The sequence below is a fragment of the Malus domestica genome, chromosome 15 (genome assembly GCF_042453785.1).
Source record: "Malus domestica chromosome 15, GDT2T_hap1".
Classification (NCBI taxonomy): Eukaryota; Viridiplantae; Streptophyta; class Magnoliopsida; order Rosales; family Rosaceae; genus Malus; species Malus domestica.
This window is the reverse complement of record NC_091675.1, coordinates 18,293,902-18,354,849: the sequence shown is the minus strand read 5'-3', so window position 1 is coordinate 18,354,849 and position 60,948 is coordinate 18,293,902. Positions and strand designations below refer to the sequence as shown.

Sequence of the window (60,948 nt, the reverse complement as noted above, 5' to 3'; positions counted from 1 at the left end):
TCAACTTCAAGATTAACTTTGTATGAGCTGTTAGTTAGGTAGAGTTTCTAACTTTAAGCCTCGATTATGATTATCATTCGTTTCAGTTTGGTCCAAGTTGTGAATGTGGTTGAGGATAGAAAGTTGCATTCTGCGTGTTTTTTATTTAACTTTTTTATTTCTTTCCTCACGTGATTTATCAAGAGACGAGAAAGTTATCGATGTAGTTGAGTTTAGTAAGTACTATTGAGTAGGTAGATACATCTTTGTGTGCAAATCACCCTCAACAGCTCGGCCATTGCGTCCAATACTTGACTGGTTTTGCTTGGCAGATAAGCTTTCAAGAAGCTCATAGTGATGTATTGACCCCTCCAAAGGAATGAATAGTTCCTATCATGGCAGTCTTTAATTTGGTGGAAGAAGTTATAAATTTCGATCACATAAACGATAGTTGCTGATAAGGGAAAGTGATAAAAATTATACTAATTAACGATGATTATGTGATCTTATTATTTGTTAATGGTATCAGTTGAGTTTCCTTAATTCAAGGCTAATTGTTTAGTCATGTCCATATATTTCTGCAAATAAAAAAGAATTATTAATTCATTATTTGGGGATTAAATTATAATTTCCCCCCTTTTTAGGTACTCTGTTTAATTGGCTTAATTTATTCTGCAGTTTATATATTCCTTCAGTCCTTTTCTCAGCAGAAAAGAAGCTTCAGAAGCAGAACATTGCAGCATATGCACGTTAATCTACATATTCCACCATTATTTTTTTAATTAACAACGAGTTACAGAACTACCATCACAAGTTCACATCGTGAACTGAACCCCATTAACTTAATTATGATATATATATATTGGGCAAAGCAAATTTTATATTTGGGGTGAAAACCGCATAATTGTTGTGTAAATTATATAGTTATTATTTAAAGGGCCACGGGTGTACAAATCTTAGAGATAAGATAATTATGGAATCCATGAGGAAGTTGGTTACGATGATGATGGAAATAGCCAAATAGGCCTAAGTAATCATACTTGGTCACATTCTATTAGAATGTGCAGCTGTAGTAAGTGGTGGATTGTTTTGGTGATTATGGTATTTTTCTTCAACTCATTTTGTTTTGAGTTCAAATCTACTCCCTCCTCTTAATGTAGATTAGTGTAGTTTATCGCTTAAACTAAAAAAAAAAAAAGTGCAATTGTAGAAGTTAGATCCACTTAACTTATTTGGTGCTTCAGTTAAGGTGTTAAATATTAGAATCCTTCAATTGTATTGCATGTCCTATTCCTTCTGTCTATTAAAGGGTAAAATTGTCGATTCAAGTGTGACACGTGAGGCAATTGATATAATAAAATTGAAGGTTAAAGTGAAACACGAATACAAGTTCTTGAAAACATTAGACTTACCCAAACTAACCTAAATTTCAAGAAGAGAAATTCAAACTCAAGTACATATGAAAAACACATCGCTTTAACAATTTAGCTACGTTCATATCCACCTACTTTTACTGATTGATTAATTGAGTAGCACATCACATTTTGTACAAAAATGGATCATTGACATCATCGACTTTGGTGGTTGAGCATGTCTACAAAAAAGAAATGATCTAATCAATATAAACGGTAAGTAAACGATAGACATTGTGATGATGATGATGGCGTGAGTTGCTTGAGTGAGTGCTCCCTCAACTGTTATGTTTGCCCGCTTTTTATTCTTTTGCTTTTTTAACTGTCCGGGTTTCAGGGTTTCACTTTTTGAGGTTGGTTCTCTCTGGTTTTCCCACCGCTCACCCACTCACTCACACTCTCAGTCTCTCACCCCTGCCCTGCCACTAATCTTGCCTTCAAGTTTTATCATCATCGGCGGTTGCTTTGCAACTGGGTAATTTTATGCAAAAGCAATCATTCCCTCTTTAAAAAAAGAAAGAGCAGACTTTTCTCTCCTTATAAAAAGCCATCTTCTTCTTCTTCCTCCCTCTCTTATCCAACTGTTTGGCTCCCTCTTTATATTTTTCTCTCTTTTGGGAAAGGAAATAAAAAAAGTGGGGCACTTGAAAAAATGGGGTCTTTTTGTTGTAGTGGGAGAATTAGCAGCATTCTTCTTCTGTTCTTATGTGTTCTTGCTGCTGAAATTAGCATTTGCCTTTCATCCAAGGTAAATTAAATTCTGGGTTCCTTTAATTTTATGTTTTTCTTCTGTTTTGGTGTTTTTCAGTGATCTATTTTTCTTGGGTTTTTAGGTGTATGTTGTTTATATGGGAAGCAAAAATGGTGAGGATCCAGATGAGATTTTGACACAAAACCATGAAATGCTTGCTTCTGTGCACACTGGAAGGTCAGTTTTTTCAGAAAGTCCTTTCCTTTTTTCTTTCATTTAAATAAAAATCATGTGTGTGTGTCTATATATATATGTGTGTGTGTGTTTTTTTTACTGATTTGGGTTTGCTTGTTCATCTCTGATTGTGTTGGTGAATTGCATCCATGGTGTTTGAACAGCATGGAGGAAGCTCAGGCATCTCACATTTACAGTTACAGACATGGCTTCAGAGGCTTTGCTGCCAAGTTAACCGACCTCCAAGCATTCCAAATTTCCCGTAAGTTCCCAATCCACCTCTAGGAATTATAATGTGAATAGAAATCCTTGACTTTGTGATTAAAAACATGGTAAATTGAATTGACAGAGATGCCAGGAGTTGTTTCGGTTTTCCCCAATTCGAAAAGAAGCTTGCACACCACTCATTCCTGGGATTTCATGGGCCTTTTGGGTGAAGAAACTATGGAGATTTCTGGGTTTTCCACCAAGAACCAAGTTAATGTCATTGTTGGTTTCATTGATACTGGTAAGCACTGAGCTCCGAGCACTTTTTTTTTTTTTTTTACGATTATATTTACCAATTTACTCTTTCTTTTGTGGACCTAGATCTATAACACAATCTCTATTCAGTAAAATATGGTTGTTCAGTCAACTATCATTGATTCATGGCCCATTTGTTGACTTAAGTCCCTGTTTTGTTTATATTAGAAGGCGTCTTATCTCCTCTCACATGACTCATGTGGCACGAACGTGCCCCATCATTTTTGCTTTCTGTACACATGAATGCTTTTGGTCTGATTGAAGTTATTTATGACACTAATTGTTTAAAGGGAAATAAATATTTCCGTTAATAATATTATTATTCACTGTCACGAGCAGGAATTTGGCCTGAATCTCCGAGTTTTGATGATGCCAACATGCCTCCGGTGCCAGCTAGATGGAAGGGGCGTTGTCAATTAGGAGAAAAATTCACTGCTTCAACTTGCAACAGGTTGTTTCGTGGTTTGAATGGATTGTTTAGTTTGTTTCATGGACGTTTACGATTGGTAATCTCAAATGGTTATAAACTTTTTTCCATAGGAAAGTGATTGGCGCTCGATACTATAATTCTGGTTATGAAGCTGAGGAAGAGTCAACAACCAGAGTGTCATTCAGATCACCAAGGGACAGCTCCGGTCATGGCAGTCACACAGCCTCTATAGCTGCTGGTCGGTATGTGTCAAACATGACTTATAAGGGATTGGCAGCTGGAGGGGCAAGAGGAGGTGCACCAATGGCTAGGATTGCAGTGTACAAGACATGCTGGAACTCTGGTTGTTATGACGTTGACCTACTAGCGGCCTTTGATGATGCAATCAGAGACGGGGTTGATATCATGTCTCTGTCTCTAGGTCCTGATGCTCCTCAGGGTGACTATTTCAGTGATGCCATTTCTGTCGGATCATTTCATGCTGCTAGTCATGGAATTTTAGTGGTTGCTTCTTCTGGAAATGAAGGAAACCCCGGTTCTGCAACAAATTTAGCCCCATGGATGCTCACTGTTGCAGCAAGTTCAACAGATAGGGATTTCACTTCTGATATCATACTAGAAAATGGTGCTAATTTCACGGTAATTCTATCTACTTTACGTTTGAGAGATTTGTGCATTATTTTCGCAAGCCTTATGAGTTCTGAATGCTTGATTAGGGTGAAAGTCTCAGTCTCTTCGAAATGAAAACCTCAGCAAGAATTATTTCCGCCTCTGAAGCCAATGCAGGGTATTTTACTCCGTATCAATCCAGGTGAATCAAAAGGTACTTGGAAGTGAGTTCTGTTTAGATGTCGATGCATAGGGTGCTTAAGTCACACTTTCTCTACTACAATTTGTGTTGCAGTTACTGTTTAGAAAGTTCCTTGAATAGAACCAAGGCCAGAGGGAAGGTTCTGGTCTGTCGACATGCTGAGAGTTCAACAGAGTCAAAGCTCACTAAAAGTATGCTAGTGAAAAAAGCTGGTGGTGTCGGGATGGTTCTCATTGATGGGGCAGATAAGGGTATTGCTGTCCCATTTGTCATCCCTTCAGCTATTGTTGAACAGAGGATAGGGCATCGTATTTTATCTTATATTAAACGCACACGGTTAGTCTTATAGACTAAAACATGAAGGTTCAAATTTTCTGTATTTGAGTTTTATGTTTAACTGATTTCGACCGTTGTGCACAGGAAACCCATGTCTCGAATTTTGCCCGCAAAGACTATACTGGGACTGAAACCTGCACCTCGTGTTACTGCGTTTTCTTCAAAAGGCCCCAATTCATTGACACCGGAGATTTTGAAGGTAAATTATAACTGATGATCAGAAATCACAATGTACTGGCTTTGTAATCTATTATGTTATAGAAAACCTTATAACTATTTTGCATTGTAGCCCGATGTCACAGCTCCTGGACTGAATATACTAGCATCTTGGTCCCCAGCAGCAGGGAATAAGCAGTTCAACATTCTTTCTGGTACTTCCATGGCTTGCCCACATGTAACAGGAATCGCCGCCTTGATCAAAGCTGTTTATCCATCATGGTCCCCAGCAGCTATTAGATCTGCAATCATGACTACGGGTAAGATTTCATTGGCTGAAACTACACTAAACTTGCAGTCAGTTTAATTCTCAAACAGAAAGTTTTCAAGTTATCCCACTTTGTGCCTAAGATTGTACCGAGGAATCTGACAACAATTGGAACTTCCAGCTACTCTTCTGGATAAGAACCACAAACCCATCCTAGTGGACCCTGAAGGAAGAAGGGGTAACGCATTCGATTATGGCTCAGGCTTTGTGAACCCGAAAAGAGTCCTTGACCCCGGCCTTGTCTATGACGTGCATTCAGCAGACTACGTAGAATTCCTTTGTTCAGTTGGTTATGACGAGAAGGCAGTCCATCAAATCACACAAGACAACAGTACGTGTAAGCAGGCATTTCGAACAGCGTCTGACCTGAACTATCCATCTATCACAGTGCCATATCTTGTAGGTAACTTCTCGGTAACTAGAACAGTGACCAATGTTGGTAAGCCAAAGCGTATATATAAAGCTGTGGTGTCCTCACCCGTTGGAATCAGTGTTACTATTGTCCCGAATCGATTAATCTTCAAGAGGTTTGGCCAGAAGATACAGTTCACTGTAAACTTCAAGGTGGCTGCTCCACCATCGAAGGGATATGCATTCGGGTTCTTTTCATGGGTAAGTGGACGATCAAGAGTTACCAGCCCCCTGGTTGTCCGAGTTGCACATTCAAACTCAGGGCTGCTGAGATAGCAACCCACAACCCGCCCCGAAAATTAGATTAGGACCCTTGTTATCCTTGCAGATAATAGAAACCGTACACAGTAAGAAACCAATGCAGAATTATTATCAGATTATCTGTAATTTTTGTGGTTGATATGAGATTATTTGTTAAACCAAGTATATCAAAGAAATATTTATTTGTTATTTTCCCCCTTCACTCTGGATTATAGCACAATTTCTTTGTTTTTGCTTCCTCCGACGTTTTCTGTATCCAACGGAGCATCTGCTTTCATGTTTTGGTTCCGTGAATTGCAGAACGTAAATTTTTGCATTCAACGAATGAAGTTTCACCAACAGCATTAACACCAAACAAATATCGGCAGGCAGTTGTATACATATATCATTCATCTTTTCGAACATCAAAGTATGCCAAAGAAGTTAAACATTTAACACCACTCTTTAATCTTTGAGATCATACAGGATTGCATTTACAAGTGTGCAAATAAACCACAAAAACCGGTAATTATATCGAGAGATAAACTACGATAAATGCAATTCCGAAGGATCAACGAGCCCTTCTAACACAACAAGCTTGTCCAAAAGTGCATGCTTCTCGTCCTCAAGGGTCTTGACGTCATCTTCAACCTCTCTTAGATCTCTCCCCAACGCAAAGCTCTCTTCCTCCAGCAGCAAATACTTGAGCCTCAGTGCACGGTACCCGCTTCCAGATGGAGAGGAGTTGGGCAACGAATCTGAGTTCAACCTCTCGGGCTGCTGCTGGAAGGACGGAGAAACTTCGTTCTTTTTTCTTTTGGTTCCTTTCTGCCCTGCTTTTACCGGAGGTGGAGAAGCCCCGTTCACATCATTCCCTTGTTGCAAAAACAAGGGGGCCTTCTTAGTTGAGGGTTTCTTTTTCTTCAGCTTAGGAGTCGAAAACTCATCGGCCAGCGACATCTTCGGATCCTGCATTTATCACTAGATGCTGCAATAGTTGAATATCAGATTTCCCGATGAACAAGACTACAAAATAATAAGAATATTATTAAACAAATTAGAATGCTGAAACGGCTATAAAACCTCAAGAGGTTACATTGTGACGAACTTATTCTACATAGCTAGAAAGCATTATATTTATAGAGAACAAACCTAACCGTAATACTCCAAGGCTAGGCCCAAATTAAACTTATTAGAAAACCCAAATAATATAATACCTAAAATACTAATATTTTTCAACACCCCCCATCAAACTCATGGTGGTATACAACATGGGTTTGCAAATAAGCAGATGTGGACTGGCTCCGTTTGGCGAACAAGCGAACTGAACTTGACTTAACTAGCGAACTGGCAAACTTGACTTGACTTGCAAAGTGATTCCGATTCTTACATGTTAATGTTGAGAGTATGGAAAGAAATCACATGAGTGCTCCCCGTCACTAAACGGACGAGATTTTCATATCTCAGCTGTACCAACAAATGAACAACGTCAACAAATTCTGGCAACTATCACTCGACTGGTCAACACTCCAAGCACTAGAATAACGGTCACAAAACAATTCCAAACAGGCCAACAACTCGTGTGGACCTAAAAACAAACTTAACCTTTTTTCCCTTTGACCGTGTGGGCTTAAAGCAACATCATACAATTTTTTTTATTTCCTTTCTCTTTTTGCCTTTTTTTCCCTTTCCTTGCTCCTCATTTTCTATTCGTTTACTTCATGGTCCCAAACTAATCAAACAAAAAACATCATACCAATAGTCAGATCAACAAGGCACAGCAGATGCAACTTGGCAGCAAGAAAAATTAGCAGCAACAGAAGAAACAGGCAGCAGTGGTGGTGGTTTGGTTGCAGCAGCAAGAGACGCAGATCGTGAGGATGGTGGTGGTGCGTAGCAGGTCTGATGTGGGCGAGAGCAGCGGGCAGACAGGTGTGCGGTGGCGGGATGGATCTGGGTTGCAGTTTGCTTCGGTACGGCTTCAAGAAGGTGTGATGCGAGTCTGGTATAACTGAACAGGTGTGGCAGATCTGATGCGGGTCAAGATTCGAGCGGTGCAAGCATGGTGGGTTCGTGCAGGCGTGACTGGTCTACAAGGAACAGGAGTCACATATCATTATTTGTCAACAGAAACGCTGACAAACTGGCGATATGCGAACAGCAAATACAAATTGCAGCAGTGGGGTTCTAGTCTTCAGAGCGACGCGATACCCGTGGCTTGGTGACTCAACTTCAGAGTTCTAGCAATTTCAATCTTTTTTTTTTTTTTTTACATATAACAAAACCCTAACTTACTACAGGGCAGACAAACCAAAAAAACATACCATGACAAACTGATACGCAGCGGACAAACGGATGAACAAATTGATACCCACCAAGAACAGATTAAATTTGGCAGAATCGAATTTGCTTTGATACCAAGTTGAATATCAAATTACCCGATGACGAAGACTACAAAATAATAAGAATATTATTAAACAAATTAGAATGCCGAAACACCTATAAAACCTCAAGAGGCTACATTGTGACAAACTTATTCTACGTAGCTACGAAGCATAATATTTATATAGAACAAACCTAACCCGAATACTACCAGGCTAGCCCAAACTAAACTTATAAGAAAACCCAAATAATATAATACCTAAAATACTAATATTTTCAACAGCAATCACCAGTACACAAAGGATGAATGCATTAGAACCCCTAGCAAATCCTCATTGGTCCCCAAAATCCTTCACAATTGAAAATTCAAATGCCAAAGGTTTCAACTTCAAATCAAACGCTCAAAGCCTATAGTTTAACTCTGCGGAATTCCCAATTTTAACTAACTCTATGCAATTATACGAAAAACCCTAACCCTAAAAACCCAATTCAAGACATTAATCTTCATGCATATCTACAATAAAGCTACAATCTTTCTTCCCAGAAAATGTAAAATCAACAAAAAACTGAATGAACCCTAAAATTCGAATTCCATCGACTTAAGACATCAAATTTGGGAATTCAAATTCGAATTCGTTTCCAGCTGCGAAAAGTAACTGATTGAAGAATTGCAATCAACGGAAAGAGAAATAAGATTCCAACTAGGGGGTGGAGGAGGAAGTACCTGAAGACGAAGCTGTGAACTTGGGGGGTTTTCGGCACCGTTTTGCGTTTGGAGCGATTGTTGGGGTTTTGTTGTTTTTGCCTTATAAGCTGTGATCTGTGGGAGACTGTTTGACTCCACTATTGGGGTCGCCATGATTAAAGAAAGTCATGGTTTCTCTGGCTGGGAAGTCCTTTTCTTACTTGGATTGGATTTCTCTCGTTATTTTTTCGTTTTTCTTTTTATTTTCCAAAACCTCTTTTAATCCAATTATTTAGAAAAATTAGTTGTTCATGTATTTAACTAGTAAATGTGTCACTTAATACTATAGTTTAGTAATTTTAAGTTTGATTCTAGTCAAAAAATGAATTTGAATCATATTATTACTAACCTATCATGAAACTAAATCTATTTTCTTAAATAATATCGATTGTTAAAAAAAAAAAATGATAAATGTCGTGACGCAAAATCATTATCAACAACTGTTTAAATGAAAACTCTAGGATGCTCTATGATGCTCCGAAATATTATGGTCACGTAGAGTTAGATTTGTTAATGTTGTACAAACAAAAACTCATTAACTATTTCAAGCTGTTCTAAAATATTTATTTTATAGATTAGATCTTGATACAAGTTATCGGTACTCTGAAAACACGTATCATTTATTATTTTCTCAAAATTAAGAAAATAATACTTTTAAAATAAAGTCAAACGTCTTTTCAATTTGTTAAAGGCCAATATACATTTTAAAAGGGTCATGAGTTACGCGTGTACATTCTTAAATAAGATTAATTACCTTAATCGGCTAATTTTTTGTTTACACTGGTCACATAGGCGTGTTTCAATACAATGCTACATAACATTAAATGTTACGAGCATTGAATGCTGGATTCACTAAGACCTCGTTTGGTATTGTTTTTTCATTAAAAACTACTTAACTTAGTAAAAAAGTGTCTGGTAATAATAAAATATCATGTTTATTTTATTTTAAAAACAATGAGTTCCAGATAGCAGCTTTTAAAAGCAGTCTGTAGGTTGTTTTTAAAAGCTGCTTTAATAAAAAGCAGAGTTAGGTCTTTAATAATTATTTTCAATTGTTGTAATACCTTCATTAATTTTTTTTAAATGACATTGTTTAGCCTTCCATACACATTCTATCCCTTAGAGAATAAAGTAAACATTACCACCTACCACTACAAATACTAACTTTACACTATCACCACCATTACAACCACTATTTTTGTCAACACCACCGCCATGACCACAACCTCCACCAGTGTCATCACAACCATCATTGTCACCACCATCACTACCGCCACCGCCGCCGGCACCACTACTACCACCATAGATGCCGTCATCGCCACCACCACCACCATTACTGCAACTGCCACCATTACTACCATAACTTTCATTACCACTATCATTGTCGCCACCGTTGGCACCACCATAACCGCAACCGCCTCCACTGCCATTGTCCTACCACCATTGTTACCTTTCCATCCCAACCAACACATCCCACTATTAGCACCACCACCACCTCCACCGTAACCACCACCACCATTACCACCACTGTTGTCGTCGCCCCTACTTCTACTACTATTGTAGATGCAAATTTCCGCCGTCTTCAATCTTGAAGAAAATGCACCTACAAAACAATCAACACCTTTGATCAGAGACCTAAGCCTCACGCGCCCACGAGGTTGGGGGTTAGGTCAACGGATCTCCGATGCCTAAGTTAATTTCTTTGAGAGAGTAAAGTGTTTAGGGCTTTTTTAGGGTTGCAAAAGCTCTGAAAATTTGGTAGAATATGGGGTATTTATAGGGATATGGTCGGCCATATAGTGTTTAATGGAGAGATATTCTCTAAATATTCTCAAGATATTTAATAAGAATAATATCTTAAGATAATGGAGTAATTATCCCTAATTGATTTAAATTAGGATTACTTATTTTATTGGAGTCAATCTTCAATTGGAAATGTATTAAATATAAGATTCGGGTAATTAATCCTTATTTTTAATTCCTTGCCAAGGGTAGGTGAGCTGTGGGTAGTTGTGTTCAGTTGCTGAGTCCTCCAATGATGTTAGCTGCGCGTGGGAGCATCTGAGAAGCCTGCCCATTTATTAAGGGCAATCTTGTCTTTCTTGAATAAAAGTCCACGTGTCGCCTTGGGATTATTTTAGGCTTCACAAATGCCCCCACACCTACTGTGCTGCACACAGGAAAAGGATAATAGGTGTAGGAATCCCAAGCTACTTAAGCTTGTAAAGTTGTTTCCCAATTTGAACCTAATCTTCTTTCTTGATTTGGAGATAGACTTCTTCTAGGAAAAGAAAAATAATTACCCCCAATACCTGTTTAATTCTACCTTAAGCAGGGGATTAAATAAATTTGGATTATTCCAACAAGGAAGAGAAGCTAGAGGAAATTTTTATTCCCCTCCCCTAGCATTCTTCTTTTCTTTCCTCTTTTTTGGGAGTCTCAGGACTTGAAAATGGCTTGGTGGGTGCCAAGGAGGTGTGAATTGCGTGGTAAGGATGCCATGGGGCTGGAGGTGGTGCGGCAAAAGGGTTGGCTGGCGTGGGGAAACCGACTTGGGCCGGGTCTTCATGGATGCTGGGCTGGACCATGGGCTGGTGGGAAGAGAATGAGAGGGACCGGCGTGGGCCTGCACTCTTGTGTGCGTGACCTGGGCCGCAAGGTCTGGGTTTGCTTTTTAGAGCGTCTGGCACGTGAAGGAGAGGAGAAGAATGAGGTGCGGACCTCCCTTTCTGCTGGGCATAACGACTTAGGCTGCGTGTAGGGTGAGCTAGAACGTGGGCTAGGCCCTTTGTGCCCTGGCCATGTGGATGAATTGGGTCGTGAGGCCTGGAGCTAGGATGTTGGGCTCTACGGTCCTTTCTTTTTTTTTCTTTTTTTCTTTTTTTTACGAGTTGCCTTCTAAGTATTTCCCTCGTACTTTTTGCAGAGGCTTTAAAGGTATTCATCTGACCGTAAAAGTGACGAATATCATCCACCTGTGTACTGTCACGATGGTTTTTCTGGCAAGGTGGGTTACTTTAAGGCTACACATGTCAAGATCAATTCCGACGAACTATTTCAGGATTTTCTTAAGGCATACAAGCATGCGATTCCGTCAGGGGTTCAAGTCAAGCTGGTGAAAAATGATAACGGCCATGAATCATGCAGCGATGGTGTCTCTGCTAGGAAGAGAGCTATCAAATTCCATTCGTACTACTTCGTGATGGGATTTACTTTTCCCATGTTGCGTCTTTTCTAGGAGGTGATCTGCTCTATGAAATGCGCGCCTGCTCATTGTTCCCCAAATGCATTTTGTGCGATGGTGGGATTCTCGAACTTGAGCAGGTTCTTTGATCTTGGTTTGATCATAATGAGTTCTGGTACTTCTTTGAGATCGGCCACAAGGAAGGAGTGGGGCAGCTGAGGTCTCGCCATAGGTTGTTTGATACATCTAGCAAAGGTGATCATGAGTGGGCGAGAGACACCTTGGAGGTAAACGGAGAGTGGGAGTCTGACTCTTCTCCTGAGCTGCATGTCCCAACTACCTTTATCAGTGGTAAGTGAACTGCTTAATTCTTATCCTGCTTGAATTTTTGTTGAGCTGCTCCATGACTTCAATTTATTGATCATCTTTCTTACTTTGTATAGATTCGGAGTTTGGCTCAACTTCAAGAACTTCAGCAGATATTAAGAAAGTGCATGTTGCATTGGGTATCCCTATCGAGTACTGAGAGTGGCCCTAGCTGCTCAACCCTCTTCGTCGGGAGAAAAGTGGCCTACCTCCAAATAAAGAGATGAAGTGGATAAAGGACGAAGCGTTAACTCGCCCAATTGCTGCTGTAAAGCCTGCTGCCAATGAGGGTGGAAAGAAAAGATCTTCCTCACCTGCTTGTGAGCCTTTGGCCAAGAAAAAGCCAAGGATTTCTTCTGCTACTCGTGGGAACTCATCTGCTGCCGAGAAGCTTGTCATTGATCTAACTTCCCCCAATGGGGTGACACCTGCTGCTTCGAAGGTGGTCGCATCCATTGCTGATAGACTTGCCCAACGAAAGAGTTCGGTGACACTTTCGGTATTTGGGTTTGTATCGAAGCCTCCGTCAGGAGCTAAGTCTAGTTCTACTTCTAAAAGGCTCGCCTCTATAAAGAGCAAGAATGTGGATTTCGTTGCTAAGGTGGCGCATGGGCCTGCTTCTTCTTCTGCCGTGACTGACTCATCTACTAAGAAGGGGAAATCTGTTCACACGGGCAGTTATAAGAGATCCACCTAGTCTGAGGCTGGTAAGTTTCCTAAGGTTTGTGCGCTGCTGAAGGCTGACCTAGTCTGAGGCTGGCAAGTTTGTTGACAGTGTTGGGAAAGTTGCCATCCGCTCAGACTCCTTCAAAAAGCATTCTGCTTACTCGAAGAGGTCCTTCCTGATTGCTACAATGCATAAGACTTTGAACCTAGTAGCTGAGTCTTTGCTCATTGATCAGGATGCTATCAAGTGTACTGAGGAGACCGAAGTGGCGTTGATGGCTCAGTTTCGCTTTGCTGTTGAAAAGATCGAAAATCTCGAATCTGAACTCGCTGTTTTGCAGCTGGAGATCGTTTATCAAGAGGTCGCCCATTTGAATGCTAGGCTTAGTGTGACTCAGGTGATGTTGGAAGTTGTAAAGAAAGAAGTCAGTCATGTTTCTCTAGTGGTTGAGGATCTTGAACGTGTCAATTCGGAGCTACGATCTGCTTGTTTTGCGAATGATGAATAACTTATCTTCATACATGCTGAAGTGTCTCATCTCAAGGAGGTTGCCAGTAAACTTAAGTCCAAGGAAGTGGATCTGCAAGGTGCATTGTCTGCTAGTGAGAACCTAAAAAATGAACTGGATAAGCTACAGGGTGCTCATACTGGGCTTGTTGAGGAAAATATGCAGTTCAAGAATGAGAAAACTGGTCACGAAATGGCACTTGCTTCTTATCAGGTCGATTTCTACAAGCTTGGCTATGTAGACCATCTTTAGGGCAAGCCGTTGAATTATGAGTTTTCCGAGAAGGACTTCGAGACCTTTTCCATTTCTCTAGTTGATTTCCTTGATTTATCGTTTGAGTTTGCCTTTGGTGGAGCAGTTAAGGGTTAGGCAATCCAGGTAAGGGCGGCTGAGGATGAGTTGATGGAAGATTTGGTTGCTTAGAGCGGTGCGGCTGCTGAATGTGTGGCAGTCGAGGAACCTGTGGTTACGCAGATTGTCCAAAAGTAGTCTTTTTGCTTAGACTTATGAGTTTTTTTCTTTTCCTTTTCGTTTTGCTTTGCTTGAACTTTGTTGGCCTTCGAGTCGGTTTATCAATTTGCTAGAAATTTAATAAATAGCTTTCCTTCTATCCTTCTATTTCGCCATGTCTTTTCCAAAACGGTTGATCCCACGTCGTCACTTAAGTTTTAGTTTCTGCTTCTGGGCTTCTGGAGCCTTGCTTGCTCGAAGCGACTTGCAAAACTTTACCGTGAAACTGGCAGTTGAGCTGACTACTTTGATGGAGCTGTTGACTCGCGTGGTCATTTTAGGCTTCAGTTTTGGCTTTGATGCTCATAAGGTTTTACCTGCAAGAGAAAAAATACGAAATTTTTAACACATAGAGCTGTCGACCGAACATATACTTTCGCATGGAGCAGGTGATTTCGTGTAGCTACTATAGTTGTGAATCTCAGCTTTGGATGATTTCATGAGCTTTAGCCCTCTAAGGGCGCATTGCAAAATTTTTAACTTATAGGGCCAGCGGTCCACCATGTGCTTCGTGTAAAAAGCAGAGGAGTTCTTGTGGACACTATGGTTATATTCTGGCTGTTGATTAGCTTCTGCAGCCTTGGCTTTCCATGGGCATGTTGCGAAGTGTTTAACTTATAGAGTCGTCGACTGGACTCATGCTTCTCATAGGAACGCATGGTTCGTGGCGGGCTGAGCGGCTCTTTGTTGGGACATTGCTGGAATGAGCCGTGTTCTTCCACCGTTGTCCTGCTTTGGGACACCTCATCTGGGGTGTGCTGCATCTCGATGCGCTCAAGGAGTTGGTTCACCATGGTGGTCTGTTGTGTGAGGGCGTTCGTCAAATTAGTAACCTGCTGGGGCAGGTGGTGCTCGTCATTTGGATTGGAATAGTCTGGATAATGGGCATCTCCATGTGTGGTGGAAGTATAATGGACTGCAGGTACAAAACTTGAGCCCAAAGCAAGCATTCCTGCAGAAAAGTGGGGTGTAAGTAACCCTGAATCGATCGCGGGACCAATGGTCGAAATCTGGATCACTGAAGGTGGCCTTATAATGGATTGGTCCACGGGTCGGGTCGTCGGAGTGGGTCGCGTTGAACCGGCGCCTACTCTTTTTCGGCCTGCATGGCCATTAGCCCTCCTGGCCGTTGGGCTGCCACATCTTGGCCTGATGGCTGGGTGGCTTAGGCTTGGGCCTGCTGAGCTGTTTGGCTAACAGTAGTTGTTACGTTCTAGGCTAAGGTTTGGGCTTGCTGTGGCAATGGGCTGGGCCTTCTGCCCTGGGCCTGCTTTGGCAACTACCAAGTTTTGAGCCTTATTCCCGTGGGCTTGGAAATGGATCTGGGCCTCCTGCCTAAGGTTTAGAGGGATGTGATGCTGCAAGGGCAGCGGCGATAGAATTTGTGTCGTGGCTGTTGGGTCACGGTGGTGATGATTGTGGTGCGGCTCCATGGCAATAGGGTTCTTTATGCCGTCGCATTGAGCCTTAAGGACCCCCTGATGCGAAAATTAACTTAACACACAAATTTAACCCTCTTTTGACAACTGTAGTTTAAGAAGTAGGGATCGTTCTGGACCGGGGACTAGGAGGGCTTACTAATAACCTCTAAACTAACTCAAAAACATAAAACTAAACTTAAAAATACTTAACAAGACTCACAAGACTCAAAGCAAACTTAAAATACTCAAAACAGCTTAAAATAACTAAATAAACTTAAACTAGACACTAGGAATGACTTTGGATGAAAATTGACTTTTACTTGAATAAAAACATTTAAAAACACAAATTAAAACAGATTCTAACTAATTAGACACATTAAAGTAAAGGGGGATTGAGTTTTGGACAAAGTTGAAATAAACAAACAAGTATGAAAAACTAGACAGATTGTAAAATAAATTTGAGAAATAAGATGATGGATGGGATAGCTAGAGGCTTTTTCTCCACACATGACATGTATGCAAATAACTCGATTTCCAGTTACTACTTCATTGAATTATGAACGACAATGCTCCAAATTACCCGTGACATCACTAGTTAACTCTCAGATTTTCCTTATTTTATTGGATTAGATGACATCATTCGACAACCCAAAACATTCTTCTAAAGTTCCCTACATGACATCATAATAGAGATACAATCAAAGATCATTACGTTTACTGAAAATCATAAGCATTGACAAAGCACTTGCAACTATGACATCATGTCACTCATGCTAGGAATTGAACTTAACGCGATCATTTATAAGCGACCTTCACTACATGTGAATATAAGTTTGTAACGATTATGTGAAACTTCTTTATATTCTAGCAACGGATTTATGCATGCCAATTAAGTGTCGACCCTTAATTAACAAATACAAATAAGTTATCAATCAAATAGTTAAGCCAATTGCATTCACGGTTCAAGAGTTCATAACTGGAATTTATCAAATTATATTGCACACATAATCATGGCTTTGAAATCACCCCTAGCCAAGAGGGGTTTAGCCACTCATATTTACAACAAAACGAAAGGAAATGAATTTAAACATTAGAAATAAAAGAAAGAAAACACCTAAACGTTCTAACGATCCAAGTTGGACAGCAAGCACGTCCAAGCACTTTCCTTCCCTTCCTTTGCTACGGCACAAGATGTTGGTGAGTGTTTGAAGGTTTGTTTGTATGGAGGAATGGATGTGAAGATGAATGGATGTGTTTGGTTAAAGGTTGTGTTGAAAATGGGAGTGAATGATCTAACAAAGTATGAACTCAATTTATGTTACACACACTTCCTTTTATAGAGGAAGTGCAAGGCAAAGCATGGGTAAAATGGAGTGGTGTTGAAATGATTCAAAGGTGAAAGTGAAGTAATGATGCAAAGCATGGGTAAAATGGAGTGGTGTTGAAATGATTTAAAGGTGAAAGTGAAGTAATGATGCAAGAATTAAATATGGATGGAGTGCATGGCAAAGGTTTGTTATGGTACAAGGAACCCTTAATCTGTGTCCTAAAATGCATAGGAAACCTTCAATGTTGCTGGAACTTAGGGACATTTAGGATTTAGGAAAGATCAAACCAAAATAGGAAACCTTGGCTTAACTTTCCTACTTCAAGTAGGAATCCTCATCTTTAGGTCTTCAATTTCGTCCATTCCTTTAGTTCCAAGCATGTGATATTTATTCCAAGCCCAAAATTGCTCCAAAAGGCTCCAAAATGCACATTTTTGCATACTTTGTCCTCAGAACCTGAAATTGCACAAGAATGACTTTAAACACTAAAACTACTAAGGAATAACAACATAAATGCATGAGAACAAGCTAACTCGGCATGCCACTCTAGAATCGTTAGTATGGGTGGCTTTGGCTTCCACCTATTTTGACACATAATCAACGGCTAGAAAAATATAAGTAAAACCATATGAGGGCGGAAAGGGTCCCATGAAATCCATACCCCATACATCAAAGATCTCCACATTAAAGATGGGGGTTTGCGACATTTGGTCTTTGACACTAATTGTACCTGTTCTTTGGCATTTATCACAAGTTATACAAAATGTTCTAGCATCCTTAAACAATGTAGGCCAATAGAAACCACTCTCTAAAACCTTAAGGGCTATCCTTTGGGTGCCAAAATGACCCCCACATGCATAACTATGGCAAAATGCAAGAATTGAATTAAACTCGGAATTGTGCACACATCTACGAATAATCTAGTCAGGACAATACTTCCACAAATATGGATCATCCCATACATAAAATCGTGCATCATTTCTGAGTTTATCACGCTTGTATTTATCTAGAGTGCTAGGAACTTGTTTTGTGACCAAATAATTGACCAAATCAGCATACCAGGGCTCACTTACCTCTAGGGACATCAATTGCTCGTCAGGGAAGGTCTCTAGAATGGGTAAGGAGTCATCCTCGTGCACCAAACGGCTGAGGTGGTTAGCCACCACGTTTTCACTCCCATTTTTGTCTCTTATTTCAATGTTAAACTTTTGAAGTATGAGCATCCAACGAATCAGCCTTGGTTTGGCCTCCTTCTTGGTGAGGAGGTACTTCAACGCTGCATGGTCAGAATATACAAACACTTTAGTGCCAAGTAAGTATGAACGAAATTTATCTAAAGCAAATACAACTGCAAGAAGTTCTTTCTCAGTGGCAGAATAATTCAATTGAGCATCATTTAGTGTCCGAGAAGCGTAGTGGATGACGTGGGGCTGTTTATTCTTCATTTGGCCTAAAACATCACCAATGGCATAATCAGATGCATCACACATTAGCTCAAATGGAAGGCTCCAATCTGGTGGCATGATGATGGGGGCCGACGTCAACATGTCCTTGAGGGTTTTGAAAGCGGTCTCACACTCCTTGTTGAACTCGAAGGCTACTTCCTTTTGGAGTAAACGGCAAAGGGGTTGAGCGATTTTTGAGAAATCCTTTATGAATCTCCTATAAAATCCTGCATGGCCAAGAAAAGAACGAACCTCCCTCACCGAAGTGGGAGAGGGTAAGTGACGTACAAGATCTATTTTAGATTTATCAACCTCAATCCCTTTTTCTGATATGATATGCCCCAAAACTATACCTTGTTTTACCATAAAATGACATTTTTCCCAATTCAAGACAAGATTAGTTTCGATGCATCGTTGTAAGATCAGAGTAAGATTATTCAAGCATGCATCAAATGAGTCACCAAAGACACTAAAGTCATCCATAAACACTTCAATGATCTTTTCCACAAATTCTGAGAAAATACTTACCATACACATTTGGAATGTGGCTGGTGCGCTGCATAGCCAAAATGGCATGCGTCGATAAGCAAAGGTACCAAAAGGACATGTGAAGGTAGTCTTTTCTTGGTCATCGGGAGCTATCACAATCTGATTATAACCCAATAGCCATCAAGAAAACAATAAAATGAATGACCGGCTAACCTTTCCAGCATTTGATCAATAAAGGGCAGCGGGGAAATGATCTTTTCTTGTCGTAACGTTGAGCTTCCGATAGTCAATACAAACTCTCTATCCGATTTGAATTCAGGTGGGCACAAGCTCATTATCTTCATTTGTTACCACAGTGACTCCGGACTTCTTAGGAACAACTTGGACCAGCGAAACCCAATGGCTATCAGAAATTGGGTAAATCACTCCATAATTTAGTAGCTTGATGATTTCCTTCTTCACAACGTCCATCATGGGTGGATTGAGCTGGCGGTGTGCTTCTCTAGATGGTTTGGCTCCTTCTTCCAAGAGTATTAGATGCATACAAGTGGTAGGGCTAATTCCCTTTATATCGGCCAATGTCCACACAATGGCAGTTCTGTATTCCCGAAGCACCCTCACCAACTTGTCCTCCTCTTGTGCAGTGAGTGAAGAAGAGATGATGACGGGCAGCGTCTCTTGCTCTCCCAAAAACACATATTTCAAATGGCTAGGCAATGGTTTAAGCTCTAGGGAAGGGAGCTGGATTACAGAAGGAAGCAACTTGTTAGTCGAAATGGGAATTGAAATTAGGTTAGGAGACTTACCAATATGCCTTGGATTTGACTCTAGGGCAGCAACCATCTCCACCAATTCTTCTTGAATAGGCACGGCAAGATGTTCCTTGTTGTTGCCGTGTGCATGCCTAAGTGCTAACCCTTCGTTTTTTAGTCCAATGCTTTGCGTGAAAGTCTTTTCAAGTGCATCCTCATTCAAATCATCAAGGAATTCCTGCGCCCAAGAGTCAATAACATCAATAGAGAAACAAGAGTGACCATCATGAGGATATCTCATAGCATCAGAAATATTGAAATCAATAACTTCCCCATCAAATTCCATGGTCAATGTTCCCTTGAATACATCTATCTTTGTACGGGCAGTCTTCATGAATGGTCGGCCAAGTAATATTGGTAATTGAAATGAATGGTTCGAGTCTTCAATTTCAAGCACGTAGAAGTCTGCCGGAAAGACTAGGTGATTCACCTGCACTAAAACATCCTCCAAAACACCTTTTGGATATGCATTAGATCTATCGGCCAGTTGAATGATCACTCCATCATTTTTTAATAGTTCATAGATGCATATATTGAATAAGTCATGACATTTATTGATGCGCCTAGATCTAACATGGCAGATCCAAAGCGAGTATTTCCTATAACACAAAGAATTGTAAAACTGCCTGGATCTTTGCACTTAGGAGGTAGTTTTCGTTGCAACACAGCTGAGACATTCTCACTTACCCTTACCACATCTTTGTTTGAAGCCCTCTTCCTTGTAGTGCACAGCTCATTCAGGAACTTAGCATACTTGGGGACTTGTTTAATTGCATCTAGAAGTGGAATGTTGACTTGCACCTTTCTAAATGTGTCAAGGATGTCTTTGTCACTCTCATCCTTCTTTGATTGCATAAACCTGCGAGGAAATGGTGCATTGGTTGGAATGGAATTAGAAGTCATGGAATTTGAACCCAACTTACCTTTGGTGGTTGAATTAGGGTGTGTAGGTGGCTGCGGCAACGATTGCTCAATCCTTGCCGAGGGCAGGCCTTGTTCTTTCTCCTCAGATTGCATTTTTTCTTCCTCCTTTTGATTGGATTTAGATGGGCTGGGATCAGATCCAACTTCTTGTCCACTTCGCAAGGTGATGGCTTTGGCAGATTCGAAGCCTCCCTTTGGATTCACATCCGTCAAACTAGGTAACTTACCTGGCTCTCTACTAAATTGCCCCATAAACTCAGCCATTTGTCCCATCTGTCTCTTCAATTCAATCACCTCTCGAGCTTGATTTTGCACTTCCTTGGCATAATTGTGCATATCTTTGGCTTGATTTTTTTGACCCTTCGCCAACGTAGTTAGTAACTAAATAACTTAAGGATTATCAAAAGACGAACCTGAGTTATTTTGGGCAGGTTGTGTTTGGGGTTGTGAGGGTGCATACGGCCTTTGATAGAATCCCGGAGGTTGTTGTCTGAATGCACTTTGTTGTTGGGTTTGTTGAGGCTCCCTCCATTTGAAATTTGGATGATCTCTCCAACTTGGATTGTATGTATTCGAGAACGGATCATTCCTTGGTTGGTTTTGACTCCCAAAGCCCACGGCGTTGGCAGATTCCCACCCTCCGTTCTCAATCAATTGAAGGCACTTATCCGTGAGATGTCCATTCATTGAGCACACGCCACAAGCAGCTACACTTTGTTCTTTTGGTTTTTCAACCAACTCATTAACTTGTTGTTGCCGTGGGTTGTCTCTTTGACCAACGCCTTCATATTGTTGAGCATTCAATGCTCGATTAGCAATTAAGGTCTTGGCAGCCATAGGTGTTTTGTCCACCAAAGCTCATCCCGCTGAGGCATCTAACATTTGGCGTTCAATTGGTAGAAGCCCTTCATAGAAATATTGAAGAATAAGCTCCTCCTTTATCTGGTGTTGTGGACATGAAGTAACAAGGGTTTTAAAACGCTCATAGTAAGTGGGAAATGATTCACCTTGGTTTTGCTGAATGCCACTAATCCTTTTGCGTAGTAGAATGACTCGAGAAGTTAGAAAAAACTTCTCCAAAAATACCCGTTTCATACTCTCCCATGATGTGATAGTTCCGGGGGCTAGCTCATACAACCAATCTTTAGCCTTTTCCAAGAGAGAAAAAGGAAAAGCCTTCATTTTCAGAATGCTCCCATCAACATTCACAAGGGTCATGCTCGAACAAACAACCTTGAACTCCTTCAAATGTTTATTAGGATCTTCCATGGACAACCCATGGAACTTAGGAATATGATGCAATAAACTGGACTTTAATTCGAACTCGTCGGTCTTGTTTTTGGCCGCCCTTGGATATTGAATGCATAAAGGCAGAGCATTTTCCAATCCCGAAGCGGAAAGCTCCTTGATTGTTCGATTGTCTACTGCCATATCTTGGACTTCTTCAAAAGTCCTTGCCGTGGCCTCCCCTTGCTCTTCTACTTTATCTTCTTCAAGATCTGGTGCAGGTTGAGATGGTTGGGGATCTTGTTGATTCCTTGCTAGTCTCAAAGTTCGTTCAAAATCGTCGTCAAATTCAAAGATGTGCTTATGAACAGGTTGAGAACTTCGAGTCATAAACCACCTAAAACAAGAAAACAAGTAAAATCAGCAACTAGGAACAAAAATACGTGAAAATAAACAAAAAGAAATAATAAGGGATTAGCAAAGTTGCTAATCCCTGGCAACGGCGCCAAAAACTTAATGCGAAAATTAACTTAACACACAAATTTAACCCTCTTTTGACAACTGTAGTATAAGTATAAGTATAAGTAGAGATCGTTCTGGACCGGGGACTAGGAGGGCTTGCTAATAACCTTTAAACTGACTCAAAAACATAAAACTAAACTTAACAAGACTCACAAGACTCAAAGCAAACTTAAAATACTCAAAACAGCTTAAAACAACTAAATAAACTTAAACTAGACACTATGAATTACTTTGGACGAAAATTGACTTTTACTTGAATAAAAACATTTAAAAACACAAATTAAAACAGATTCTAACTAATTAGACACACTAAAGTAAAGGGGGATTGAGTTTTGGACGAAGTTGAAACAAACAAACAAGTATGAAAAACTAGACAGATTGTAAAATAAATTTGAGAAATAAGATGATGGATGGGATAGCTAGAGGCTTTTTCTCCACACATGACATGTATGCAAATAACTCGATTTCCAGTTACTACTTCATTGAATTATGAACGACAATGCTCCAAATTAACCGTGACATCACTAGTTAACTCTCAGATTTTCCTTATTTTATTGGATTGGATGACATCATTCGACAACACAAAACATTCTTCTAAAGTTCCATGCATGACATCATAATAGAGATACAATCAAAGATCATTACGTTTACTGAAAATCATAAGCATTGACAAAGCACTTGCAACTATGACATCATGTCACTCATGCTAGGAATTGAACTTAACGCGATCGTTTATAAGCGACCTTCACTACATATGAATATAAGTTTGTAACGATTATGTGAAACTTCTTTATATTCTAGCAACAGATTTATGCATGCCAATTAAGTGTCGACCCTTAATTAACAAATACAAATAAGTTATCAATCAAATAGTTAAGCCAATCGCATTCACGGTTCAAGAGTTCATAACAGGAATTTATCAAATTATATTGCACACATAATCATGGCTTTGAAATCACCCCTAGCCAATAGGGGTTTAGCCACTCATATTTACAACAAAACGAAAGGAAATGAATTTAAACATTAGAAACAAAAGAAAGAAAACACCTAAATGCTCCAACGATCCAAGTTGGACAGCAAGCACGTCCAAACACTTTCCTTCCCTTCCTTTGCTACGGCACAAGATGTTGGTGAGTGTTTGAAGGTTTGTTTGTATGGAGGAATGGATGTGAAGATGAATGGATGTGTTTGGATGAAGGTTGTGTTGAAAATGGGAGTGAATGATCTAACAAAGTATGAACTCAATTTATATTACACACACTTCCTTTTATAGAGGAAGTGCAAGGCAAAGCATGGGTAAAATGGAGTGGTGTTGAAATGATTCAAAGGTGAAAGTGAAGTAATGATGCAAAGCATGGGTAAAATGGAGTGGTGTTGAAATGATTCAAAGGTGAAAGTGAAGTAATGATGCAAGAATTAAACATGGATAGAGTGCACGGCAAAGGTTTGTTATGGTACAAGGAACCCTTAATTTGTGTCCTAAAATGCATAGGAAACCTTCAATGTTGCTAGAACTTAGGGACATTTAGGATTTAGGAAAGATCAAACCAAAATAGGAAACCTTGGCTTAACTTTCCTACTTCAAGTAGGAATCCTCATCTTTAGGTCTTCAATTTCGTCCATTCCTTTAGTTCCAAGCATGTGATATTTATTCCAAGCCCGAAATTGCTCCAAAATGCTCCAAAATGCACATTTTTGCATACTTTGTCCTTAGAACCCGAAATTGCACAAAAATGACTTTAAACACTAAAACTACTAAGGAATAACAACATAAATGCATGAGAACAAGCTAACTCAGTCACATAAATATGCTCCTATCACCTCCGTCGTGGGGCTATGTCCTCGTCTCCACTATTTGGTCCAAATCCTCGCACGTACGGGGTTTTGTTCGTCATAGTTTTTGAATTTCCTACCATTGTATCCTTTCTCCAAGGATTGATCAAGAAAATTTTCTAGGAAAAATTAATTGATACAACGTGTGAGAAAATCAACGTAATAGAAAATTCAAGAAACAAATGCGAGAGGCTTCTTCAAGTATTTTGAATCAGCTCTCAATGAAAGCACCAATTTGTCGATGCAAATTTCTGCCGTCTTCAGGCTTGACGAAAATGCACCTACAAAACAATCAACTCCTTTGATCAGAGACCTAAGCCTCACTCACCCACGAGGTGGGGGGGTTAGGTCAACGGATATCCGATGCCTAAGTTAGTTTCTATGAGAAAGTAAAGTGTTTAGGGATTTTTTAGGGTTGCAAAATCTCTGAAATTTGGTAGAATATGGGGTATTTATAGGGATAGGGTCGTCATATAGTGTTTAATGGAGAGATATTATCTAAATATTCCCAATATATTCTCAAATCCAAGGTCAAAAACTGATGGTTTTAATTATGAAAACCATGGACTATGATGGTTTTAATTATGAGAACCACCTAAGGTGGACGAGTGATGTGAAAGAGCAGAGGTGTGGTGGACGACATGGTTTTAATAATGAAAACCACCCACTATGTGGGATTTTTTTATTTTTAAAAGTTTGGGATATATATATATGTTATATAAATGATAAGTTATTTAGATAATATTTTGTTTTTTTCCTGGGCAAGCATATTATATATGTACATAAAACATTCACATATGTATGTTCTTCTATAAAAAATAACATATTAGTTAATAATTATTTACATTTGATATAGTAAATTTAATTAATTCATAAAATATATAAGAAATTTACCTAAATCTGCTTAGGAGCCAGCCTAGATCTCGCCTAACCTCCTAGGCGCTAGGGGTCAATCCGCCGCCCGATTAGCGCCTAATGTTTTTTAGAACCTTGATTGAAATTAACCATAACAATACAAAAAAGAAAGAAAACAAAAAAACAAAAAGACAAACCTATCCATGTTACATGTACATCAAAGTTAAAAATGGGGTGGCTAGATAAGGAACAGCGCCTCACGCTGCGGGCCTGCGGCTGACCCATTGCTAGATAAAGCTAAAAAATGGTTCAACATAGAATCTAATCCTCACTTTCTATAAAAATATAAAAATATGGCTTATTTATCGATTTGTTTTAAAATTTGTATAGAACTGTTAATTTTCCTTTCAAACTTTAAATTTAGTCAATTACCTCTCTAAATTTTTATTAAAGGTCAATTTCTCCATGGTGTTAGATTTTGAAATTTTGAAAATTTTGATCTAATTTTTCATCCATTTTGGTCAGCGGATAACACATGCAACTAGATGAAAGCAAAAAGGTAATTTTGTTTAGGTAAATTGGATGCAAAGCCAATACTTTGAAACGCTAATTGGACACCCTAGCTAATTCAAATAAAAAATATACAAAATCAACTAGCGGAAGAGAAGGAGAAGAAGAAAAAAGTAATATGTTGTCCACGTTTGAGATAAAATTACTTTATTTAAATGCATAAAAAAATGGATGAAAATTCCAAATTTTAACGTTAAGGGAGAGATAAAAGTTCGGAGAAGTAATTGGCTAAAATAAAAATTAAGAGAAAATTAGCAACTCTTTATAAGCTCGTGAGGAAATCGATAAATAACTTAAAAAATATTGATTCTTAATTAATTGATTAATATTTTAATTACAAAGGTCAATTAATTAACTGGAAATTTCAAATTTATAGCACGGAAGCGGCAACCGAAGGTTCAAAAACTCATCGATTTCGCAGGAACAAAAAACCCAAAAAAAAATTGAAAATTATAAACAAATAAAGAGATGCGCATTTGCTGAAGAACTATAGTCAGTTAATTAAAGCTGTATACGATCTCTCTCCCTTTGGAATCGTCTCATACAATTTCACATGAGTGAGATTGCAACGACGTCGTCGTCTTCTTCTTCCAGCTGCTACATGAAGCTGAAGCAGCTGACAGCCGGTGCGACGGCTCTCCTGCTGCTTCTGCTGCTGCCGGCAGCTTTCTCCGATGCTGACACCCTCAGTACGTCTCAAAACGAGTTCGGCCCCTTCGACCAATCGTATTACAACAAGTTCGCTGTGCTCCTGCCGGCGACGATCAGCAACGAGGCGCTCCAGATCACGCCGGACTCCGCCGGAAACTTCACCCTCTTCAACCGCTCAGGTAGAGTCTTCTACAACCAATCTTTCACGCTCTGGAAAGATTTGGATTCAGATTCTCCCGATTCTGCAGCAAACGGAAGCCACGTGGCGTCTTTCAATTCGTCGTTCCTGATTAACGTCTTTCGTCTCAACGGCTCCGCCGTCCCAGGCGAGGGCCTGGCGTTCCTCATCGCGCCGGATATGACCCTCCCGGCGGCCAGCGACGGTCAATACCTCGGTTTGACCAACGCCACCACCGATGGAGACCCCAACAACCACTTCCTCGCCATCGAGCTCGACACATTTAAACAAGATTTCGACCCGGACGACAACCACATGGGCATCAACATCAATTCAATCCGGTCCAACAAGACCGTTTCGCTGTCGGATGTGAATATCCAGATCGCACCTTCCGGTACCCGATTTTACATGGTCTGGATCGAATACGGCGGCGAGTCGCACCAGTTAGACGTTTATATGGCCGAGCAAGACGGGGAACCGCAGACCGGGTTCGTTATCCGGCCCAGGCCCACAAGCCCAGTCCTAACCGCCAATCTCAACCTCAAGGACATAGTGAAACAGAAATCCTATTTCGGTTTCGCCGCGTCGACCGGGAGCGCGATCGAGCTCAATTGTGTGTTGAGATGGAATCTGACGGTGGAGCTTCTGCCAGGTGGCAAGGGTGGGAATAGTAATGAGGGGTTGAAGATTGGGCTCGCGGTGGGTGTGCCCGCGGTGGCTCTGTTGCTGTTGGGCCTGGGCGGGTTGGGGTATTATTTGTACAAGCGGCGGAAGGCGGCGGCGTCGGACGAGAATATTTTTGGGGCGCTCAAGAGTCTTCCGGGCACTCCGAGGGAGTTTAGTTTCAAGGAATTGAAGAAGGCGACGAACAATTTCGACGATAAGCACAAATTGGGGCAAGGCGGATTTGGGGTGGTATATAGAGGTGTGCTGCCAAAAGAGAACTTGGAGGTGGCGGTGAAGAAATTTTCCCGGGATAATCTCAAGGGCAAGGACGACTTTTTGGCTGAGCTCACCATTATCAACCGGCTCCGGCACAAGCATCTCGTCCGATTACTCGGTAAGTAACCATTCTTCTTAAATATTATTTTATTTAGACATGACCACGTTGAGAGCATTTCAGCTAAACGTTAAAAAGTACAAATGACGACGTACAATAAAATATTAAACTCATTATTTATGAGACTCAAATTTAACAACTGAAAATAAATACTTACTAGCATTACAAAGCCGAGAAATACTAAAGAGATTCTTTCAAAATTGAGACTTTTTAAAAAAAATGAGATTTTCTATAAATTCGTTAACATCTCATGTTTTTGATACAATGCTTTATAATGTTAGCACATAAATTAACGTTAAAACACAATATGATAAAGAGTTCATTAGTAGTTGCACTTTGATAAAGTCTCCTTATTATTTCTCTACAATGCATTTGCGCGTAATACGTATGTATTAACTTTTGCTTGCTTCCATCATCAATGATGTAAGAACAATTATCAATATGATAAGTGATAACATGTCATATTCAACATGAAGCTTGCATGAACAGCACTAGTGATTTAATTAAGGCCTTATTCTTTGTCAATGACTAAATTAAGGCATAAGATTTATTTGTTTGGTTGGTTTACCCAATTATAAATTAATTTATAATTTATCTATATATAAAGTGAGAAGGAAACATTCAAAATGGCAAGAAATGCCCCTCCATAACTAAGAATTTCAAAACAAAACAATATAATTAATAAGGGTAAAATGGTAAATTACATCATTTTGAAGATTACAAACAAAGCACCTACTACTTGGGTAGTTACTTAGTACACGCGCAAACGTGTGCTAATGGGTTAGTTCAATATAAAATAAATAAATTCACTAACAATTATCCTAGGCGAATAGGCGTATATAAATTTATTTAACGGCCCCTGGAAACAGCTTGAATCCAGTCAAACAAATAAATCCTAAGCCTACGATAAAGTCTGAATTATCACCGAACAAAGGCGGGCCCATGTTCGCTGTTGTACGCCACGTCGTTTTCTGCTCTATTAACGAAGAGATTTTTTAATATCTTCAGAACACATAATAATATATTACGTCTTTTATTCAAGTAATGAGATTTTTGTATTAAAATATTTAAAATATAAAAATAAATTTTTTTATCACTTATATAATAACAAGTTGTGTTAAGAGAAAAGGAAAAATTTCTCTTTTTAACGGGCAGCCGCGATTGCCACCGAAGGAATCTGATATGCCAATTAGGACCAAGGAATATGTATTTAGCACATGGGCATGCCAATTCTCAAAAGTCAACATTCCACTAACAACAAAAAGAAAACTAGAACAATAGTTTGGCAGGTCAAAAGTGTTACAAAATCCATCTTTGGATTGATAAAATGTACAGTCAGCGACCTTATTATGTGTCTTGTCTTACAAGACAACTCTATCGACATATCTTTTTTTTTTTAATAAGTTATTTCAGATGTCGTGTTCGATATTTAAAGTAATTAAAATAGTAGATTACACTAATCAAAATATGTAATGGCCAAATGTATTGCTCTCTTTGTTTGATATGGTCAAACTTTGGTACGAGTTGTTATATTTTAACAAGTATGTTACAAATATGCAGGATGGTGCCACAAAAATGGAATGCTACTCATAGTCTACGAGTTCATGCCCAACGGCAGCTTGGACAACCACCTGTTTGGCGAGACGGAAAACGCAACCCTAGGTTGGAGCGAGAGGTACAAAATCGTTGCCGGAGTAGCTTCCGCCCTACATTACCTCCACAATGAGTACGACCAACGAGTTGTCCATAGAGACCTAAAAGCTAGCAACATAATGCTAGACTCCAACTTCAACTCCCGCCTCGGGGACTTTGGCCTCGCTCGTGCCTTGGACAACGAGAAGACCTCGTACGCTGAGCTCGAGGGTGTTCCGGGCACAATGGGGTACATAGCCCCCGAGTGTTTCCACACGGGGAAAGCCACGTGCGAGTCCGATATTTACGGATTCGGGGCTGTGCTCATAGAAGTCGTGTGTGGTCAACGGCCGTGGACCAAAATGGGAGGGTTCCAATTCATTGTGGATTGGGTTTGGTCGTTGCACAGAGAAGGGCGCGTGTTGGATGCCGTCGATGAGAGGCTGGGAAATGATTACGTGGCGGAGGAAGCCGAGAGGCTTTTGCTTCTTGGGCTGGCCTGCATGCACCCGATCGCAGGCGAGAGGCCCAAGACCCAAACCATTATCCAAATCATTTCCGGGTCGGTTCCCGTGCCCCGGGTCCCATCCTTTAAACCCGCTTTCGTGTGGCCCTCCAGCAATATGCCTGAGGGAGTGAGTAGCGTAGCAAACACGATGAGTACGACGTCGTCCTGGCCCCTTGAGATATCGGTGGCAGATACTTCTGACTGGACCCCGCGCTACGACAGCAAGGATAGCAATGGAGGAACAAGACAACATAGTGACAGCTTCTTGATTTAAGATTCTTGTTTTGTCGTCAGTCCCACATTCTCCCATTTTATTTATTTTTCCATTTTTCCTTTTTTTTTTTGTTAAAAAAAATTGTCTTTGTTTTTCGCTTGAGGAATTTCATAGTTTGTAAATTTTGTTAATATTAAATGTATAGATCTTAATTTTATATTCCTTATGAATCATGTAATAGCAGTGTACAATTTAAGTTTGGTAAGCTGTGTGATTAGTGCATACTAATCACTACTTTTTTTTGTGAATTACGAATTAATGTATTGCCTTAATCTTCTTTTGTGGTGGATGTAATTATTTACAATTTCAAAGTCTTCAAGAGATGATTATACAAATAGAAATTGTGTCTATCATATCCATCACGTCATATTACATAATAAGTATTGTAGACACAAAGAAACATATTTCAACCGATATCGGTCTTTCCCTCAATACAGGTACGACCCGCCTTCAAAACCAAATTGTTTGGTTGATTGATCACGGTAAGATCCAAACCATGTCACCATTGTTCTTTCAACGAGCAATCCCAATGCTTCTAACAAATTGTAAAGTTGTGGTTTAACCAGTTCAATTAGGCAACAATTTGTAACATTAGTTTAACCAGTTCAATTAGGCAACAATTTGTAACATTAATTCACTTATTTGAATATATAATATGATCTGGAAATTAATATAGCAATTGTCAATAGGCTCACTTCCTTCTTGTGCCACATAGCCGCCAAATTAGGAGGGGGTGCGTACGAATGCAACAGCTTCGCCAGCTTCGCCAGCTTGCAGTTTTGTGGACAGTCTGAGCTTTCTATAATCTTCACAAGTAAAAGGGACATAAAGTCGAGGGTGCTCCGAATCCACAAACTCCGGCGGAGCTTCCAGTACTACTACTTCCTGCTTCGGTCCCGAGAGGAATGTAGCGATCCAGACTCGAACCGTTGCCTCCCTGCCTTGTACTCTATGCTTCACATTGCACAGCCTCCCATTGTTCCATGCCTTGATACAAAATACAACATAAGCGAATATGCATAAACGAAACTTGTTACAAATTATTAATAAAAAATGTAGAGCTGAAGAGACACTAAATAGACAATAAAGTACCTGAGCAACATCTCGGAGATTGACGAGGAGAGTGCCTAGGCAAGGATCAATGTCTACGAAGGCGCCGGATTTGTCCATCTCTTCCAACCCACCGACATTTTCATCGTCTTGAAGAATGGTTAGAAATCCTGAGTCTGTGTGTAATTGTACACCAGAGGATCCAACTGATTCAGGAGTGAGGTTGTACTTGTTTATCCTAAACTGGCAGGACCATCCTTCGAGATAATCACTATCAGCCAACCCTAGATTCTCTACAACTTTTGGCCAATATCCACAATCTGCTCATACACTGCTTGAGCATACCTCTCTATCACCTTTCTGCTCATCGACGTACGCAATACATTGCTCAAATTAATGGTTACATTTAAATGTTCTAGATGAAACCATCATATTTGACAGTATGTTACAGTGCTACATCAATCTACTGCATTTCGCTTTAAGACAAATTATAATTTGACACAAGTGTCGAAATTTTTGACATTTGTTTTGCATAAATGATCATTTTTTAGTAACCATGAAACATAACGACAACACAACGATGATATGATAACGAAGATTATTTAGTTTGTGTTTTTCTTGTTTCTCTCAACCAAAAACGTGATCAAAACTACTAATAAAGCTAACATCTGGTGGGAAGAAGCATCCAACTGAGAGGAAAAGCTGTCGACAGCCTGATGCGATCCCAAGTCATATAGCCCCAAAGCTTCATTGAGAGGGTTGACGTTGCTGGGAGCCATGTATCCACTGCCCGCTATGACATCCTTGTTCTGCTTCTTGATCTCCATGGGCAGGTCCAGCAAAGATCAGACCACTGATTTCATCTCCGACATCAGAGCCGGTGAGATCATGTGGTTCACAAGCCTGAAGCATCCCCATGTCTCTGATGCTTCCCTCATTTTCCTGTCCATCTCCCATTTCTGAATTTTGGGTTTGTTTTGATTTCTCCTCCTTTTATACAAGCGATAGGGTGAAGGAATCGAACTCGAGATTTCAGATATAGAGATAAATGTTACGCAACTTCTCTAAAAACTTATTTGTATCTGGCTAATTAAGGCAAGATTAAGTAAGGGGTCGGGAAGAAAATTCCTCCGACCGTTGTGCGGCCACACGTATAAAAACTTGGATGTTGTCTGTATTTTTGCTAGGGAGGTGGTATCCGAGTAAGATTTTCTCCTCTTATTTCCCTTCTCTTTCCCCCCTTCATTTTATACTTTTTATTTTGTCTTTCTTTTCTGTAAAAAAAATTAATATAAAATATCGACCTGACTTAATTATCATCGTTCCAATAGAAAAAAAAAGAAGAGAAAAGAATAAAAAGAGAGAAGAAAATCCTACTCTGATCGTATGCGGCCGGTTTAACACAATAATTGTGGATGCAAATTTCTTCCTCCTTGATCTTGGACAATTTTGCACCTACAAAACAATTAACACCTTAAGTTAAGGCCAAGAGCCTCATGCGCCCACGATGAATGGGGGGGCTTTGGCCGAAGAACCTCCGATGCCAAAGTTAGAATTTAGAAAGAAAGAGTGTTTAGAGAATAAGAGTGTTTAGAGAATTTTGGGATTTTTGCCAAAGTGTTGGAATGAATATTTGGTGAAAATATGAGCCTATTTATAGGGCTAGGTTGGTTTAGGTTTTATTTTGGTTTAATTAGCCAATTAATTGGCTAATTAAACATAAAAGGAAATATTTTTGTGGTTATGGAATTAATTGGCTAATAAAAAGGAAGAAATGGTGAAAAAGGTAGAAAAAGTGAATTGGCTAATTAAACATAAAAGGAAATATTTTTGTGGTTATGGAATTAATTGGCTAATAAAAAGGAAGAAATGGTGAAAAAGGTAGAAAAAGTGATGGATTAGGTTTTGAATGGGGATAGCCGGCCATGTGGTGTTTTAGGGTTGAATTGGATGTATTTTGTGGTTATTTGGATATAATGGATGGTTTAATTGACAATTAATGGGTTAATTAGGCAATAAACCCATTAATTAGCCAATTAACATAATTTAAAATGAATGTGTTTGGGAATTACCTTGTAGATAGGATTTGATGAGATGGACTTTGAATTGTTACCTATTTTGGGCACTTCTGTCTTGGTTGAAAGAGGGTTGCCCGCTGCTTGCGCGTAGGAACCTCGTTGTACTGCAAGGGTATTTTTGTCCTTTTTGTCCAAAAATCCACGTGTCGCCTTGTGAATATTTTTGGCTCCACAAATGCCCCCACACCTGTTGAGCTGCTCGTAGAAAAAGGTAGTAGGTGTAGAGATCTTCTTGCTTTAGGAAACTTATGACTGCTTCCTATTTTGATGTAGATTCTCTCTTTAATAGGAAATTAGATCATTCTAGGAAAGGGAAATAAATTTCTCTCAAAGCCTATTTAAGTCCACCTTAAGTGGGTTATTAAATCAACTTTGGAGAGCGATTTATTCTACCTTACAAGAGAGAGATAGCTTAGAGGATATTTGTTCCCCCTCCTCTAGCAATCTTCTACATCTTGCCCGTGCAAAGAACCGTCTTTCGTTGCTTTCTTCGTCTTCTTCGTGCTGTACTGAGGTAAGAACAAATTAATTTTCCTTGTCTTCTTCTTGGATGGTGCTACCTCGGGGCAGCCGTCGGGGTGGTGCGGCACGTCGGCTAGCATGGGCCAGGAGTCGGCTCGGCATGGGCCGATGAGGTATTGTGGTAGGGACAACTACTTTAAGCTGCTCGACTTGGCTAGAACCAATGGTAGCTTGTATGGCTGGGGCCAAGGATTGTGGCGCTGTGGCGCAGTGCTAGGCGAGTCACATGGCTCATGTCGTTTTGGGCTTTTGGACATGACGCGAGCTAGGCAGGTGACTGAGAGAAATGAAGAGGTTGCGGGCCTCATGAGCTGCTGGAATGTTGGGTTGAACTCCCCTGCTGGGTAGCACGAATGACGTTGGCTACTTTAACTCTCTTCGTCAGGAAAAACGTGGGATGCTCCCAAAATAAGAGGTGAATAGGATCAAGGCGGATGCATTGGCTCGTCCAATCACCGTTGTGGATCCTGCTGCAAGTGAAGGTGGGAAAGTGGATCTTCCCTGCCTGCTCAAGAGATGCCGGCTGAGAAAAAACCAAAGACTTCTTTCGCTGCTTATTCAAAGGATGAAAAGTTGATTGCTGCTTATAATCAAGTGATCCACATCAAGAGAATCGTCGACAGGCTTGAACCCCAAGTGTTGGAACTTCAAGGTGTACTGAAGATCAACGAAAGTTTGAAGAAAGAAGTGGATGAGCTGCAGCGCGTCCATGTTGGTATTGGTGAAGTAGTTGGAGAAGTTGGTGCCCAGGCTGAAGCAGTCAGGGGTGATGCCGCTGCTAAGAGCTTCGCGGCTGTTGAAGGTGTGGCGACCGAATAGTCGTGGGATGTCCAGGCTGCTAAAATGTAGTCATCTAGGTAGCTTTTAAGATTTTCTTTGTTTTTCCTTGTAGCTCTTGTTTTGCTTGAACTCCTTCGGCCTTTGCTAGTCGTTTATAAACATGTTTTCCTTAGCTTTTCTTCATTTTTGCTTCTTTTGTTCATGCCCTAACCTTTAGACTTGATAGACCAGTGGCAAGCATGCTACTTTTTTATAAGCAGACAAGCTCGAATAGCCTATGTAGCCGTAGGTGTTGGTGTAGAACTTTGCAAAGTTGTTAGCCATTGGGTTGGCAGCCGGATGCCTTACTTACAGAAGCAGACAAGTCCGCGCAACCACTAGGCTGTTAACCTTGACTTTCTCCAATTCCGTAGGTTGCGTAGCAAGTATCACAACACTTTAGGACTTGGTGTAGGTTGTTCCGCGCTTGGCAGAGGTGAAGCTTATCGACTACATAGCATGTCGGCAGTGGATAAAACTTCGTATATGCGTGCTAGCTTGTTTAACCTTTCACAAGAATGTGCGGTTATATAAGTCTAGTGCAGCTTTACTGCTCGAAGGGCAAGTCGTAGGCAGTCTTCCGGAATCCATAGGCTACCTTAGTGCACTCGGTAGCAGCTTTAGGATTTCAGGGCAGCCGTCCATCGGATGTACTGCGTAATGTGCCCTCTCCGTCTCTAGGGCCCGGTTCCCCACGGATTAGGCCAAGATACCCAAAATCCTTCAGTTAGCTAAGCCTTGAAAAAGACCATTGCGGCTACTTCTAGGAATCCCGGTGTAAGCCATCGTGCATCTAGTTATACTAGGGCAGCCCGGCTCATCCACGTCTGGATATTCGGAGTGTAGAGTTTATCCTCTCGTTCTTGAAGAGCTGACCCATGTGGGTGTCGGGGAATTGGTTTACCCTCTCGCGTTGGAGAGCAATTAGTTTACCCTCTCGCACTGGAGAGCATGGTTGGTCCCTCGGGGGGCGCAATTCCTGCGGTAAGTCCTTAAGAAGGGGGCAGTCTTCTTTTGAAGTGCAGGAGTGATCAGTTGTTGTAAGTATGCAGCCAAGCCAAGTCGTGATTACTTCTGAATTCCTCATTGAAAAATGAGTTAAACGAACGAGAACTTAGATGTAAGGTAAGAACTGCATAACAACTGGATAATCCTCGGCTGGTGAGGTAGTGCATGTCGAGCTGCTTGAGTCTTCGGGCTTTGATGTAGCGAGAGGTCACACATGGTACTTCCTCATATTGTAGGCGTTCCACTGTTTTTCGATCTTTTTGTCGTTTTATGGTGGCGAGGGTGTAATTGTTCTTGCCACATACTCTGCTGATCTTGTACGGACTTTCCCAGATATGATCTATATTTTTGGAGCCTTTTCTGCTGGCAGTGATGAAGGTTTTTCTTATGACCAGATCTCCGGGCTGGAACTGCTGGATCTTGGCCCTTTTGTTGTAGCTTGAGAGGAGTTGATGCTGGTAGGCTGCAATGTGAGTGATAGTCTATTTGCGCCTCTCTTCTGCCAGATTTAAGCTTGTGGCCATCTCCTTTCGGTTGCTCGTCTTTTGGTTGTGTGATATGCCCATAAACATCCCTGGAGTTCATCTGGCCATTTTCTTTTCTTATTGGTGGGGGATTTCTTGTGGCAGTCGAGGATCATCTTAGTGGATGCTTTGGCCCGCCTATTGCCTTGAGGATATCTTGGCGTAGACATGTGCTGCTTGATGCCATATTTTTGGAAGAACTTCGCCAAATCTTTGCCCACGAATTTTGGGCCGTTGTCGGTGACAATGGATTAAGGGATGCCAAATCGGCAAATGATACTTCTTCATATGAAGCGCTCTATGTCCGTCTGAACCATGATCGTCATGGGCTCTACTTCTACTTATTTGGTGAAGTAGTCGGTTGCCATGATCATCATGCCTTTGCCCCTGGTAGTCTGGCTGGTGATTAGCTAGGACTCGGAATGAATGGAAAGCTTTTTCACCACTAAATCTTTTGTCATTCGAAGGCCTGCTAGTGGGGCTTCATACTCTGCTTCGTTGTTAGATGCTTTGAAGCTTAGAGTGATCGCCTGCTTGAGCATTGAAACGTCTGGGGTGGCAAGAACCACGACTGCTCATGAGCCTTCGTAGTTGGATGCGCCGTCGACATGCAAACGCCAGAAATCTCCATTGAGGGAGCAGGTGTGGCTAAAGTGTGCTCGGCTGCCTTCGGGGTGTTGTTGGGCCGAGTTGTTGCGTTCATCAGAAAACTTTGCATCTGCCAGGGTCTACGCTTTTATCGTCGCCGGTTTGGATTCAGCGGAATAGTGCGTCATGATAATGACTGCTTGCGTTTGAAGGTAAAACTTAAGCTTTTGGGTTACAACAATTATCGCCAAAGTTAGCTTTTGAATTTTTAATAGCATCGAGGAGAGCTTATGAACTGTAGAATACAGGTAGTCAGGCCCTCATCTCTTCTCGCATGATGGTAGAGCTTATTGCTACTTTAGATACCATCAAACATGCGAATAAGTCATCCGCTGCTTCTAGGGAGGTGATGTCGGGTACTTCTTCAAGTCCTTGAATATGCATTGGCGAGCCTCATCCCAAAGTGCATGCTTCTCTACCAAAGCAAAAGAGTCTGCCAGAGTTAGATCTTCTTTCATGATCAATTTTTCGAATAGCGGGTGGTCTGCTGGAAGTCATTTTTGAAAGGCTACTCTAGCTATCGAGTCGTTGCATCCGACTATTTTTGCCTTTTCTACTTTGAACCTTCTCACATAGTCGCGAAGCGACTCCTTTGGGTTCTTCTTGACGTCGAACAAATGGTCAGACTTCTTTTTGATCGAGCGATAAGATGAATATTCTTTGGTGAAAACCAAAGAAAGTTCGTAAAAATTCCGGATGGATTGTGGCGGCAGGGTATAGAACCAATCTTGCGCCTCGCCTTATAGAGTGGTGGCGAATATCTTGCACATGAGATCATCGTTGTTTCGATAAAGGATCATTGCGGTTCGGTAGCGCTTTAAGTGTCTCTCTGGGTCTTCATCCCCTTTGAAAGATGTGAAATGTGGCATGTTGAACTCGCGTGGAGGCTCTGCCTGCTCGATCTCGTCCGTGAAGGGTGACTTGCTTATGTTGGTCATGTTCCGTCGTAGTGCCTCATCGGTGACCTCGTTGCGTTGGAAATCATGCAATCGCTTGGTCAATAATCTCTCTACTTCTTCCTGAATTTGCCTTTGTTGGGGTAGCGGAGCTCATGGCTGCCCCCAGCCATAACTTGCTAGTCTAGGCTGCTCTTCCATGTGTTTGGCTCGTCTATGTCGCGAATGCAGTGCATGTGGTGCGTTCCTAGCAGGCGAGCGAGTTCTTCGCAGGCTGCTGGTTAAACTTGAGCGGGATTGAGTGACTGCTTCTCTCCGTCCGTCGTGCTGCCTACTCTGATGTGAGGTGGAGGATGCTCCTTGTGGGCTTAGCTGCGAATATACACTTTGCCCGGAAGGTTGCTCATGTTGACTATCGGAGTATAACCCCAACCGTGAATGTATGCTCATCCGTGGCCCTAGTCGAGAGTGCATGCTCCTCCGCGCGCTAAGACGGGAATATACATTGCCCAAACGTTCGGCTCGTGGCCGGTCGAGTGGCTGCTTGCCGGGACGCTGCTGGAAAGGTCTGTCTGCCCTTGTCCTACTTCGGGATACCTCGTCTGGGGCACATTGGATCCCGATGCGTTGCAAAAGTTGATTCACCAAGGTTGTCTGTTATGCAAGGGTGCTCGTCAACTCTATGACTTGTCGAGACAAGTATTGTTCGCCATTTGGATTGGAAGAGCTTGGAATGAATGCGCCTCTTTGGGCAGTGGAAGGGTGGTAAACTCCGGGCGTGAGATTTGAGTTGGGAAATGTCAAATCCGCAAAAAAATGTGGTGAGAATGCCCCCGGCTCGATGCTAGGTCCAGATGGTTGAGATAGTCTTGGGCCGACTTGGGCTGCTTGGAAAGCCATGAGAGCAGGCTGGGCCGTGAGAGTAGGCTGCTCGACTGGAGCTGGCCGGGCCACGGGAGTGGGCTGCTCGACTGGAGTTGGCTGGACCACGGGAGTGGGCTACTCGTCGGGAGCAGGCTGGGTCACGAGAGCAGACTGCTTGGGAGGAGCAGGTTGGGCCACGGGAGTGGGCTACTCGACGGAAGCATGCTGAACCACGAGAGTGGGCTGCTCGTCGAGAGCAGGCTAGGTCACGAGATCAGGTTGCTTGGCGGGAGTAGGCTGGGCCACGGGAGTAAGCTGCTCGTCGGGAGCAGGCTGGGTCACGAGAGCAGGCTGCTTGGCAGGAGCAGGCTGGGCCGCGAGAGCAGGTTGCTTGGCGGGAGCAGGCTGGGCCGCGAAAGCAGGTTGCTTGGCGGGAGCAGGCTGCTTAGAATGTGATGCAAACGAATGCGAGGCTTGGGCCCAAGCCCGTGCAAACTTGGATGGCACGACTTGGGTCGTGGCTTTGGTATCATGAGCCTTGGATGGCACGGCTCGAGCCGTGGTGAAGGCACTATGGACCTCGCCACGAGTGGCTACCGAGGTAGCCACCGCGGTGGTTCCCATGGTGGAAACTCGTGGTGGTGGTGCTGCTCCACTTATTGTCGCATTTAGCCTCACGGATCTCCGCAATCCTATTTCTTGAACATTAGAATTTTCACTTGTGGAATTTTCTAAATTTCTAGCCATTATATTTTGCTTATACGTTTTATCAAAGAACATTTGCAAGTAAAAAATTCTAATAATAAGAACGTATGAAAAATATTCAAATGGACTAGAAAATAAAGAAAAAACCGTTTTGTGCGAGAGTCTTCTACGAGTATGGATTTCAACTCTCAATGAAAGCACCAATTTGTGGATGCAAATTTCTTCCTCCTTGATCTTGGACAATTTTGCACCTACAAAACAATTAACACCTTAGGTTAAGGCCAAGAGCCTCACGCGCCCACGATGAATGGGGGAGCTTTGGCCGAAGAACCTCCGATGCCAAAGTTAGAATTTAGAGAGAAAGAGTGTTTAGAGAATTTTGGGATTTTTGCCAAAGTGTTGGAATGAATATTTGGTGAAAATATGAGCCTATTTATAGGGCTAGGTTGGTTTAGGTTTTATTTTGGTTTAATTAGCCAATTAATTGGCTAATTAAACATAAAAGGAAATATTTTTGTGGTTATGGAATTAATTGGCTAATAAAAAGGAAGAAATGGTGAAAAAGGTAGAAAAAGTGATGGATTAGGTTTTGAATGGGGATAGCCGGCCATGTGGTGTTTTAGGGTTGAATTGGATGTATTTTGTGGTTATTTGGATATAATGGATGGTTTAATTGACAATTAATGGGTTAATTAGGCAATAAACCCATTAATTAGCCAATTAACATAATTTAAAAGGAATGTGTTTGGGAATTACCTTGTAGATAGGATTTGATGAGATGGACTTTGAATTGTTACCTATTTTGGGCACTTCTGTCTTGGTTGAAAGAGGGTTGCCCGCTGCTTGCGCGTAGGAACCTCGTTGTACTGCAAGGGTATTTTTGTCCTTTTTGTCCAAAAATCCACGTGTCGCCTTGTGAATATTTTTGGCTCCACAATAATGGTTCGCTACCATGATGTGGTTTGGGAGTTTTCCAATTTCCATCCACTAGCCACTACATTGCTACATCATACATGCATAATGTTTTGAATTAACTAGTTATTCTAGAGGATCACTATGACTATAGCCCTTAGTAAATTTATCACTCCTCATTCGAAGACCGCACTAAAGTTACAATATTGTTGGCCCTAAAATCTATTAAGCTTATGTGGTGCACAGGCCGAGTAACTAATAAGCTAACTACGTCCTTCAGTTGTTTGCGGGGCATACCAACTCGTTGGCCAAGCTAGGTCGACGAGTTAAACTTGTTGATATTGCGTTGGGTGCGCTGCTGACTTCTGAATCTCGTGACTGCAGCCAAGGAAGGAATACTCTCGGCCTTCAGGTTCTAGAGCCTGAAGACAAGGCTACTAGTTCTGCAAAGTTCAATATCAAATTCAGCTTTCAATGTGCCGAATGTAATAACTTGTAATACCTCACTTCGCCGAAAAGGCTAATGAGATTATCTCTACCAATAAGGATTCGAAATCCTTCTCAACCGAGACTTGGATAGATAACCAGTTAGCCTCGACGCAGTGCTGTTTATTCAAACTGAAGGTGCTCCGCGGTCGGCTGATTATACGGCAATAGTGTTGTTTATCCAAATTGAAGATGTTCGCCGGTTGCCTTCACAGTGCTGTTTATCCAAACTGAAGATGTGTTAGCGAAAAAGAAAATAAAAAATCTCAAGATGTTTGAGAGGTTTCACGTAGAGCGAGGGTTTGCGCAAGGCAGTTTGTGTGTTGAGTTGTCGGTCATTTTTCCGTTGTCACCACCTCTATATTTATAGGGACATATGCGCGTTGGTTGATAAGCTGATATAGGCTTCTGTCATGTATTAGAACTCTTCCACTAATTGCGTCAAATAAGCCTTACCATTCCCAAGACTCTGAACTTAGCCAAAAATGCAACCCAATTCAATCCTTGTGCTTAGCCTTATCACATCAAATCCCAAGATCACGTTGTTTGGATAACCTTCACCTAAACCACCACCAATTATATATATATAGTTTGCACATTTCCCATGGCATGTAAACTGCCAAAATGTACGACAACCACCAAATATATATAGTTTGCACATTTCCCATGGCATGTAGACTGCCAAAATGTACGGCAACCACCAAATATATATATATATATATATCTGATAGCCTTTCCCACGGCATGGCTAACCTTCTGCCACATCCATCACCAAGTAAAACAAAAAGCCTAGTCTACCTAGGTTTCCTATGCCATCATATCCGTGACTACTAATTTCTTTAGATGATATCAGATCCAAGGTAATCTGAACTCTGTTGTTACTGCTTCCCATTAATGATAATGAGAATCCCACTTATTTTGTACAAGAAAACCGAGATAAAGATAACTATTATGATTAAAACCTATAATATTATTTCTTAACAATAACATATCTTAACTTGCTTATCCGACGGTCAAGAACCATGCTCATTCAACGACCTCAATCGCTTGGGCCGATGGTGTAAAATCTAGTCCAAACAAATATATATACAATTTGGAGTACCAATATCATTCTCTTTTCATTTTCTCGGATTAGATGAGAATTTTACGTGTTAAATATCAATAATGTTCGTCATACCATATTTTAGTGCTATATAATGTGACAAACATTTTGATACTGACGTCAAATCCACTAATACTATAAAATGTTTAGTAGAATTAATATGCAATGAGAAAAGGTAGAAAAAAAAAATTAAACTGGATAATGGAACATGTCCAAAGAAAATTATAAATTTATATATACTAAAGCGGAAAGAGAAAACACTTTTCATAAGCAATAGTGTTTTGACGTTTTTGCCTTGACTTTTAGTGTTTCTGTGTTTTTACTTTTTGTGCTTCTACAGTGAAATCCCTAAATTGCCCTATATGCATACGTGTATATGGAGAAAAGTTTTGCACACGTGGCATGCTAGGGAGATTTCTTTGCAGCACCGCTTCATTTCTCTGCACCGTGTTATTCCTCTGCAGCACCACTCACCATTCATTCCATACTTCTCCACCTCTTCAATGTGTCTTACAGAAGCGATTCGATTTACATTTATTTTATGTATTTATGATAAGAGCATCTCCAATCGAAACTTCAATTTCAAAGTGGAGGCTCTAACATTAGTTTTTTACAGTATATGTCTCTCCCAACTGATCTGATTAAGCTGAGGTGGAGTTTGACATTAAGTTGCTAGCTTCAAATCCTTCATTATAACTTTGAAAATAGGGGTGTGCTATGCACATATTCAATTTTATTTCTCGCACACCTTTTGATAATTTATGTCCTTTGATATTCTTCAATTCATCTGTTCCAATGGTCGAAAATTAAAAATGTGTATGAGAAGTAAAATGAGGTGTGTGAATATCACACCCCTTAAAATATGTCCACCACTTCCAAAAAGGTCGTACCCAGTGCACAAGGCTCCCGCTTTACGCAGGATCTGGGAGAGGTGAATGTCGGCTAGCCTTACCCCAATTTATGGAGAGGCTGCTCCCAAGTCTCGAACCCGAGACCTACCGCTCATGGGCGAAGGCACTTGCCATCGCACCACTTCCAAAGCAACTTATTTCTTTTTCATTGGTCTAAGTCTCCCCAAAAATTAAATGTAACATATTTTATATATGTAGAGGTCCCACTGGAACAAAGAAAATTAGAAGTTGACGTCTCAACTGAAGAACAAAAATTTAAAGATGTTATTTCAATGTCGACTGAGCTATCAAATACAAATTAAGCATATGTTGTTGACGTTTTGACATCTCCACTGAGATGCTCTAAAGGGGAGAACGATATATCATATATGGCAGCTAAACTTTGCCACACACATATCACCAAATTAGGAAGGGATGCGTAAGAGTGCAAGGGCTTTATCAGCCTGTAATTTTTCGAGCAATTTGAACTTGCTAACTCTATAATTGTCGTAAACAAAAGGGACGTAGAGACGAGGGTGGTCCGAATCTACCAGTTCCAGCGGAGCTTCTATCGCTTCCTCTTTTGGTCCGCTGAGAAATGTGGTGATCGAAACTCGAATACTAGCCTCCGAGCATTTTACTCTATGCCTCACATTGTGCAACCTCCCATTGCTCCAAACCTTGGTATAAAAATATCAACAACACGGTGTTATCTAATAGCAATATTACTGTATCAAACAGCCACGTCGATATATTCCTGATGTATTTATAGCAAATAGTTCAAGATAGTCTTGATATGACATAAATAAAGTATCGACGTAATACCTAAGCGAAGTCCCCAAGATTGATAAAGAGAGTGCCAGGGCAAGGATGAACAGGCACAAAGGCACCTAATTTGTTCACCACTTCCAGACCACCAACATCTTCATCTTTTTGAAGAATTGTTAGAAATCCAGAATCTGTGTGTTCTTGTAGACCAAGGGACCCCATTGATGCAGGAGAGAAGTTGTATTTGTTCGTCATGAATTGGCAAGGCCATCCCTTGTGGAAATCAGTGTTGGCCACCCCTAGACTTTCTGCCAACTTCTTCCCAATGTCCACAACCTGCTCAGATGTTGCTTCAGCATACTTCTCTATCACCTCTATGCACATTCAGTAACAAAAGCAACTTTAAGAACCACATTAATAACATATTATTGATAAAGAATTGATAAACTTACTAGTTTAGATTATGTTACAATATATATACAATTTGGAGTGCCAATATGTAAGAACTATATCACATATCATTGATATGCCAGTAAATCACCAATACTCCAACAATTAAACTGAATGACAAAACTATAAACTTGAATATAAAATCAGTGGAAAACATACCTGCAGAACTTGAATTCGAATAAGCCATAACAGCTTCACAACCAAACAATATTCTCCTCTTTAGCAAAACTAGAGAGCTCTTTGAATAATAGGTATTCAATACAAGATGAACCGTGATCTTTGTAAGAGCAGTGATCGGGGTTATATATAGCATTAATCCAACTCATTCTCCTATTAGATTAAAGTGGAACTCTAAAACAAAACCGTTTCACACAATGAGTGTACAAGATCAATCAGTGCAGAATCCAAATCCTTTTCCCAAAGGAACACTAGAAGCACTTATAATCCTATAAGAAATAGGATTTATCCGAACACCTTACCAAGACTTTTCCATACAAGAATTCATCCAATATTATAGCTAATCCTCAAACATGCTTCATACTCACAATCTAACATTCTCCCACTTGAGTATGAAGACACAATGATTAACCAAACGAATCATGGAAGTGATCACTAAGTCCAGAATAAAGCTTTCATCTTTGCATTCAAACTTGCCTATGCATATCAAAATATAGAACTCTCGGAATCTATCTGCACAGTCTTAGACTTTATCCAAGAATCACAACATATCCAAATCTGCATTTTGCAGTTATACGAAAACAATTACAGCAATGCTAATACTTATTACTCCCACTCATTTAAGCCAATTTCAACTCAATCATAGTCTCAATCTCAGCCTTAATGACAAGAACCATTCAAAACAGAACAATACACTAAATAGTTCCAAAGTATACTTCAGTGAAACCACAAACTGATTTACTAACAAACTCAAACTATTTTATTGCAATACTAGCTTTCTGAAACAATTAATCACAAAACGGAAAAATTGAATACAGATAAAAACTAAAACAAAAGTCAAGCTAGAAAACTAACTAAGAAAAGATACCAGCATGTCATAACTAACTTAACTTGAGAAATCTTCAAATGCGGTAACATTAACAACACTGCAGCTTCAAAACAATCTCGAATTTGCTCACTCCCACTTATCAAAAGCTTCTAAAACTCCCATTCTAGTAACATGTGCTTTAAACGCATTGTTTGGCAAGGCTTTAGTAAGAGGATCTGCAATCATGTTCTCAGTAGATAAATACACAATTTCAATCTCTCTTTTCTTCACTATTTCTCTAACTTTAAGAAACTTCACGTCCATTAGTCTTGAAGCCGAAGTTCTCTTATTATTCTTGGAGAAAACACAGCAGCATTAGTGTCACAAAACATCTTCAAAAGCCTTTTAACTGAGTCAACAATTTTCATCTCAGCAACAAAATTTCTCAACCACACTGCCTGTTTCATTCCTTCAAAACATGCAACAAATTAAGCCTCCATTGTAGAAGTAGACACTATTGTTTGCTTAGCACTCTTCCAGGAGATAGCTCCACCATTTAGCATAAAGATGTAACCCCCAGTTGATTTCCTCTCATCTACATCCCCAGCAAGATCCGAATCTGTAAACCCAACCAATTCTAAAGTACCATCTCTGCCATAAACTAACTGATAAGCTTTTGTTCTCTGCACGTATCTTAACACTTTCTTTGCAGTCACCCAATGAGATTCTCCTGGATTTGATTCAAAACTTCCTAACATTCCAACAATGAATGCTAAGTCAGGCCTTGTACAAATGTTAGTATACATAATGCTTCCAACTAATGAGGCATAAGGTTTCAACTTTATCAATTCGACCTCATTCTCATTCTTAGGACATTGATCTCTAGAAAACTTGTCACCTTTATTAACTGGAACATCTGCCTTATTGCATTTCTCCATATTAAATATGTTCAATACCCTTTCAATGTATCCCTTTTGAGACATCCCCAGAAGTTTTCTCTTTCTGTCTCTTGTTATTTCAATCCCTAGAACATAATGTGCTTCCCCTAAATCCTTCATTTCAAAATTGGTACTCAAAACAGTCTTGGTCTCTCGAAGTAATTGCATATCAGAACTTGCAAGCAGAATATCATCAACGTACAAGACCAGAAAGGTGAACTTTGATCCTTTGTGTTTTAAATATATGTAATCATCCATCTTGTTCTCAACAAAACCATGAGCAGTAACTACTTGATCAAATTTAAGAAACCACTGCCTAGATGCTTGTTTAAGTCCATAAATTGACTTATTTAGCTTGCAAACCATATTCTCTTTCCCCCTTTCAGAAAATCCAGGAGGTTGGACCATGTATATGTCTTCCTCTAAATCACCATTCAAAAAAGCAGTTTTAACATCCATCTGGTGTAGCTCCAGATCAAAATGAGATGTCAAAGCCATGATGATCCTTATAGAATCTTTGGAAGAAACAGGTGAAAACGTGTCATTGTAATCAATCCCTTCTCTCTGAGTAAAGCCTTTGGCTACTAACTGAGCCTTGTATCTCTCCATTCTCCCTGCAGCATCCCTTTTAGTTTTGTAAACCCACTTGTAACCGATTGGTTTAGCATTTGAATTGGAGTTCACAAGGATCCAGACCTTGTTCTTGGCCATGGAATCCAGCTTTTCCACCATTGCTTTCTTCCATAATGCAACTTGAGGACATTGAATTGCTTGTTGATAAGTAACTAGATCATCTATGTCACCTATGTCGAATTCTGCCTCTTAAAGATAGACATAATCGGCTGAAATTACAGGTTTCTTGGCTCTACTTGATTTCCTCATATAAAATTAATCACTTACTTGACATGTATCTTTCTCAATGTGAGAACTTTGAGCACTTGGGGATATATCTCGTGCAGAAGAAGTATCTCGATGTTCATTTTGTATTTCAGCAACTATTTCATGAGTCATTCCTTCATCAAGATCTTCTTCCTCTGTCTGATTTCTAGGCAACACTGAGATATGGTTGTAGTCCATTGGAACCGAGCCATCGAGTTGTTCTGATTTTTCAAACTCAAAAGTGTCATGCACTAAGTCTGATACATCTTGGTCTTCTAAGAAAACTGCATTATAAGTCTCTTGAATCCTTGTATGTGCTTGAGGATAATATAACTTAAAACCCTTCGATTTCTCTAAATATCCCACAAAGTAGCATGAACTGGTTCTAGAATCGAGCTTCCTTTCATTTGGGTTGTAAAACCTAACTGCTGCTTTGCAACCCCACACATGGAAATAATTGAAACTTGGTGTTCTGCCAGTCCATAGCTCAAAAGGTGTTTTTGGCATTGATTTTGTAGGCACTCGGTTCAACACATAGTTTGATGTCCTTAATGCGTCTCCCCACATAAAACCAAGCAACTTTGATCTTGAAATGAGACTTCTAACCATTCCCATCAAGGTTCGGTTTCTTCTCTCAGCCACTCCATTTTGTTGGGGTGTTCCCGGAGTAGTATACTGAGTTACAATGCCTTGTAGCTCAAGAAATTGTGCAAAAGGACCCTTCTATTGCCCTGCTTCTATGTGCCTGCCAAAATATTCTCCTTCCCTATCTGATCTAACAATCTTAATCTCAAGATTTAGTTGTTTTTCTACTTCACATTTAAAAACTTTAAAACACTCAAGAAATGTTGACTTTTCTTTTATTAGAAAAATGTAACCATGTCTGGAGTAGTCATCTATAAAACTCACAAAATATGAATTTCCACAAATGGTTTTGACAGGAAAAGGTCCACAAACATATGTGTGTGTTATCTCAAGTAAATTTTTACTTATATTTGCATCCAATTTCCTAACATTGGTGGTTTTACCTTTCAAACAATCAATGCAATTAGATGCATCATTAAAATCTAATGCAGGTATAAAATTTAACTTTGACAATTGCATGATCCTATATTTCGAAATATGTCCTAGTCTTTTATGCCACAACATATAGGAATTGTCAAAGTTATGCATTCTTTTGGCAATTGTGTTCAAAACACTTAATTCAATAATCAATACCGTGCACTGCATTTTCCACAAGTGATCATGTAAAACAGTCTTTCCTATTAGAGACCCTCTACTGAAAAATTTCATGCATTCTTTGTTACCTCTGAAAGTGACACCTTCATTTACTAACCTAGATGTAGATAATAGGTTTCTTTTCATTGCAGGCACATATAACACATTTGACAATTCTAACACAAAGCTAAAAGATAATTTGAGTTTTACCCTTCCTATAGACTCAACTATGACTTTGGTTCCTTCACCAACATAAACATTATATGCATTTGCTTGTTTTTGTTTTTCAACACCATGTAGTGAATTCGTTATATGCACAGATGCACCAGTATCAAACCACCAAGAATTTGCAAGAATTTAAATGAGATTTGATTCCTCACAGACATATACATTAGTCCTACCCTTAGCCCTCAGCCATTTCTTGAATATTTCACAATCCTTTCTATAATGACCTTTAGTTGTGCAATGGTGACACCTAACATTTTCTATGTTTTTACTTTTGACCTTAAAATTGTTAGACTTAGAGGAGTTGAAATTCTTAGCAGGCACAAAAGATTTATCAAGGTGTTTGGGTTTAGAAGTATTACCAAAATTTGCATTAAAGTCCTTCTTTCTAGATGTCTGCACAAATTTGATAGCCTCAACATCTTTACCTCTGTCCATCTTCTGTCGATTTTCCTCTTGAACACACTGAGATATAAGCTCATCCACTGACCATGACTTATCTTGAGTGTTGTAGGAGACTTTCAGTTGATTGAACTTCAAATGAAGTGCTTGCAGGATCATAAACACCAGCTGTTTCTCACAAAATATTCATATCTAATGAATTCAGTTTTTCAGCCACATCTGTCATCTTCATAATATGATCTCTTATTGAACCACCCCCTTCAAACTTGTAAGTTGTGAGAAGAGTCATGTACTGAGCAATTTCAGCCTTCTGTGATTCCTTGAACTTATTCTTAATAGCTTTGAAATAGTCATTTGCAAGATCACACCTTTTGATGCCTCCATGCACGATGTCCATCATCCCACTCTCCAAAATTGACAATGCCACTTTATTAGCTCTTGTCCATCTTTCAAACTCTAACTTCTCAACCTTTGAACTCTTATTAGTAAGAGGTGAAGGCTGTGGTGTATCCAATGTTATGTCATACTCATTCAGTGTCAAAAGCAATTCAATTTCCCTTATCCACTTTCTGTAATTGCTTCCACCGTGAGTATAGGCACATCAGCCAAATTCATTGTTTTTAGTGAAACTGCAGAAGATAACAATGAAATCAACACTTTGAATCTTTTGGGATTCAGGATTTCTATCTATTTCACCATGTAATCCTCATCATGAGTCAATTTTATCATACACATGGTCTCAAACTTTGATAAAGATAACCATATATAGAGTAAACAACTCACATAAGATTGCATTCAAGAATCATGTTCAAAAGGGATGATGTTCATATATCACACCACATGTATCGAAAATCAAAATTCAATAAACCCAATATAAAATAGCAGCGGAAACTCTAAAATAGTTTATTCAGTTTATCCATTGAGATGCTTTTGATTCAAATTGGCGAGATGCTAGCAAATTCTCTAATTATATGCATATACACGGTATTCTCTAGTTCAAATAATTTTTAACTAAATTCAAGTTTTAAAATTGCAGACATACCTTTTTGGAACAATTAATGAATGCAATTTGCATGAGAATAACCAGAGAGACGAAAATTAATTGAATCGCCATAAACCCAAAAAATAGGAAAAGGGAAAAAAAATGCAAGGCAAAGGTTAAGATGCAAACCTAGCGAACATAACGGTAAAAGCCCCCCCCCCCCCCCCCCTATTTTATTTTTTCTAAGTAAAACGATGTCGTTTTTTTTAAATATATTTTATTGTTATTTTCAAACCAGGTTATGGGATTCTGGGTTTGGTAATTATAGTTTCTTGTCCAGATTGTTGTGTAAAAATTCGAACTTAATGGCAATTATCTCTCCCAAGCTCTAATACCACATGTAAGAACTACATCACAGATCATTGATATGCCAGTAAATCACCAATACTCCAACAATCAAACTGGATGACAAAACTATAAATTTGAATATAAAACCAGTGGAAAACATACCTGCAGAACTTGAATTCGAAGAAGCCATAGCAGCTTCACAACCAAGCAATCTTCTCCTCTTTAGCAAAACTAGAGAGCTCTCTGAATAATAGGTATTCAATACAAGATGAGTCGTGATCTTTGCAAGAGCAGTGATCGAGGTTATATATAGCATTAATCCAACTCATTCTCCTATTAGAATTAAAGTGGAACTCTAAAACAAAACATTTTCACACAATGAGTGTACAAGATCAATCAATGCAGAATCCAAATCCTTTTCCCATAGGAACACTAGAAGCACTTATAATCCTACAAGAAATAGGATTTATCCGAACACCTTACCAAGACTTTTCCATACAAGAATTCATCCAATATTATAGCTAATCCTCAAACATGCTTCATACTCACAATCTAACAAATATCACTCTCTTTTCATTTTCTCGGGTTAGATGAGAATCATACGTGTTAAATATCAATAATATTCGTCATACCACATTTTAGTACTACATAACGTGACAAACATTTTGATACTGACGTCAAATCCACTAATACTATAAAATTGTTTAGTAGAATTAATATGCGATGAGAAAAAGTAGAAAAAAATATATATTAAACTAGATATTGGAACCTGTCCAAAGAAAATTATAAATGGTAACTATTTTACAAGTTTGAGAATTAGGAAAACAGATTTTCCCAAGTACATGACTTAGAATTCAATATGTCTTATAGAAGTGATACTGAAGGAGTCGGGTTTGAATTTTGGACCTCCAGTACTTACAAACCTTTTGATTTACACTTATTTTATGTATTTATCATAAAACCATCTCCAACCGAAGCTTCAATTTCAAAATGAAGTCTCTAACATTAATTTTTTATAGTTTATGTCTCTCCAACTAATTTGATAAAGCGAGGTGGAATTTGACATCAAGCTGCTACCTTCAAATCCTTCATTTTGATTTTTAAAATATCTCCACCACTTCCAAAGCAACTTATTTATTTTTCTTTGGTCTGAGTCTCCCCAAAAATTAAATGTAACATATTTTATATATGTATAGGTCCCACTTGAACAAAGAAAATCAGAAATTGACTTCTTAACTGAAGAGTGAAAATTTAAAGATGTTATTTCAATGTCAACTCAGCCATCAAATATAAATTAGACATATGTTTTTGACATTTTGACATCTTCATTGAAGATGCTCTAAAAGGGAGGATGATATATCATATATGGCAGCTAAGCTTTGCCACACACATATCACCAAATTAGGAAGGGATGCGTAGGAGTGCAAGGGCTTTATCAGCCTGTAATTTTTCGAGCAGTTTGAACTTGCTAACTCTATAATCGTCATAAACAAAAGGGACGTAGAGACGAGGGTGGTCCGAATCTACCAGTTCCGGCGGAGCTTCTATCGCTTCCTCTTTTGGTCCGCTGAGAAATGTAGCGATCGAAACTCGAATACTAGCCGCCGAGCATTTTACTCTATGCCTCACATTGTGCAACCTCCCATTGCTCCAAACCTTGGTATAAAAATGTCAACAACACGGTGTTATCAAATAGCAATATTACTGTATCAAACAGTCATGTCGATATATTCCTGATGTATTTATAGCAAATAGTTCGAGATAGTCTTGATATGACATAAATAAAGTATCAACGTAATACCTGAGCGAAGTCCCCAAGATTGATAAAGAGAGTGCCAGGGCAAGGATGAACAGGCACAAAGGCACCAAATTTGTTCATTACTTCCAGACCACCAACATCTTCATCCTCTTGAAGAATTGTTAGAAATCCAGAATCTGTGTGTTCTTGTAGACCAGGGGAACCCATTGATGCAGGAGAGAAGTTGTACTTGTTCATCCTGAATTGGCAAGGCCATCCCTTGTGGAAATCAGTGTTGGCCACCCCTAGACTTTCTGCCAACTTCTTCCCAATGTCCACAACCAGCTCACATGTTGCTTGAGCATACTTCTCTATCACCTCTCTTCACATTCAGTAACACGACTTTAAGAACCACATTAATAACATATTATTGATAAAGAATTGATAAAACTTACTAGTTTAGAATTGATAAAGAAGGTTGGAGCTTTCTTTTCATTCAACAACTGTCGTCAAGGGAGGATCCCATAAATTCTAAAAGAGTCAAGATCCTTAGGTGTATTCAATTGGGAATTTGAAATATTTTAATGGATTTATAAATCCATAGATTTTTATGGAGTTTAACCGATTTGTAAAAATTCTATGTAAAATTTTGATTCAATTCTTTCGAAATCTCATGGAGATATGTGAGATTTGTGGATGCTTAAAATACATTACAAAATCTCTCCAATTCCCTCTAATTTCTCAATTTTTCCAAATTTGTTAAATTATAATTCTAATTGAATACACCTTAAATGATATAAACTTCTTTAAAATTCTAATTGAATACATCCGATTCTAAAGATTTTAATAAACTATATTAAAATCATGATTAAATATACATTGAATTTCAGATAATCACTTAAAATTCTGATTGAATACTCCTAGATTCATTAAAAGAATTAAAATCTCTCAAAATCTCAATTGAATACAGGCCGTCAAGTACTTTTGCTAAGTGGGCTACAAGATTTAATTTAAAATAAGCAAATTTGTAAGTCATGGTGCGATTAATAAGGTGTAATCTTCTTTTTCATCCACGACTGTCGTTCATAGAATTTTGACCGCAATGAAGACTGAACCTCATTGGACCAAATAGGCATAGCTATTATTAAGGTCATTACTTCTATTTTTATTTTATTTTTTCATCATTCAACGGCTCTCATTTGTGAGATTTGGATTCATGCAAAGACTTTGTTGAGATTTGAACTCATGCAAAGACTGAGGGCTACTAAACTAAATATCATGACGATTATTAAGGTTGTAACTTTTTTTGTCATTCAACAACTTACCCACTGATATATAACTCGGTAGAAACCGATTATTTACTCTAAGTGGAGTCATGTCTATAGACGATAGGATCTTACGCTCATGAGATGGGACACCGGCTCTATGCAAGCCGCAGCCCAGTGTTACTAAACCAAATGGCCACTGTGAGATTATTAAGGTTGCAAGTAGAAATCTAACCTCTGGTGGGAAGTGACATCCAACTGAGAGCAAAAGCCATGAACAGCCTGAGGTGAGGCCAAGTCGTAAATACCAAAAGCCTCAAAGAGAGGATTGAGTTTGCTGGGAGGTATGTAGCCAGTGAAAGCTAGTGAATCTTTGTTCTGCTTCTTCATCTCTAAGGGCAGCTCCAGCATAGATTTGACCACACACTTCATCTCTGACATCAAAGCCACTGGGATCCTGTGGTTCACAAGCCTGAAGCATCCCCATGTCTCTGAAGCTTCCCTCAGTTTCCTGTACTCTTCTTCATCTGGAAAATTTTGCAGATTAATGGCTGGGATTGTCTTGCAATCCTCATCACCGGCTCCCATATCTTTACTCCTACCTTCTTACTAGTTCGTACCTTACGCAAGCAGCCGCGACCTCCGGTCTGAAAGCAACACTTTTCTTCTGATTTTGGGCTTTTATTTTGCTTTCTCCTTTTTCTATCACGGACTACTGAGAGTACCAATCCTAGATAGATATGAAATCAGAAATCATGGCATGGCATTTTTTGTCAACTTTGGCTGCTTGGCTACTCAGCACCTTTTGTGTCCCTAGACAGAAAAGTGTAAATCACTTCTTAGCATTGTGTTTGGTGTAATCCTTTCAATTAAGGAGTATAGCCGGTCTCTAGGGTTTAGTCTAAGAATGGTTGGTTGTAATTAGTCATACTTTTCCTATATATGTGTAAGGTTCCGTATTTTTAGTAGTATTTGTGGTTATTATTATTTTTTATTTTTAGTTGTATTTGTGGTTATTATTATTTTTTTATATTTAGAATGAAGCTTAGATAAGTTTTTACATAGCGCATCACATGTGATGCATGTGGCTGTGCATATTCACACCTCACCATTACCATGACTAGGTTTTGAGTTGGAAGGATTAAGGTGGAAGTGTCATTAGTTTGCATTTATAGGACAAGTGTCTTGTGATTCATGTTTTTATTAGTAGGAGCTGTCATTTACAAATCATGCAAGCAGGAGGTGGAACCTTAATGTTAGAATGAGGGCAAAAGGTGTTCTTTTCATTAGTCTAGCTAGATTGCTTACTGTTGGATCCTGGAAGCTATATTCGAACGTGGCACACCACAGTTTATAGCTATCTTCTTGTATATTTGCTTAGTGAGCACTCTACACAGTGACTATGTGAAGCTACTTAGTTGGACGTGTCTTATCTTCTATTTCCACCTGTTATTGGCCAGCCACTTGTCAAGTCTACTGCCTATTTAGATTACCACGCAGCAGCTTGTAAGAGAAGGTCAATTGATTTGTTATATCTCTAGCCGCTAAGCCAACCAATAAGAAGTTAGCTTGACCTCCTCATTTCTAGTATAAATAGGAGGCCATGCTCCATTTTTTTCGCATATCAAGGAACCATGCAGAGCATGCATCGAAGGTTCAACGTAGAGAAAGGGAGTGAGGGTAAAGAGAGAAAGAAATAGGGTTTAGGGTTTGTTGTGTGGAGATTCTTTGTGTACTTGTCTTGTCGAGGTTCTAGCTATCGATCAAAGTGAGTGATTTATGTAATGTGTTCAAAATATTTTTATTTTCTGATAAACGAAAAGCATGAGTTATTGTGGGATTTATCTATTTTCAAACCTCTCTCTATTTCAAGTCAAGCATGTTGAATTTGTGGAAATGCTTTCAGAATTATTAATATTGTGTATGAAATTACTTGGGATGTTCATGGAGCATGAGAACTTTATTGTTGGGTTATCCGAGGGATAAATGTAGGGCACACGGGGACATTAGGGTGGAAAGGTCATTTTAGGGGTCACGTGGTGAGCTACATATTATGAAGGATAATCAACATGTGAAGGGACTATGTGATATGAAATTACGTGGTTAAAGCTTTGATATTATTATCCTATTTTATAGTATGATTAAAATGGAAAATTTGACTGGCATATTACATATTCTACTCTCTGAGTGACTGTGGTTGTTACTCACCCCTCACTTATTATTTTACAGATGAGTTATTTGGCAAGACTCATGATAGACGAATTGAGGTTGTGTTAGATGAGGGATCTAAGAGTGTTAATTTATTATTTTTGCACACCCTGTAAGGATTTTGGAGTTATTTTTATAAGAGAAGTTTATTTTTCTTTTTTTATTTTTACTTTTACTTGCTCGCCAGGCGCGGGGTTATTTTTCCATTAACCCCAGGTCCGGGGTGTGACAATATGTGTCATTGTACATTCACACAATATATGAGAAATATACAAGAAACTTAAACCAAACTGCAACATGGTATCAGAGCAGTGTCATCCTTGACCTATCTGAGCCCTTTTTTTTTCCGTCGTTGTTCATCTTCAAGCTCCAGTTATGGCTGAAGAAAGCTCAATAAATCTTGAGGGAGAAAACTCGCAAGTTTCTTCTTCTCTTGTTCTAAACACTAAGATAAATACAATTCAGCGTCTCTGCTTCGTTTTGTTGAATGAATTCAACTATCTCCCATGGTCTAGAGCAGTGTCTCTTGCTCTAGGTGGAAAAGGAAAGTTAGGGTTTATCAATGGAGGAGTTGAAGCATCTGATCCTTATACCCAATCACACGAAGCATGGTTATGCAAAACCAACTGGTCATGTCTCTGTTACTCAACAACATGGAGAAGCATGTAGCTGAGATCTTTAGCTACTCAGAATCCTCACAAGATTCATGGAAGTCTGTGGACATGTATGGGAACCAGGATAATTATGCTCGTGTTTTCCAGTTGAAGAAAGATATTGCAAGTATTCAACAAGAAGGAAAGACCTTCCTTCAACATATTGGCAACCTAAAAACAATGTGGAATGAGTTGGATGTATACCTTCCTCATACCACTGATCCATCTATTCTTTTCAAAAGTGCTGAGGAAGATAAAATATATCAGTTGCCAAGAAGCTTGAGCTCTGAGTATGAAGATCTCAGAAGGCACATCCTAATGAGCATGGAGCTGCCATCTTTTCAAAATGTTTGTGCTATTGTTCAACGTGAAGAAGCAAGAAGAAGGGTTATGAACCAAAAGTCAAGCCACAAAATATCTTATGCTCGAGGGTATGCTACGAACTACAGATAAACTAACAACAAGGTGTACAAGGGGAAGAATCCACACCTAAAGTGCAAGTATTGCAATGCTCAGTATTCTAAAAATCGGCCTAGGCGGCGCCTAGGCGCTAGACGGTGCCTAGGTGCTAGACGGTGACCAACCGCTCTAATTAACTATTAATCGGTTGCAAAATCGAAAAAAAATGTATTAGGCGGACACCTAGGTGAGATTAGACGGGTCTAGGCGGAGCTATACGGGTCTGGGTGGGGCTGGGCGGAAGCTAGGCGGGCCTAGGCGGGCATATGAGAAGACACTGGGATCTGAAAATATTTCTGGAAAAATGATGTTGCAGGCGTGAGGAAGAAGAAGAAGAGGAACATGTGGGGGAAGAAGAAGAAGATGAAAGGGTGGAAACCATCATATCAACTTTCAATTAAATGGATGGGTGGGTGAATTCTTTATGGTCCCACCATGTCCTCTCTTTTGATTGCACGGGTCTTGGTTCCAATAAACCCCTTTTACCAATTTTTTATTCTTTTATTTCTTTTAAGACCATTTACATAAACTAGTAAATATCTATTGTTTTATTATTCTTTTTTCTTTTAAGACCATTTACATTAGTATGTATTTAAACCCAAACATTGCATATATTAATTTAAAAGAAAAGACATATTATTTATTTATTATATAGTAAATTTAATTAATTTATCATTCTTTTATTATCTTATCCATGGATTTCATACAAGTATATTTTTTTGTAACTGTCAATATGCACTTATTTACAAGATATACAATAAATTTACCTATATCCACCTAGGCTGCCTAGCCGCCTGCCTAGACCCTGCCTAGCCGCCTAGGCCTTAGGCGATAGCTCGCCGCCCGACTAATGCCTAGCGTTTTTTAGAACCTTGCCAATGCTACAAGGCATATGGAGGAAAGGTGTTGGGAACTACATCCAGAATTGAAACATAAGTTCAATAAGAATATTAGGTTGATCACTTCCAGAACATCACATATGACTCCCTACAAAGCACAACACACCGCGAATCATGCCTCGAGCTCGCTCAACCATGGCTCATTAGACTTCACTAGAAACCCCTTGTCCCTTATCAACGAATTTGCAACGTATCTACAAAGCAAAGGACATAGAGAAGTTGTACCAACTCCAAGGGTTGAAAGTGACAATCATACTGCACTCATTGGCCAGTTTGCTGGGTTCCTTGCTGACCATGACCATGTCCATCTTGATAAGGCTTCAGGTATCTTCAATGCTTTCTCCACTGCACTTCAAACTAGTGTTGAACTTGATTGTTGGATAATTGACTCAGGTGCCACTGATCACATGACAAATAAAGTCTCAAACTTGCATGATTTTCATCCTGTTTCAAAACTCTCTCAAGTGTCAATTGCAAATGGAAAAAATATCTCAATGATGGGTAGAGGAAAATTAAATTTGATGTCAAAAAACATTGGGTCTAGTGCTCTATATGTTCTTTTCCCTTTAAATTACTTTCCATAGGGCAACTCACGTCTACTTTAAAATACATTGCCATTTTCTCACCAAATAATGTGGTATTTCAAGATTGTATCACCAAGAAGATGATTGGTGAAGGTTTCTTTCTAAATGGCCTGAATTATTTTTGCAAGAAGTATCATCTACCTAAAGTTCTTCAAGTAAATTCAAGTAAACCCCAAGATCAACAACTTTGGCATCAAAGACTAGCTCATCCATCCGAAGTTGTTTTGCCAAAACTATCTCCCATGTTTTGTTACCCATCTTTTAAGTGTGATATCTTTCAGTTTTCCAAATTTGATAGGCTGCCTTTTGGCTCTTCAATGTCTAAGTCTAGCACACCATTTGAAATGGTACACACTTATGTGTAGGGTCCAACTTTTGAATCAATAAAGGGTTACAAGTATTTTGTCATATTTGTGGATGATTATGCTCAAGTTACTTTTCTCTATCTCATGAAATCTAAAAGTGAAATCCCAACTATTTTTAAAGATTTTCTTAAGTTGGTTGTAACACAATTTCACTCAACTATTAAAACTTTGAGATCAAACAATGGCACTGAGTTCTTGTCCAATATCATGACTTAATACTTGAGTTCACAAGGAATTATTCACCAAACAAGTTGTGTGGGAACCCCACAACAAAATAAGATAGCTGAGAGGAAGAATAGAGATCTACTTGAGAAGACTCAGGCACTCATGTTGCATATGAATGTACCCAAAAAATTTTGGTCATATGCAATTCTTACAGCTACCTATTTGATCAATAAGCTTCCCAATCATGTTCTAGGTTTCAGATCACCATATGAAACCCTTAAAGACAGACCTATAAACCTGTTACACTAGAAAGTATTCGGTTGCACTTGTTTTGTACAAGTGCAAACTCAACATCATGACAAATTGGATGTTAGAGCTATGAAATGTATGTTCATGGGATAATCCTTTACTCAAAAGGGATATAAATGTTTTAATCATGTCACTAACAAGTGTGTTGTATCCAGAGACGTTACTTTGAGGAAGAGACTCCATTTTTCAAAAAAAATCCTACTTCATGTGAGGGGGAGCTTCTGTGTGATTTGTTTCCATTACCTATGTGCACTGAGTCTTTTACTCATAATGATTCTCTACAAGGCAGTAGCAATCAAGAGCAAGAAGTCATGTTGGAAACCATAATCTCAACGGTCACTTAACCCAACTCACAAGGAAATGGTGATCTTGAGGCTACACTGCAACCCTTCACTCACCAACATTCTCAAGATGTTAGGATGAACCTAACTCGAGAAAGGAAGGCCCCTACCAAGTTTGTGGATTATGTTACTTATGCTTCTAGATATCCCATCTCTGAAGCAATAAGTAATCACAGTTTTTCAAATTCACATGTTGCATTCCTTACTGAAGTCTCAAATCTTGTAGAGCCTAATACCTTTCAAGAAGCCAACATTATCCCTCACTGGAGGAAAGCCATGTCTGAAGAACTTCAAGCCTTAGAGGAGAATTTCACTTAGAGTGTTGTTCAATAACCTCCAGGAAAGAAGGCAGTTGGGAGTCATCGGATTTACAAAACTAAACTCAAAGCTGATGGCTCAATAAAGAAACACAAAGCTAGGCTTTTTGCTTGTTGCTTGTGGTTTCACTCAAACATTTAGGGTTGATTACAAGGAAACCTTTGCCCCAGTGGCAAAAATGAACACAATGCGTGTGTTACTCTCTGTTGTTATCAATTATGGTTGGTCGTTATAGCAGATGGACGTTAAAATGCTTTCCTTCATGGAGAGCTTTAGGAGGAAGTATACATGCAAATTCCCCTAGGTTACTTTCAAGCATAGGACGGCATGGTGTGCAAACTGCACAAGGCAATCTATGGTTTGAAAAACAATCACCAAGAGCTTAGTATGCCAAACTTAGTTCATTGTTGGAAACAGAAGGTTTTCTTAGAAGCAATGTTGACTCTTCCTTGTTTGTATGAAATGGAACCAGTGGAAAGTTGGTGGTCCTTATTTATGTAGATAATCGTATCATCACATGTGACAATGCATCTGAAATTGAAACCTTGAAAGCCTCCTTACATCAAACATTTTCCATCAAGGACCTTGGGAAGTTGAAGTATTTCCTTGGCATTGAGATGGCAACCTCACAACGGGGTTTATTTTTAAACCAACGAAAATATGTCATAGATCTCCTTGAGTAAGCTGAGTTCACTGATTCAAAGCCAGTCGTCACCCCAATTAACAGTAAACTCAAGTTTACCATATATGGTGAAGCACTCAAGAATGTCACCTATTATCAAAGATTGGTTGGTAAGCTAATATATCTTACCCTTACTTGTCCAGACATTACTTTTGTTGTAAGCTTGGTCAGTCAATTCATGCTTGCACCCACAGTACAACATATTAATATTGTTAAAAGGATCCTACGATATCTCAAATGATCTATAGATAGGGGCATTCTTATGCGTCATAACCAGTCACTGAGATTCATGCATACACTGATGCTAACTGGGCAGGCAGTGTAAGTGACAGGAAATCCACCACTGGTTATTGCACATTTGTTGGAGGTAACATTGTCACTTGGAAAAGTAAGAAACAACAAGTCATTTCTCGCTCTAGTGCTGAAGCTGAGTATCAAGCCATGGCTGCCACTGCATGTGAATTAATTTGGCTCAAAGGTCTCATATTTGACCTAGGGTTCTTGAGTATAGCTCACATTTCTCTCATGTATGATAATCAGGCAACCATGCACATTGCTACCAACCCAGTTTTTCATGAAATGACCAAGCATATCAAAGTTGACTGCCACTTCATCAGGGCTTAAGTTCAGTCACAACTCATTCAAAAGATCTTCACTCACAGTCATGATCAATAGGCAGACGTGTTCACTAAAGCTCTATCGTCTTCACAATTTCAACATCTCCTAGGCAAGCTTGGCTCGACTATTCTCCTCGATCCAGCTTGAGGGGGAGTATTGAGAGTTACCAATCCTAGATACATTTGAAATCAGAAATCATGGCATGGCATTTTTTGTCAACTTTAGCTGCTTGGATGCTCAGCACCTTTTGTGTCCCTAGACAAAAAAGTGTAAATCACTTCTTAGCATTGTGTTTGGTGTAATTCCTTCAATTAAGGAGTATAGTCAGTCTCTAGGGTTTAGTCTAAAATGGTTGGTTGTAACTAGTCCTTCTTTTCCTATATATGTGTCATTGTACATTCACACAATATATGAGAAATATACAAGAAACTTAAACCATATTGCAACACAAACTCTTATATACTAATAGCAAAGAATGATTTGGCAATGAACAAAAAATTAGCAACGCCAATCATGTGATGGTTTACAAGCATCACAGGTAGCAACACCAATAATGTGATGATTCAGTGGCAGGATTGACTTATTGCATGTAGCAACACCAATCATGTGATGGTTCAATGACGGGATTGGCTAGAGATACTGCATTGCATGTAGCAACACCAATTATGTGATGGTTCATTGACAAAATTGGCTTGGGATCTACTAATTATGTGATGGTTAAGTGACGGGATTGGCTTGAGATACTGCATTGCATGTAGCAACACCAATCATGTGATGGTTTAGTGACAGAATTAGCTTGGGATACTGTACAGCATGTAGCAACACCGATCAAGTGATGGTTCAGTGACGGTATTGGCTTGGAATACTGCATTGTTGCATGTAGCAACACCAATCATGTGATGGTTTTGTAACAAGATTGGCTTGGGATATTGCATTGCATGTAGCAACACCAATCATGTGATGGCTTGGTAACGGGATTGGCTTGAGATACTACACTGCATATA

The 60,948-nt window shown here is 39.6% G+C and overlaps 6 protein-coding genes and 1 pseudogene across 17 annotated transcripts; 3 read left to right on the top strand and 4 right to left on the bottom strand.

Moving 5' to 3' along the window:
• Positions 1-1,627: 1,627 nt before the first annotated feature.
• LOC103406988 (subtilisin-like serine-protease S) lies at positions 1,628-5,773 on the top strand. Of its 2 annotated transcripts, none has more exons than XM_008345953.4 (11): positions 1,628-2,139; positions 2,225-2,319; positions 2,481-2,578; positions 2,666-2,824; positions 3,178-3,289; positions 3,379-3,907; positions 3,985-4,079; positions 4,173-4,415; positions 4,500-4,614; positions 4,705-4,891; positions 5,021-5,773. In XM_008345953.4, exons 1-11 carry the CDS (start codon positions 2,044-2,046, stop codon positions 5,584-5,586), a joined length of 2,295 nt encoding a protein of 764 aa, XP_008344175.2. In that variant the 5' UTR covers positions 1,628-2,043; the 3' UTR covers positions 5,587-5,773. The 2 variants fall into 2 exon arrangements, with proteins under 2 accessions (XP_008344175.2, XP_070670716.1); XM_070814615.1 differs by having other exon boundaries at positions 1,697-2,139; positions 4,983-5,773.
• Positions 5,774-5,915: 142 nt separating this feature from the next.
• Positions 5,916-8,872, bottom strand: LOC114821471 (uncharacterized). 11 transcript variants are annotated; one of them, XM_070814616.1, is made up of 4 exons: positions 8,657-8,871; positions 7,307-7,640; positions 6,941-7,017; positions 5,916-6,538 (listed from the first exon to the last, which is right to left on the bottom strand). In XM_070814616.1, the coding sequence occupies exons 1-3, from the start codon at positions 8,789-8,791 to the stop codon at positions 7,007-7,009; spliced, it is 480 nt and encodes a 159-aa protein (XP_070670717.1). In that variant the 5' UTR covers positions 8,792-8,871; the 3' UTR covers positions 5,916-6,538; positions 6,941-7,006. The 11 variants fall into 11 exon arrangements, with proteins under 11 accessions (XP_070670717.1, XP_070670718.1, XP_070670721.1 ...); XM_070814617.1 differs by having other exon boundaries at positions 5,916-6,531; XM_070814620.1 differs by having other exon boundaries at positions 7,156-7,640; positions 8,657-8,845.
• Positions 8,873-25,629: 16,757 nt separating this feature from the next.
• On the top strand, positions 25,630-29,800 carry LOC103442649 (probable L-type lectin-domain containing receptor kinase S.5). Its single transcript, XM_008381455.4, has 2 exons — positions 25,630-27,227; positions 28,788-29,800. Exons 1-2 carry the CDS (start codon positions 25,892-25,894, stop codon positions 29,639-29,641), a joined length of 2,190 nt encoding a protein of 729 aa, XP_008379677.1. The 5' UTR covers positions 25,630-25,891; the 3' UTR covers positions 29,642-29,800.
• Positions 29,302-31,906, bottom strand: LOC103442933 (2-oxoglutarate-dependent dioxygenase DAO-like; annotated as a pseudogene).
• Positions 31,907-42,570: 10,664 nt separating this feature from the next.
• Positions 42,571-43,550, bottom strand: LOC103442935 (2-oxoglutarate-dependent dioxygenase DAO-like). The gene is made up of 3 exons (XM_029093382.1): positions 43,523-43,550; positions 43,049-43,287; positions 42,571-42,825 (listed from the first exon to the last, which is right to left on the bottom strand). Exons 1-3 carry the CDS (start codon positions 43,548-43,550, stop codon positions 42,571-42,573), a joined length of 522 nt encoding a protein of 173 aa, XP_028949215.1.
• A 7,014-nt stretch (positions 43,551-50,564) lies between these two features.
• LOC103442662 (2-oxoglutarate-dependent dioxygenase DAO-like) lies at positions 50,565-53,223 on the bottom strand. The gene is made up of 3 exons (XM_008381468.4): positions 52,579-53,223; positions 51,142-51,460; positions 50,565-50,996 (listed from the first exon to the last, which is right to left on the bottom strand). Exons 1-3 carry the CDS (start codon positions 52,929-52,931, stop codon positions 50,742-50,744), a joined length of 927 nt encoding a protein of 308 aa, XP_008379690.1. The 5' UTR covers positions 52,932-53,223; the 3' UTR covers positions 50,565-50,741.
• A 1,936-nt stretch (positions 53,224-55,159) lies between these two features.
• LOC139191743 (uncharacterized) lies at positions 55,160-56,064 on the top strand. Its single transcript, XM_070812748.1, has 2 exons — positions 55,160-55,635; positions 55,980-56,064. The coding sequence occupies exons 1-2, from the start codon at positions 55,160-55,162 to the stop codon at positions 56,062-56,064; spliced, it is 561 nt and encodes a 186-aa protein (XP_070668849.1).
• Positions 56,065-60,948: the final 4,884 nt, after the last annotated feature.

Coding starts and splice junctions, on each gene's coding strand:
- LOC103406988 (XM_008345953.4), top strand. CDS start 2,044: ATGGGGTCTTTTTGTTGTAGTGGGAGAATTAGCAGCATTCTTCTTCTG. Junction 3,290..3,378: donor ACTGCTTCAACTTGCAACAG/GTTGTTTCGTGG, acceptor TTTTTTCCATAG/GAAAGTGATTGGCGCTCGAT. Junction 4,615..4,704: donor TGACACCGGAGATTTTGAAG/GTAAATTATAAC, acceptor TTTGCATTGTAG/CCCGATGTCACAGCTCCTGG.
- LOC114821471 (XM_070814616.1), bottom strand. CDS start 8,791: ATGGCGACCCCAATAGTGGAGTCAAACAGTCTCCCACAGATCACAGCT. Junction 7,641..8,656: donor GTTCACAGCTTCGTCTTCAG/GTACTTCCTCCT, acceptor TGTTCCTTGTAG/ACCAGTCACGCCTGCACGAA.
- LOC103442649 (XM_008381455.4), top strand. CDS start 25,892: ATGAGTGAGATTGCAACGACGTCGTCGTCTTCTTCTTCCAGCTGCTAC. Junction 27,228..28,787: donor GCATCTCGTCCGATTACTCG/GTAAGTAACCAT, acceptor ACAAATATGCAG/GATGGTGCCACAAAAATGGA.
- LOC103442935 (XM_029093382.1), bottom strand. CDS start 43,550: ATGGCTTATTCGAATTCAAGTTCTGCAG. Junction 43,288..43,522: donor TTCGAATTCAAGTTCTGCAG/GTATGTTTTCCA, acceptor GAATGTGCATAG/AGGTGATAGAGAAGTATGCT. Junction 42,826..43,048: donor ATGTTGGTGGTCTGGAAGTG/GTGAACAAATTA, acceptor TTTTATACCAAG/GTTTGGAGCAATGGGAGGTT.
- LOC103442662 (XM_008381468.4), bottom strand. CDS start 52,931: ATGGGAGCCGGTGATGAGGATTGCAAGACAATCCCAGCCATTAATCTG. Junction 51,461..52,578: donor GATGTCACTTCCCACCAGAG/GTTAGATTTCTA, acceptor CTGAATGTGAAG/AGAGGTGATAGAGAAGTATG. Junction 50,997..51,141: donor ATCTTGGGGACTTCGCTCAG/GTATTACGTTGA, acceptor TTTTATACCAAG/GTTTGGAGCAATGGGAGGTT.
- LOC139191743 (XM_070812748.1), top strand. CDS start 55,160: ATGGTTATGCAAAACCAACTGGTCATGTCTCTGTTACTCAACAACATG. Junction 55,636..55,979: donor AAAATATCTTATGCTCGAGG/GTATGCTACGAA, acceptor ATGATGTTGCAG/GCGTGAGGAAGAAGAAGAAG.